At 49.0% G+C, this 71,124-nt stretch overlaps 3 protein-coding genes across 4 annotated transcripts in view; all 3 read right to left on the reverse strand.

Moving 5' to 3' along the window:
• Window positions 1-31,450: 31,450 nt before the first annotated feature.
• Window positions 31,451-35,668, reverse strand: LOC135884150 (cytoskeleton-associated protein 5-like). The gene has a single exon (XM_065411443.1). It carries the CDS (start codon window positions 35,666-35,668, stop codon window positions 31,451-31,453), a length of 4,218 nt encoding a protein of 1,405 aa, XP_065267515.1.
• Window positions 35,669-50,667: 14,999 nt separating this feature from the next.
• On the reverse strand, window positions 50,668-52,301 carry SST (somatostatin). The gene is made up of 2 exons (XM_065411358.1): window positions 52,164-52,301; window positions 50,668-50,880 (listed from the first exon to the last, which is right to left on the reverse strand). Exons 1-2 carry the CDS (start codon window positions 52,299-52,301, stop codon window positions 50,668-50,670), a joined length of 351 nt encoding a protein of 116 aa, XP_065267430.1.
• Window positions 52,302-67,633: 15,332 nt separating this feature from the next.
• Window positions 67,634-71,124, reverse strand: part of BCL6 (BCL6 transcription repressor) — a 20,223-nt gene continuing 16,732 nt past the window's right edge. For both annotated transcript variants that reach the window (XM_065410623.1, XM_065410624.1), the window contains exons 8-10: window positions 70,132-70,262; window positions 69,282-69,419; window positions 67,634-67,866 (exon numbers count right to left, since the gene is read on the reverse strand). In XM_065410623.1, the coding sequence (XP_065266695.1) occupies window positions 67,723-67,866; window positions 69,282-69,419; window positions 70,132-70,262 (413 nt within the window). In that variant the 3' untranslated portion in view covers window positions 67,634-67,722. The remainder of the gene's footprint in view (window positions 67,867-69,281; window positions 69,420-70,131; window positions 70,263-71,124) is intronic.

The raw sequence follows: 71,124 nt of genomic DNA on the forward strand, positions 1-71,124 counted from the left end.
CCCTTCCCCCTGCTCCTCCCACCCGCTGCCAAACAGCTGATCAGAGGGGCCGGCTGAACAGCTGCTCTGTGGGTGGCTGGTGGGTGCTGAGCACCCATGGAGACGGCACTATGATTGCATCAACGAAATACCTGACTTGTAATGTCAGTTTCTCCGCCTAGTGGAAACAACCCACAACACCCTCACTATTGGCTAACTACTTGAATCAGAAAGGGCAACAATATGAAGTGAACTAAGAATCAGAATACTTGGTCCATTGGCTTGGCCCATTATAACTCAGCACAAAGTTAGGATGTGAATCCAAGCCTTCCCCAAATCAGAAGAGTGTATGAAGCTGGGGATTTGGTCCAAGCCCACTTTTAGATATAAGGAAGGCTGGCTGATGATTATTAAGCTGCATGAGATAACATAACCGAAATCTGAACAACTAAATTTCCCGGAGGCTCAAAACATTCTGGTTAACTTGTTTATTATTTTAAATTCTGTTTCATTTTTCAAACTTTCTGCACTTCTTGTCTCTAGCAGAAACCACTGAAATATTGCAAGGAAAATCTGTTCTTGTGCAATTTTTATAATATTTTATTTCATGACCAAAGGCAGAAAATAATCAGACTGTGACAGGAAAAAGAACAGAGCCCATTGCTGTGAGGTTTCTGGCCTCGTTTGGCAGACCCACAATTAATTACTATGTATTTACTCACTGAGATCAAAATCTGACCCAAAGGCTCTTTCTAATTCTGCCACTGACTCCGTGTGTGACTTTGGGTGCGTCATGTCTCCTCTCGAGGCCCCGTAAAATGGAGATACTAATCCTGAGCCACCTCACAGAGGCCCAGGCTGTGAACTCTGCACGCATGGGTGAGCAGTTACTCACATGAGAAGCCCTGTTGATTCCAATGGGGGTGCTCATGCAGCTACCCACTCCCTGATGCACTTAATGGATTCTCAGTCTAGCCCAGCGGTCTGGAGGGAATGAATGGACCTGATTCTCATTCACACTAATGTACGCTGCACTCACTTTAGGGCCCCTTCGTAATGCCAGGGTGATTTAAAGGGAATTAAGCCCAGATGCTCAAACTATTTAGACTCCCCATTGAAATCAATGGAAGTTAGGTGCTTAAATACCTTTGAGCTCTGTTGCTAAAGCGCTTTGAGATTCTACAGGACTATTAACCAGATCTCCAAACCTCTTCAGATGCTGCCTTCACTAGATATATTGCAGCTGGGGCTTTACATTTTTTAGCTCACCAGCAGCAAACATCTTCCAAATTGATTTAGGAATGGCTGCACCAGCTCCTCATTTAAGGATGGGCGTGGGTGTCTTTCATTCTGCAATCTGCATATTAATTAAAAAAAAATCATTAGGATGTGAACTGCAAGTTGGCTGTGCCATTGTATTTCCTCTGTTCCCCAGAGACTAATTGTCAAATGCCAGCTCGGTGCTGGTCTTGTTCGGCTGCGTTCTGAGCAGCAGCTATTGCTCTGAAACGGATATTAGCCCTGGGCTGTGAAATACGGGAGGAAAAAGAGACCAGGAATCGGATTAGCTGCCATGAACACTGGTGGGAGAAACTCAGAAAGAGCTGTGATGAAAGGTTCAGCAAGCGGAGCTCCTATTGTCTGAGAACAGATTGGGTGTGTGCCGAAGCCGCTCAGGTAGAACCTGTGAGCTGTACCTCTCCGCTAGGCCATTTCACGCAGTTTCCTCATCTTGTACCTCTATATACACACACAGACATACAGGGACTGGTTCTTCTCTCACTGACACTAGTGCAACTCCATTGATTTCAATGGGGTTACTTCTGATTGACATTGTTGTCAGCAAGGGCGCGCTCACGTGCCTGCCGTCTTCCCTCATTTCTTTAAGGATCACGCAGAGTTTTTGTCAGAGGGATAAGTCCTTCTGCAGTTTAAGGCACCAAATCTGAAATGCCTCTGGCTGGGGTGGATATTAAGAGATGAACATGTTTGCTTGTTTTTTCCCCTGGCAGTCACAAGAAATCATTCCTGCCATTGGTCTGAGAAGCTGTCTTTCTCTCGTGCCCGTCCAAAGTCAGCACGTGGGCGCATCAGCCTGCAGGATGCAGCTGTCGATTCATCTAGGCTTTCCTTACCATTCAGTGTTTTCTGAGTTACCATTCATGAAGGGCAGCTATATGTTGGAGGGTAGAATACTTCCCAGGGGACACAAGCATATGCCTAGGATCAGAGCAGACAATGGCTGATGTGGCGAAAACAACCCCCATCAAAACTCATCATGTGCCATGTGTGTGTTTTAAAAGGAGAGGCAGGCGGAGAAATCAATAGCTGCATATTGTGGGAAAACTGGCCAAGAAATTACTGTCTCCCGACCCCATCACAATGACTTGGGCCTGAGTTGGACTGTAAGTTCTTTGGGGCAGGGTCTATCTTTGCATTCTGTGTTTGTTCAGAGCCTGGCATGCTGGGGTCCTGTCCCATGACTCGGGTGCGGAAATCTCCTGGACGAACCTCATGGAATTAAGGTAAAGTATTTGAGGAGCTCGCTGTATTCAAAATGCAAATGTTTGTGTGTTATTAGGAGGTGACTAATGTGAACCTTGGGAAGTACTGTGAGCTGCAGAGGACTCTTGGAAACAATGTGCTAGACAAAGTCAAGTAGGAGTCCCAGGAAATAATTTGGGGGCGGTTATGCAAAAACCCAGCCTTTTGGAGCTCCGCCCTGGGGAGGGGATCTCTTGCCTATGAAATACCTATTCCCAGCATCAAAAGACCCAAACTGCATGAAGGATTCATAGGGGTGCTTGTCCTGACCTAACAGATGTTATGAACTTGTGACTGCAGAAGAAAACCCTAGTGGGGTATGAAGGAGCGTTCACCAGCCAAATCCTTTGCTGGAGTTGGGGTGATCACTGGGAAGCTTAGTAGCACCTGGGTAGGTTCTTTTATTGTTTGAATAGGTTTTCTCTGTGGTGCTTTTACCTTAAGAACAAATGTACCTGCTTAGAAATGGCTGTGTGGTCACTTCTAGCTGCAGATTACATTGTTCAGAGTCTCTGAAGAGAAGGCAAAGCACAGACAGTGGCCTGCTTAGGCAGTCTGGCTTGCTGGGGATAACACAGTGTAGGCAGGGAACTGTGAAGCCAGGAAATTCATTTGACTGTTTCTCATCAGATCCTACCCGTATTTTATCATCTTCCGTCCTCTCCTCCTTACTAGGACATAGACAATCTCCATTAGTCGATCCTCCCCTAAGGGATGTCTCTGTCCGAACCATGTGCTCCTCCACACCCGTCGGCTTTCCCCTAGTCCTTAGTTTAAAAACTGCTCTATGACCTTTTGAATTTTAAGGGCCAGCAATCTGGTTCCATTTTGGTGTAGGTGGAGCCAATCCTTCCTGTATAGGCTTCCCCTTTCCCAAACGCTTCCCCAGTTCCTAATAAATCTAAACCCCTCCTCCCTACACCGTCGTCTCATCCATGCACTGAGACCCTGCAGTTCTCCCTGTCTAACTGGCCGTGCGCGTGGAACTGGAAGCATTTCAGAGAATGCCACCATGGAGGTTCTGGACTTCAATCTCTTACCTAGCAGCCTAAATTTGGTCTCCAGGACCTTTCTCCTATCCCTCCCTATGTCATTGGTACCTACATGTACCATGACCACCGGCTCCTCCCCAGCACTACACATACATCTATCTAGATGTCTTGAGAGATCCGCAACCTTCACACCAGGCAGGCAAGTCACCGTACAGTTCTCCTGGTCATCACAAACCCAGCTATCTATGTTTCTAATGATCAAATCGCCCATTACTAATACCTGTCTCTTCCTAATAACTGGAGTTCCCTCCCCCGGAGAAGTATCCTCAGTGCGAGAGGATACCACAACATCATCTGGAAGGAGGGTCCCAACAATGGGATCATTTCCCTCTGCTCCAGTTGGATGTTCTCCTTCCCTGAGGCTTTCATCCTCCTCAACATCACAGAGGCTGTCAGACCGGGAGTGGGACGTTCTACTGTGTCCTGGAAAGTCTCATCTCTGTACCTCTCTGTCTCCCTTAGCTCCTCCAGCTCAGCCACTCTGGTCTCCAAAGCCCGTACACGGTCTCTGAGGGCCAGGAGCTCCTTGCACCCAATGCACACGTACGCCTCCCACCCACAGGGCAGGTCATCATAGATGCTGCATTGGGTGCAATAAACTGGGTAGCCCCCGCTCTGTTGCTGGACTTCTGCCAGCATTCTCTTTTTACTCCTGCTGCTGGTTCCTTTGTTGTTATCGGGGGTGGGGGTAAGTTAAGTTTAAAGAATGCTAAGTGTATCTAGCCCCCCACTCTCCCACTCCCCTTGTGAGCTCCCTCGCAAAACTCCCCTGTTAGCCGCTCCTGTCCGCTAGCTCCTCTCAACTGCCTCCCCTTGGTGCGAAGTTATTTACAAATCTAAATGAACAAATACAATTCGTCCGAGCACTAGGTGCGTTCACTATGGCACCTTACAGCAGAAGACCATTTGAAGTCAGAGTGGCGTCATTGCTGCCTCTCATTCAGGGGGGGTGTTTGTATCTAAAGACACGATCTAAACGGGAATTCCCAGAAAAACCAACAAAAGATGTTCTCCAGGGTCTCAGTTGGCAGGTGGTGGAGTCCTGGGAGCGACTAATTTCATGCCCATTTGTTGAATGGCAGCTCTAAAATTGAATGTCTCTGGGTCTTGCTCCTGATCGCAGCAGACAGCGATGAAACTCCTACAGCAGTAGGTCGGTTTGGCTCATCTGCAGATTGCCTTCCGAGCAGAAAGATCTCCTTAAACAATGATGAGCCCCTACATCAGCCCAGGAGCTTTGCTGACAACCTCTAATGTTTTAAAATGGTGAGCTTTAAAAACGAGCCCATTTGGAATTCTTTTTATTTGCCATCTGTATTGTGCACCTTTGGGTTTCGTGTTCTCTGGTATTTTTCTGTAACCACAAGAGCTAGAATCTTGCTTTTCTTTCAAACGAAAGCTGTGATGCTGATGAAGTCCTGGTCCTGGAACCCACCAGAGGAGAGGCAATTCTTGATTTAGTCCTAAGTGGAGCACAGGATCTGGTCCAAGAGGTGATTATAGCTGGACCACATGGTAATAGTGACCATAACATAATTAAATTTAAGATCCCTGTGATGGGGAAAACACCACAGCAGCCCAACACTGTAGCATTTAATTTCAGAAAGGGGAACTACACAAAATGAGGAGGTTAATTAAACAGAAATTAAAAGGTATATCGCAAAAAGTAAAATCCCTGCAAGCTGCATGGAAAAAAGACACCACAATACAGGCTCAACTTAAATGTATCCCCCACATTAAAAAACATAGCAAGGGAACCAAAAAAAGCACCACCGTGGCTAAACAACAAAGTAAAAGAAGCAGTGAGAGGCAAAAAGGCATCCTTTAAAAAGTGGAAATTAGATCCTAGTGAGGAGAATAGAAAGGAGCATAAACTCTGGTAAATGAACTGTAAACATATACTTAGGAAGGTCAAAAAAGAATTTGAAGAACAGCTAGCCAAAGACTCAAAAAGTAATAGCAATTTTTTTTGAAGTACATCAGAAGCAGGAAGCTGCTAAACAACCAGTGGGGCCCCCGGATGATTGAGATGCTAAAGGAGCACTCAAGGATGGGTTCACGGCCAGCAGCCACCACTTTCCAGCTGGGAAGGCAGCGCTGCCACCAGCAGCACCACAGAAGTAAGGGTAGCAGTACCGCAACCCCCGTCCCCAATAATCTTGCGACCCCCTCCCCCTCCTCCCCAATTCCTTTTTGGGTCAGGACCCTTACTATCACTGACATTTCAGATTTAAATAGATGACATCATGAAATCTATGATTTTTAAAATCCTATGACCGTGAAATTGACCAAAAAGGACCGTGAATTTGGTAGGGCCCGAATGGTATTGCTTCTGTTCCCTGATTGGATGAGAATAAGCTAGTTTTCAGTCTGGATACTCGTGTTTCGAATTCAGAATTCACTTTACACCAATAGTCTCCAATATTCGCTTTAAATTTGCTGTTTCCATGAATTTTCAGGCCAAGAAACTCTTTTCTGCTAGAATACGGCTAGAAATCTAACACAAAAGGGTCCTGGACACAATCAAAGAGAATTCAGATGTGTATGCGAACTGGTCAATCTGATATTCCCTGATTTATTTATTTCTTACCTCCAGTAGTGACCATAAGTTGTTAGCATCTGCTGCAACGCAGCATTCTGCAATATAGGTCCAACATGGCAACCTCATTGGATCAGAACTATGGAATAACACAGTGGCCCAAGTTCAGGCAGGTCCTAAAGCATCTGTCTGAGTTTAAGCACCTGAGTACTAGTCCCACGGAAGTCAAGAAGTTTATTTATGTACTTAACATTAGGCATGTTCTTAACTGCCTTGCTGACCAGGGGCTCAAAGGGCCACATCACAGGAGATGCAATGCGTTTTTTCTGAGGTTGCTAATCATCATACTTCTGTGTTGCCATTTTACCAGTGTGACTAGCCGAGGTATGCTCGCTGTTTGGTTAGCTATTCCTAGCATCAAGGGGATTGAAAGTACTATTATTCTATTCTATAAGAACAGGCCCACACATGAACAGTTATAATTAAAACCCGAATAAATTCCCTTGCTCATTCTCAGAGAGGGAAACATCTGATTCTGTGAATTTCCGAGAATGTGAGGTCAAACAAGTGGGGCAAGGTTCAAGTGGGCAGGAGTCCTGGGGGGGCAGATAGGAGGTGGGGGCCGGGCCACGACCCCCTCCCCTAATTGGCCCTCCATACAATTTACGAAACTGGATGCGGCCCTCAGGCCAAAAGGTTTGCCCGCCCCGCCATAGAGCATGCCCTGTGTGAGGATACTAAATGTGCCCAGGTGGGAAGGCCAGAGAGAACCTGTCTGTCTGTGTCTGGCAGCCTCCCTAAAGAATCCTCTTTGTGTTCCTTACAACAGGCAACCGTCTCTCTTTGACTGAGAGGGATAGCAGGGACCCAAAGCAGCCTCATACAACTCAGCTAGAGAACACCAGAAACTGCAGCCCATACCCCCAACGGGCCAGGTCCCGAGCAAGGTAGAGGAAACAAGAAACAAGAGTAACAGATGCAAGTACGAGAGAAGGGAGCCGCTAACTCTTCTGATAATAGGCCAGCTGAAATAAATGGACCCTATGCGTTTATGGAGTGAGTCCCTGCACGGGGCACTGGCTGGGTTTGAACTTGGGAACCTTACGGACCAAAAACCAGGCCTGAACTATAGGCGTTGATAGAGCAGCTTTACTAGCTACTTGGAATAATAGGCTTAGCCAGCTGCATGGAGTGGGTCATCATTTGACACCCCACCCCACATGTGTGTTTGTATTGACACGTATGTACATACATGCATTCGGGGATATGTGGCTATGTGTTGACGCGCATTCCTGACTCGGGGCATGCATGTTCATATGTGCGAGCATGTGTCCATACATGGGTATGTTCATATAGAGGGGTCGGCTAAACCCTGACCCCTGGCCTAGGGAAGCAAGAACACAATGCTCCACTCCAAACCCCCACTTTCTTTGGCTCCTTCCAAGTAAATCTTCCACTGGCGAAACCTGCGTAAATGGTGTGTAACGCTTTTATGAATCAAGCCCTTAATCGGGAATTAGGATTTCTGTGCACATCCTTCAGACCTAACAGCCCTTTAATAAATTCATTACATTAAGAGTTAATATACAACACGCGGTTTAGGACGAGTTCTCGGCTCTTTGCCGGGCTCTTAGCCCAAAGCGAGAGAAGCGCATTAACAACTCAAATGTATTCTGCATTCGGGGGAGGAAAAAACCCACCCCCTGATACTTAGCCCTTCCAGGGAGACTCTGGGTAGCAGAACAACATCACAGTGGTGTGATGGGACCACCACCGACTTCATGAATTTTAGATGCCTGGAAGAAATTATCTATTTTGCTGGACCCTTGCTGGGCTCAATCAGTCTCTCCGTGGTTGGTGACAATTATCAGCCAGTGTGATGCAAGGGGGATATTTTAAACACTGTTTGACACCAAGCCTTTCCCCCCCACACACACCTGTTATGACCTCCCCCGCCCCCCATGCACTTCCACACTGCTTGGCATCGCTTGCTTTCCTTGAAGCAGAAAGCGATCAACAAATCTTTCCCATGCTCCTAGCACCAAGCAATGGATTTTTATATACCCAAGCTGGGTGATTCCACCCAAACCTCACCCCCTGGTAATGGGCTAGAAAAACAGCCTTGAGAAACAGTTGTACGATAGCAATGAGCAGCAGCAATCAGCTAATAGCAGCTGGCAGGGTTGACTCCCCTCTGCAGGTGAGGAGTCTCTGGGTCCGAGGGCGCTTTGCTCCAAGCAGTGCTGGTATTGGAAAGGCAGCTCTTTCTCCTCTCTGTTCTGCTCAGGGGTTAGCAATTTCAGACCATTACCCTGGAGAGATGCAGCACCATTCCGGAGCAGGGCAGGACGAAGTTCCTGCAGCTGCCGGTTCATGAGAACCAGGACAGCCAAACAATGCTTTGCTTTTACGAAGCGCCTTTCACCTGAGGATCCTGCAGCGCTTTGCAAATGTTAATGGCTTTGTGGTGAAGGGTGCTACAGAAAAACATAATTCTCACAACCTCCCTTCTTCTTATGGCTGGGAATTCTTACCCCATTATTAACAGATGGGGAAACCGAGGCAGGGAGGCCCAGATCCTCAAAGGCACTTAACACCCACCGAATTCTAGTTAGAAGCCTAAATGCCTTTAAGGGTCTGAGCCAGAAACGTTAAGTGACTTACTGAAGATCACAAAGCAGCAGAACCAGCAGAGCCTTGTCATCCTTTTCTATGCTCTAACCACGCTACAGACTCCCTCTGCTCTGCGTTCATGTCAGAGTTTGGCTGGCACAGTACCTTTCACACCCACCAAGGCGGCCTGGTCTCGGCCCGGATCACCGACGTTAGAAATGGAAAAGATCATTAGCTCAAGTCTCTCCGCCTACAGTTACAGAATCTGGCTTTCTGACAGCTGTGTGATTGGAGACTACCTTTGATACTGGCCAAAAGCCCCCCCCAGAGGTACTGTGGTCCAGGGACTAGAGCAACAGACTGAGACCTAGGCAATGGGGGGGTTTAATCCTGGATCTGTTGCTGGGTGAGTCGCTTCCCTGTGTACCTTGTCTATTTAGATTGTAAGCTCTTGGGGGCAGGACCCTCTCTCACTGCAGTACCTAGCACAATGCAGCTCGGAGCTTGGTGCAAGCCCTTCAGCTGAGCTTGCTCCTTCTGAGTTTCCTTAACGGTGATAACGTTGGCATCCCGCTCTTCTGCTTGCTGAGAGCTTGAGATGCTCTACCAAACCTAGGGCAGAGTTAGCTCCTTGGCGGGGGTGTCCCTTGCAGCCCGCCATCTCAGGATTGTTTTAACGAAGAGCAGATTCCTGGGCAACAAAGCCCAGCATGTGGGCTAACTCAAACCCATCGGGCCTGCGGACACGGGGCCACTCACACTGGCATAAAGAAAAGCAGCTCCATTGCATTCAGTAGTTACACCAGTGGAAAAGAGAAGAGACTCAGGCTAGGTCTACACTACCCGCCTGAATCGGCGGGTAGAAATCGATCTCTTGGGGATCGACTTATCGCGTCTCGTCAGGACGCGACAATCGATCCCCGAATCGACGCGCTTACTCCACCAGCAGAGGTGGGAGTAAGCGCCGTCGACTGGGAGCCGCGGCAGTCGATTTTGCCGCCGTCCTCACAACAGGGTAAGTCGGATCTGATACGTCGAATTCAGCTACGCTATTCGCGTATCTTAAATCGACCCCCCCCCGTAGTGAGGATGTAGCCTCAGTTGCACAGCCTGACGGCAGAGACCAGTCCAGTGTTTGATTGCTGGGCCCTGTATCCAGCTGGTGGGCGGAGGCGGACGTATGCCACATACGAATGGCTGTTCACTCCTTAGGGGGAACTCCTCATTGCAGATGGGCAGGGCTTGAGGCTCACTGGCCGGGAATGGGACACCGCAGTGCGCTGGAGAAGTTGCCGTCCTGTCCCAGGGAGAAAGAGAAGAATCTCTCCTCCAGGGACGGTAGCCTGGCACCTTCCGCAGATGTGACGTTCACTTTCGCTTTCGGTCAGCATCTCCAAATCTGAACCGTCGCTCGAGCCCCCTCTCAGCTGCAGGGTTGTGAGCTGGCTCACACTTCAAAACAAGCCCGGCTGCTGTCTGTGGCAGCGGACTTAGCTACAGATTGAAAAAACACAGTAATTGGGCTATAGGATTTAATAGAGATCTATTTGCCTGCTGTAGAATTTGCTGACCGATATACTCTGGCTACCATACATATATGTTATACTCATAATAGGTGTGATCCGCGCAATAGATATGAAGCGTTAAGTACAAATATTAAGCATAAATATGGCCGTTATATAGCCCAAATTGGCCTGTACGTTTATTATACTCCTGTTCACTTATGCTAAGTGTCCCATAGCTCCTTGCGTTAGCTGTAATAAGCTTTGGTTTAAGTAGATGAGAAAACTGTCGGGATCAGGACATACAATGATTGCCTCATAGCAACAGAGAGGGAGTTACCCACACGAGCCTATGTACCCTGGTACAGGCCTAGGAGGTGTCGTCACCCCCCTTGGTCCCTGGAATTCATGGGTTCAGCACAAAGAGAAGGGGTACACCCAGGGCCGGCTCTAACTTTTTTGCCGCCCCAGGCAAAAAAAAAGAGCGCCGCCCTGCCGTAACACCCCCCCCCAAGCGCCGCGCCACCGAAACCCCCGTCCCCCCAGCGCCGCGCCGCCAAAACCCCTCCCCCCCCAGCGCCGCACCGCGCCACCGAACTCCCCCGCCCCTCCGAGCGCCGCACCGGGCCGCCCAAACCCCCGCACCCCGCCGAGCTCCGTGCCGCCCAACCCCCCACCCCGATCGCCGTGCCGCGCCGCCCAAACCCCGAGCACCGTGCTGTGCCAACCCCCGCCCTCCCACAGCGCCACGCCGCCGAAGCCCTCACCCCCCCGAGCGCCGCACCAGCCCCGCCCCTCCCAGTGCCGCGCCGCTGAAACAAAAACAAACAAACAAAAAACCTCGAGCGCCGCCCCACCAAACCAAAAAAACAAAAAACCCCAAGCGCCCCCCGCCACCACAAGATTGGCCGCCCCTTCCGAGGTGCCGCCCCAAGCACATGCTTGGTCGGCTGGTGCCTGGAGCCGGCCTTGGGTACACCATGGGCCCAGAAAAACAAGGTAAAAAAGCTGATTGGTTGAAATCTAGTTTCAAATGACGCTTACGGCACCTTTTCCTTGCAAACACGAAGGGTATAAAATATGGCTTTCGGAGTGTGACTTTGGGGAGCACACTTTCTGTGTAAGGGGAACGTACCATGGCTGCATGGGGCGGCTCCTCGGAGACTGGTATTGTACAGAACCTTTTTCCTCTACCACATTAATAAACATGACTGAAGCTAGAGGGAGGGATAGCTCAGTGGTTTGAGCATTGGCTTGCTAAACCCAGGGGTTGTGAGTTCAGTCCTTGAAAGAACCACTTAGAGATCTGGGGCAAAATCAGTACTTAGACCTGCTAGTGAAAGCAGGGGGCTGGACTCAATGACCTTTCAGCTTCTCTTCCAGTTCTATGAGATGGGTATATCTCCATATATTATTACCTATTCTCTTAAGTAGATTTTATAAGGAACTGAAGGGTGGTGAAGCAACTAGTGGGCTGTAGCCCACGAAAGCTTATGCTCTAATAAATTTGTTAGTCTCTAAGGTGCCACAAGTACTCCTGTTCTTTTTGCGGATACAGACTAACACAGTTGTTACTCTGACAACTGACTAAACAATTTATTAACACGTTCTAGAGGACGGCTTTAAACAAAGTGCTGTAGAAGCACGTCATTCTCTCCTAAATCTATAGGGTTAAAGAGAAATTGCCATAGAATCCTGTTTGTTTCAGCCCTGTTCAGTCTACAGGAAATTTCCATCAAGGATGCCACGAGTTTGGTGTTATTTGCATTACCGTAGTGTCTCGTTCTTGAGGAGGGCCCGGGCCCTGTACAGACACAGAGACAACCCCTTCCCCAAAGAGCTGATCAGCTAAGCAGAATCACAGGAAGGGGCAGGTCACCCCCCAAGGGAGGGGCAGACCTGGGAATTGAACCAGGTCGCCTAAGCCCCGGTCCAGTGCTCTATCTACTAGACCCCACTGCCTCTGTGAAAAAAAGGGGTTTTCACTTTCTCTCGGAGCTCCCCATCCTCTCTCTAAAATATCAGGGGAGCTACGCTGTTACGGCCTGATCCTGCAGGTCAGTGGGAGCTTTCCCAGTGACTCCAGTACGCGTGGGATCAGCCAATATTCCCCAGTTCACATCCAGCCATCAGTAGAAACACTTGCCTCTGGCTTGACTGATATCTCAGCTGTCTCACCTGCCAAAACCACCCCCCGCCCCCCTCCACACACAAAGGGCCAGATTCCAAGCCCAGTTACATCAGCAGGAGTTTTTCCATTGACTGCCATGGGCTTTGGACCCTGCCCTGCTCGGTCTCCCTCAATTGAAGCCATAGCAGACCCTGTCCAATGAGACACTGAACCAGCCCGAGGTGGGGGGGACAAGCATGTACTCGTGTGCCCCGCTCCGTCTGATTTCCCACTGGGCTGTGTTCTGTGCCTGGTGGCCTATTTACCTTTGCTTTATGAATGATGCTGTGATAGCTAATTCATTCATTCCATGTCTAAATGCTGTTACGCTGGGGCACACCATGCCACTGAGTTCCTGTGGGAAATGGACCAGACTCCTCCGACTGTAGCGTATAAGCAGGGTGGTCTGAGGTAAGCTCCTTTCCGCTCTCTCTTTGGGCAGGAGGAGAAAACATCCCTGGCTTTAATTGCTCTGGCTGGCTGGTGATGAGAAACAGCCCCCGCTCGTTAGAGGGGGCATGAGCTCTGAACAAGAATGAGCCCTGAATGCAGGCACCTGGGAGAGGAGGAGGCAGAGTCTTATAAATATTGCTGGGGGTGCTGCCTTAGGGAGAAAGGAGGAGATGGGATGGGGGGGGGGGAGTGGTGAAGCTAGCAAGGGGCTTTCTTGGGATGGCAGGAGCTAGGAGATTTCTGTAGCATCATGGATGTGAGAAATAGACAAGAACTTCTAGGTCCCACCTAGTCCTAAGCCAGAGTTGTTCCCTATAGTATATTCTTCCCTGTCTACTTTCTTGTCACTTTCCTTGAGAGGCCCTTTTACAGGCAAATCTCTCTCCCTGAAGGAAACATTTCTTGATATTAAGTTTTCATTTTTCCTTTGCTCAATTTCATCCTATTTCACCTAGATAGACCCCCTCCCCCACAGCTCACTCTAAACAATTTCCCCCTCCATCCTGTTTACACCTTTCAAATTCTAGCAGGAAGGGCTCATGGGGTGAGGCATTCTGCCCTAGAATTCTCTGCCAAGTTTTGAGCTGCATGTTTAACTCTATGGCTGGCACTGTGGAGTCCTTGCATTCACTGGGCATGTTGCCTGTGACATATAACCAAGGAAACTCTTGCTTCCCTCCAACTGCAGATCAATTTGCCACCCCAAACAAATATCCATGTCTGGGGAGGCCTTTCTTGTGTTTTTCACTGCAGAACAAAATACTTTGTTCCATTGTGCAACCGGCCAAAAAATAATCCTGGTCTACTGTATTGCAAATCTCCTGTCAGTTCTTAAAACTTCAGAGGAAAGGGACAAGTCTTAAATCATGTAAATACATAATAAAGTTCATTAACTTATTTGATTCTCCTTCTACTACCACGGCTAAAGTTTAGCAGCTTTAAATGATAACGTTAAACTGCAGATAGGCCCAATTAATTTGAGGTCTTTGTCTGAAAAGCACTATATAAATGCTAAGCCAGATATAGGGGAGGGATTCAATCTGTTCATATAACATCCTTTGAGAGGACTATTTACTCCTTATTTGTATTGCCCTAGTGCCTAGCAGCCCTAGATCCTATTGTGCTAGGCGCTGTACAAACACAGAACCCAATGAAAATTCCATCCTGTTACATGAGTCGAACAAATATTTTCACCAATCTTAGCCCCAAAATCAAGTCTCATCCTCCAAAGAACACATCTGAAATCCTTGATGATTGCGTTCTAAAGTGTGGCAAACGGCCTGCACCAATGACATGGAAAGTCACAGCTGCTGCCTGAAAGAGCTTACAGAGGGAATGTAGGAAGCAACACTGGGAGGGGGGGGAACAAACAGAGTGGAGGGGAGGGTGCAAAGAAGAGTATCAGCAACACAACAATAGGGTGGCTATTATTGCGCTAGGTACTGTGCATACAGACAGTCCCGGACCCCCAAAACTTACAATCTAAATAGACGAGAGATGACAGGGTGGGGAAAAGACTGTCGGATTATCCCCGTTTTGCAAAGGTGGAACTAAAACACAGGTTTCACAGGCAATCAGTGGCGGAGGTATTCCTTTCCCTTCTCTGGAGATCCTCACGCTGCACGCACCAGCGTAGCATCTGAGCGCCATCCAGTAGCGTATTCAGCAACGTGACTCGCATCTGCCACCGTGTTTGTTCTCGCGTCCTCTCCCCAGGGGGAGGTGTGTGTGCAGTGGAGCGTTTTGTTTGGGATTTTTGAAGACTCTATACCTAGGCTATACGTTTGGTAGAGAAGGCAGATCAAAGAAATAAATCTTGCACCTAGAGTGAAAGGTGAGCAGATTTACAGGTACTTAGTTCCTGTGGGAGTTCGTTCCACTGTCTTGGGCTGGCCTCCGAGAACGCTGTCTCCTACACACATCTGGGAATTGAAGCCGGAGTTTCTGATCCCCCAATCCAGTGCCTTAACCACACAGGCTCACCCTTTTGTGCAGGCATCTGCACGTGGGGGTGCAGTGTAAGGTGTGTGAGATATAGCCACAAGATGGGATATTATAAATATGATTGACTCCCTAGAACTGCAGATGGAATCAGGCCTGAGGGAAGATATTCTGGATTGACATAATTATAAATGAAATCAGAACCTGGCCGATAGGGATCCAGGCTCATCTTTCTTTTCCTGCTCAGGCCACACCCTCAAATAATTATTAATTTTTAACCCCACCCAGAAAGTGGAAATACCAAAAAAGCAACAATAACAGCATGCACCTTTCAAACTCCTGCGGGGCAGGAAAATCATTATTCTTCCTTTGAAGCCTGTTGAATCTTTTCTAGGCTTAACGCCTTGGGTGGCTGGAGTTTTAGCTTCCTGTGGGTGTTTAAACACCCTCAGAAGCCACTTATTGTCTATCTATGTCTTCACCAGCAACAGCATCCCAGAATTACAGCGTTATTGAATGGTAGTCAGCAAATAAGATATAATCAGCAAAAACCCTCCGTTTTACCCTTTGATCCAACCAGTGGCGTAGCTCGGAGTGGAAATTTGGGTGGGCCGGGCAATGACAGACGGTCTAGCTCAGCTTCTCCCCCGCCACCATGCCTGCCTGCTAGCCCTGGTGCCGCCAGATACAGGGCTTCAGTGGCCGAGCTGGGCACACGCATGGCACAGCTCAGAACGTGGCAAGGCAGAGCTGCATTCCAGGTGCCTGAGTGAGGCTCCGGGCCGCTGTGGCAGCACTTCACCTCTGCTCCGATTTGGGTGGGCCTGAGTGCTAAGCGGGTGGGCCCTGGCCCACACGTCGCTATGTCCCTGGAGCCAACTAGATGCCCCAAGGTTCAGTGTAATTAAATTCACTGATCAGTTATAGAAACCCAGACAACAAAGGCGTTCCAGAGAGAACCAGTTAAGCCAGGTTTCAGTGGTAGCCGTGTTAGTCTGTATGAGCAAAAAGAACGAGGAGTCCTTGTGGCACCTTCGAGACTAACACATTGATTTGGGCATAAGCTTTCATGGGCGAGAACCCACTTCATCAGATGTATGAAGTAAAAGATACAGGAGCAGATCTAAATACATGAGAGGATGGGGGTTGCTTTACCAAGTGTTAAGTCAGTCTAACGAGATTAATCAATTAAGCTAATCACCTCACCAGAACCAATTATAGACATTGTTTTCTTCTTCTATCCAAAGTCAGATGTTTTATAGAGAGTGGCTGATCGTCAGCGAAAAGGGCAAGATTTAAAACCTAAGCTAGGCTATTATCTCCTTGTTTCCTTGCGTTCAGTCTCAGCTGCGTCTGTGGACCTACACATAGATGGCAAGCTCCTTGGGGCACGGACTAGCTCTTTGTTATATGCTTGTACAGCATCTAACACAATGGCCTCCACCTGCTACTGTAATACTGTAAAATAATAATAATAATAATAATAGGTATTATTACATATTACACAGGGTTGGTAAGAGAGCCATAGTCAGTTACAGAGCATTTAATCCTCTTGAAGAAGAATCCATCCCTATGCCTCTTTCTTAAAATCACCTAAAGATAGTTCATTTCTTTTCCTGCCAGGAAAGCCTCCCTTGACAGATGCTATAGTATTATTAAATGTTTTGTTTTCAAGAGCGGGACAAAGGGAGAGGTCAAAGGACTATACTTTGCTTGTGTGTTTGTTTGCATGCAGCCTAGATACAGGTCACATTCGCAAAGCTCAGATCCAAACGTATACTTCCTCACAACTGACGCGGTGCACAGACCTAGACCTCACTTGCAGAGGCCAAGCCTGGATCCAGATCCTAGACACGCAGATGCCTCTGTGATGAGTTCAGTATAAATATCTAAACAGGTCAATCTGGATGTGGATCCATGTTCCAGCTTCCCCAGCGTTTGGGTGGTGTTTGGATTCAGCGTTCTGGTTCTGGCTCCCCTCACAACACATGCATCGGAGCTACAGACTTAGACAACCACATTCTAAACGGTTGGAATAGAGGGTTCAGCTGGCATACTCAGTAACTCCATGGCAGCTTGAAGTCAATGGAGCTCTTCTGCCAATCTGGTTGAAAACTGGTTAAACATGCAACATGCTATCAGCAAATGTAAGTGTAATCCTGAAATGACAGTAAAGAACCCATATCGCTCCTACAAACAGACAATATCACCTGAAAACTATCACGCTTTCCTTCTATTTGAGTGGAGAGATCTATATTCTGGATATATGTTCTCATATGGCATCTGGGAGTGTTTGTTAAATGAGATGTTAACCAGGCATTTACAGTCCTGTGATAATTTTGGGGCATCGTAAAGGAACAAATTATTTATCCGTTGAATAGATGGAGGAGCGGGGAGGAGGAAGGAACAGGAAACACAGATATATTTTTGTTTTATCTTCTCCCATGTTGTTAATGGTTCTCCTAGCAGCTGTTACTTGGGAACGGTCCTTTACCTCGTCTGAAATGGTTTTCCAATTAGCCAAACTTTTAGGTTGGCTCCCTTGAGTTCTACACAGAGCTCTTTGCAGGAGATGTTAATTTGCCGAGCGCTTGTCATTTCCAGCCTTCTAACACATCGTGTTAACCAGCCGTCCCTGCTACAAGCACAAACACAACCCTCTGCAGCAGCCCGTGCACATCCAGCTAGATGCCAAAGGGCATATTTACCTTGTGCCCAGTGAAATGCCGGAGAGCTCATGACAACAATTACAGCAGCCATGAGCTGCTAAGGACAAGGGGTCTGATTCAGTATGTGTACCACTCTAAAGTGCTCCCAGATCAGAACCATGGCATTTCACCCCTGCCTGGCACTGGTGTGAATGAACGTGCACGGTTCATGCTCAGGGTGATTTGGGCCCAGGATCCTTTGCTGACTTAGGTCATGGTGCAGAATTGGGGTCTAACAGCCACGTGCGGCCTGTGGGAATTCCTGAGGGCTCAGTGGTCTGTGCAGATCTATTTGCAGGTTCAGGGCGCAAGGGCTTCAGCTTTAATGGAAGAAGCAAAATTTAACGATATGGGTCCCACTTCCCCCATTGGATCAGTGATTCATTTGTAAAGGGGTGGGGGTAGTCAGGGAGAACTAACACCCCTGGCTGTAAACATTCAGCATCTTCCCTTCCTGTGAGCATCGTTTGTCCCATTCTGTGATGACCTAGATCCATGTTATAACGTTCTGTTCTGCAGCCGAGAGGTCTTTGGGTGGCTTCTGTCGTGTACCCAGCTGTCCACCCTGTGACTGCTTTTTCCAGGCCAGAGCTAATGGAGACACTATCAGCCTCAGAAAGAACTACAGGGTCTGTCTGTGTCCTGCAGCCTCAAGAACGACGGGATGTCTTTCTACCAGATCTGCTCTAGCTCAGCCCGAAGTTACGAGCCGGAGGTGAGGATCACTGGGTGAACTTTTCTGGCCTGTCAGGTCAGGCTAAATTATCCTAACAGTCCCTTCTGGCCTGAACATGGACGGAAATCACTTGCTGTTCCACTGCTGGACTCCTGCTGAGCAGAGACTGACAATGCTGCCAAAGTCTCTGCTCTTTTTGGTTCACTAGGACTAATCTGAGCCCACTTGCCTTGCCTTCACGTTCCCTCCAGTCACGTTTCAACTCACATCTCCCACAGAGCCCACTGCGGACTTCTCTATCTCTAGTTGGTTTTACATGGGAGGCACTCTGATGCTATGGTGTTGGGTGGCAGTATAAAACCCGAAGGTAGGTAGTAGCTAGGTCTCCATAGCAAAAAGCAATGCTCTAACCCCCCTAGGCTTCCCTGTGCAAAAAAAATCTGGCAGCTGCAGCTGTCTACATGGGCAGTGGGTGAACCCCCGCTTTGGGAGGCTTGCTCCCTGGGACCACCCCTTCCACTTGAGGCCCCACCCCGACCCCCACTGTGGCCAGAGGAGCCCCAGCTGAACCACCCCAAGTCCCGGGCCGCCAGCTGACTTGAGCACCGGCCTGACCCCGGGGCCAGCGTGATTTTAGTCAATTAGGCATTAACGTGCCATCGCGAGTAAAATGAGGGTCCGGCTGTAGAATCTTGCCTGTATGCTCGGGGTTCTGCTGATCGCCATATTTGGGGTCGGGAAGGAATTTTCCTCCAGGGTAGATTGGCAGAGGCCCTGGAGGTTTTTCGCCTTCCTCCGCAGCATAGGGCAGGGGTCGCAGGCTGGAAGATTCTGTTGTGGGTGGGTCAGCTTTTGTGGCCTGCATCATGCGGGAGGTCAGACTAGATGACCATATTGGTCCCTTCTGACCTTAAAGTCTATGAGTCTATGAGTCTATGAGCTGCCCCTGGCTGCCGGCCAGCCAAGTCCTGAGCTCCAGGCTGCCATCCGGAGCTGAGCCCCCCGCCAGCTTCGGGGGAGTGAGGGCGGGGCCTAGGGGCAGAGCGTGGATGGGACTGTGCCCTGGGTTACCTTTTGCCCACGGCTGTCTAGCTGCACACTATCTAGCGGATGCATGTGCATTAGTTTCTCTACTTGAGATGCACTGAGGGAGTGTCCCTTAGAGACGGGCAGCTGGTACCAATATGTTGCAGCAATGGATGGTGGCAGTAGGCCACCTGCTTTGTGCTATGATTTGAACAAGGCTTAAATGAGTTCCTGATTGTCAGCAGCTTGATTCTACCGTAGGCGTCTGTTTGACGGGGGAATCTCCCCGTTTACAGCTGTCAAACATTAATATGGATAGGGGCAACCCACGAGAGAATCGCTAGATTTTAGCCCTTCGAAAGCCAGTGCTGGGACTCTGAATCTCGCCGAGCAGCCTCTCAGCACGAATGTGCATGCAGACAAGGCTCCTCGCTAAGCCATCTTGAAGCAATCTGCAGTTGTCATTATTTTCAGAGCCAGCTGAATCCCAGCTCCTCCTTTTGGGCTCTGCTGAACTACCCGAGTGAGAAACTTAGTCTGGCCTCCTCCCACGGTTCATATTTGTTTGGCAGTGAGTAGGTGGGAATCTCTTTGGCGCTATTCCACTCACATCACTTCAGCGAGGAAATCTGCAGCTGCTGCTGGGTGCCAGCTAGGCTTTCCCGGTTGAACGGGGCTGGATAGCACCCGGAACAGCCTGATGCGCAGGTGACATTCCTCTGTCCAAGTACATGACTCATGACATTAAGCTGAGCTGATTTAAGCACCGGCATGTCAAACCCCCGGCTCCCTGCGGGAAACTGCAGGTGGAATACATCTACATCTATGTTCAAGGGAGAAAGCTCCCTTATAAACTTCCATACAGCCAGGATAGTACAGGCTCACTCCTGGCCTGAGGAGTTTACAATCTAAGGGCTTAGTTGTGTCATTAAGAAACAATCCCAACAAGCAATGAGACAGTAATCCTCCCCTCCCGCCCCCCCGCCCCTCCACTGGGAGCTCTGTAGAGGCCCACACCTTATCAGATGTGTGTCTAGAACAACAGTAATTATCATCGTGTATCTGGATCAAACCACAGCCTAGCTTGCCTACCTGGTAATATCTGAAGCAATGTAGAAGGTGCAAGGAATGCCACAGGGGCAGGTCCAGGAGATGAAGGACACTAGTATGTTGCAGCTCTGACTGTAACAGTGTTATTGGTGTCTGATAAAGGCACCCGATTTAGGCTCAGGACAGGTTGCTCCAAAGCCCACTGAAGTCAATGGGCGTCTTTCCATATGCTTCAATGGGCTCAAGGAATCATTTGGAGCATTGGCTTTTGCTAACAGAAGCATATTCCACATTGTTGCAGGTGTGTTATTGCAGCTATGGGTGGATGCGGCCTCCATTTCTGAATAAAGACTTGCAAAGATTGTTTAACATTTGGTAGCAGGTAGCATCCAATGTGTCAGAGTCCCAATGTGCTGGGCACTGTCCAAGTATATAAATGACAGTGCCTGTTCAGTTAACCTGCATGGAACCTAGAGGGAGGGGAACAGGTTGCAGGAGGGAAGAGTTTGGAGACTGCACCAGGAAGTCAGTCTGTGTGCACATGGCTGGAATGCTAGCTGCATCTGCAGCATGTCTGTGAATAGGTATCAATAAAGAGCCAGTTTAGTTTTACAAGCATGGAGTCTTCTCAGGTTATTACCAGGCTTGTGGGTACATACAACACGTGTCCCTGCTGCATTCCAGCATTGAGCATGTGCTTCTTGGGCTTCGTGAGGTGTTTTCCAACCTCTGTTTGAATGCTTTTGCGGGAGCACTCCTGGCAATGTGCGTCCATGACATGTATCTCAAACCCACAGGAATCTATGGATTGAAATTTTCCCCTGGTCAGTTACCACGTGTAATTGACATGATGTATAGCTCAGTTTGGTATTGAACAGAACCCTGGAGCTGTCTGAGATCTACCTTTTTTAAAGCTTTGTTCAGATGGAAAATTAAATGGGTTTTGAAATAATAAATGTCCACCCTGGAGAGAAATACTTGACTTCTCCGTCGGGGTAGCGATGCTGAGCTCCTGTCAAGCAGGGAGTAATGAAAGGAATTGAAAAGTTTGTATTACTTTTCAGGCCAATTTCTCTTGCCTTATGTAGTGTCACAAATGCACTTGGTTCTGGCAAAGCCATCCTTGCTCTCAGCCAGGGTGACAAGCCTTGCTTTAGAAACACCACACAACTGAATCCAGCGGCCGGGTTCCCCACAGCTTTACACCTTGTGCAATCACTGCTGGGCTAGGTTCGTGCAAAGTGGGTGAGCCACTCAGTCTGCACAGATAGAAATGACCACACCAAGTGCAAGGCAGGAGAGAATTAGGCCCTAGGTCTTTGGTTAGCCTTGGCCAACCAGTTAAGGAACATCTGGGGTCAGACAAATGGCTCTTTGGAATATGGACCGTAGCACCTGCCCCAGCCATATCCTGCTCGACTTATTCATGTCAAACTCACTGAGTTTACCACTGACCTCACTGAATAAATGGAAGGAGAAGGGCAACCAGGATTTGGCTCTTTTTCTGTTCCATGCATATCTCCTTGCAGACAAACAGCAGTTTGACAGCTCTTAGGCCTGCAAAGGGAGAGCTGGAGTCTTTTCCCCCTTACGCTTCACCCCTCTTTCCTGCTAGGTTATGGGCGAAGAGTCTTTCACGCTGGTGATGATGTGAGATGCCGAAAGAGCCTAGTGGGGTTTTCAGAGTCAAGCTAGAACCAGGCAGTCAGGGTCAGACCTGAATGTGAAACTCCTTCTCACAGGGTGGCTGTGAAGTTGGTCCGGCTCCCCTGTGCCAGAGCAGGGGCTCCCAGCTGAGCCAATGAAGGTGATAGAGGACCGCATCTGGGCTATAAAGGGCCAGATGAAGTTCAGTGTTAGCAGAGCTAGGCGGGAGAACTGCACAGTGAAGCTGCAGGGCGTGAAGCTCTCCTGCTGTGGTCCCTGGAGAAGGGAGCTGAGGCTGGTAAGGAGACCTTGCATCTTCTTCCCCTGCTCAGACACCAGAAAGGGATGGTCCCTCAGGGACAGGGAGCTGTGCCTGGCTTACGGCCGGGGGGAAGATGTGTTTTTGTGCTTGTGTTTGGAACTCTGTGCTCCCAAAGAAACCAGCCCCTAGGAAGGGCTGTGAGTGGGTGAACAACGCTCTGTGGAGTTTTGTTAAAGGAGCCCTGAAGAAGGGGCAGGGCTCTGCAGAGGCCGCCCTGGCTACACGCGGCCGCTCGGGTGATGGCCACATTGCACTCACCAATAGAGACTGGTGGGGTACGCCGCCAGGAAATCCGTTTTATCCTGTAGGGTTTTTCTAACCATCCGCAAACTTCTAGCTCAGGGCCTGGACTTGGCCACGTTCAGCTCATGCTGGAACAAATGCCCCCTGAGCAAGCAGCCGGTGTGCAGGGGCTCTCCGGGGGGAGCAGGGCACTGGAATCCTATATCCCAAGCCACAGAATACCCGTGTGGCCATTACCACAGCCCCTGTGCTGCAGCTCTGTGCCCGGGATGGCCAGTGAATCACAGACCCCTGGCCACTCTTGTTCTTCTTCCATGAGTCCCTCCAGCCTGGCAGGGAAAGGGCTGCTACAGAACACTGAACCCGGGTGGTCGGGAAGCATGGGGCATCTCGGCCACCATTTCCCCTTGCACAAAGGAGCCAGGGTAAATCACCCACATTTAGAACCCTTCTCACCCATTTGACGGCATTTTTCCCAGCAAAAGAGGTTGTATCGGACAGGATTGTTTTGAAAAGCCTCGTTAACAGACAAAGGCATAACAAGGGCTGGAAGTTGAAGCCAGATACATTCAAACTGGAAATCAGATGCAAAATTTAACGGTGAGGGTAATTAACCATTGGAACAACTTACCCAGGGAGCCGGCGGGGAATTCTCCACCACTCGGAGCCTTTAAATCATAAATCGATTGAAGACTGAAAAGCTCTGCTCGAGCTCAATCAGAAGCTATTGGGCTGCATGCAGGAACCACTAGCTGAAATTCTCTGGTTTGTTCGAAGCCAGAGGTCAGACTAGAACAGGGGTTCTCAAACTGGGGGTCAGGGCCCCTCAGGGGGTTGCGAGGTTATTACATGGGGGGTCATGAGCTGTCAGCCTCCACCCCAAACCCCACTTTGCCTCCAGCATTTATAATGGTGTTAAATATATGTAAAAAGTGTTTTTAGGGGGGGTCGCACTCAGAGGCTTGCTATGTGAAGGGGGTCACCAGTACAGAAATTTGAGAACCACTGGACTAGAAGATCACAGGGGTCTCTTCTGGCCTTGGATTCTATGAAAACCACAAGACGATAAAAGGCAGGAGACAATCAAAAGGAAAAATCAGACATTTCAACATCTCCTTTGTACCTGGTCACCTTGTGGAAGTTCACAAGCAGCAGTCAGGGTTTGTTTGTTTTTTTTAATATAATAAATGCAAATAAAATGAAGGTTTGACATGTTTTTTTTTTTAAAAGCTCTCAAATAATTACAGCACTGAGAGTGAACAGGCTCTTCACACTTGATTAGCTAATATGTATTACGACTCCATTAACACACGATGGCACTTCTGCCATTTTCCATATTTCGAAACATTCGAAAGCAGGGTGGTCGAGTCGGCGGTGCTAATTGCCAGAAAAACAGAAATGAACCTCCTAAAAGGAAATCATTTTACAGCCGTAATTTGATTAATTAGGAAAGCTCATTGTTTCCATCTTAGGCAGGCAGTAAAACCCAAGAAAAGTTAATATTTATTAATCTTAATGCACAGGCCAGATAATTTCATCTCCTGGTGCAGTTGCAACGCTGCGTCCCTCTTGCTGGATGTTTGCGCACCCTTTGGGTAAACAGGAAAGAGGAGAGTTCACCGCTAATTAGAAAGACACCGGTCCCTTGCCAATGGGCTGCTGATTTCAATCTCATGCGCAGAACTATATGCAAATGAACTGGGGCCGGGGAGCAGGGGGTTCACAGCTAATTATCGTTTTACAATGAGCAGGAAATAGGAGTGGGTGAGCAGATAGGGAAGAAACGGTGACACACACATGTGTACGCTACTTTGCTCATTTTCCACGCTGACATCTTTTTAAGGCGATCCATTCTCTTTACTCTCCCCGTCATGTTCCAGCTTGGTGCATCTCTGTAAGTCCAGATGCTAGCTGGGAGCAGAAGTACTAAAATACCACGAGGAATGCCAACGACATGTAATGCAATTAGCCGGGTTGCACTGTGGGAGTTCTGCTAAGTTAGGACAAGTGTGTTGGCAAGTGCCCATTGGATGAAAACTGACCATTAATCTGTTCCATTAGAACCATTCCTATGTAGAATGGTCAGAGGAGGTTGCAGAAGAGAAGAGAGCATTGTGAGCCGATAGAGGGCAAAGTAACCTAAAGTTATGGCACGGCACTGGAGAGGACATCTTTTGCTTTTCAAGCCCTGGAGTGTGCAAGTCCTCCCCAATGTTCTGCATCTTCAGCTAATTTTAATCCAAGTCTTCAGGCTAGCAGGTTGGTTATGGGCTATGGAGTTTTTTCCTCTTGGCCGCCGGTTCAAATCTAGCTCTGAGGACGATGGTGTTTGAAAGCCAATCCATGTAATGGCTTATTTGAAGTGAGTCTGTAGTTTTCACCCCTTCGCCAGCTTCACCACAACTAGCCCTAGTGGGATTCCTTGTGATACAGGGGTCAGGGAAGAAACAGGCCCTGGAGATGGCGCTGTCCTCTCGCCTGGGCTTGATGCTCTTCCATGGGGATGACTGCATTGTCAGTGCCTGAGAGGCATGTGGCTGGACATGCGGACTTCAGGCTCCCAGATTAGCTAACCTTCACTCATGCCACATCTTTTTAATTTTTGGAGCTTAGTTTGGGGCTGGGTTGTGGCCCCCTTTTCCCCGCGCGGGTGAGCAGACAAGCAATGGGAATTGCTCCCCAACCTGAGTGTGAGTGAACCCCTGGCTGGGGCATCCGTAGGAAATGAACCCACAACCACCACATCTACACGCATGAGCCTCTGCTGCGTGAGCTAAAGAATCAGCTCAGAGGCAGCGGCAGACACAGAAACTTCTTCACCTGGTTGAGCCACGAGGGGGGACAAAGACCCAACTCTGGGTTAAAGTGGGTCCTGGATAAGAAATCACGCTTTGGTTTTGTTACAGGGCTTGATCTTGCAAGTGATGAGAAACTGCACCTCCTCTGACTTCACTGGGCATTGAGGGCACTCAGTACCTCGCAGGATGAGCCCTCCTCCGCCCTGCCTTTTCACTGCAGTCCTGTTGTAACACATGATTTGAGTTTTCCCTGTAATGATGCCAATGGCTCCCAGATATTTGCATGGAGAGCGCATTGCATCAGCATTGGGCCCCAAATGACTGATCCTGGCCATTTTTACAGCTTGCAAGAAGAGAAACGTTTGAGGGGGATTTAATTTAGCTTCAGCTTGGGGCTTTCCTCCTCAAGGCTCCAAAAGGAAATGATACCGACAAGTTGTTTTACAAGGAGAGGAGAAAATTAGCCGGAGTGAGAGCGTGTGGGGCTGCCTTTCTAACATCAGCTCATTATAAAGAACACGTTTGCATAGCCGCTTTGCGGCTGCCGTTAATTTGAACCAAGATATTAAAACCTGTAATTGCCCCCATTTTAAATACATCTCCACTATCTGGATTATTGTATTTTTAATTAGTGTGGCTCCGTCTACTGTTTTTATCACGCTGATGGATTTGTTTATGCTGTATTTATTTATAATTCATTGATTTCCCTGACCCTGCTTTCTCCTGATGTCTGTATTTGGGGCATACTCCAGCAAGCTAAACAGGAGCTTGGCCTGAGTAAACAGAGAGTGAAAGCTGTCAGGCCAGATTATTCCCTTGAGATCTGTGTGGAGGGGACCCTGGAATATGTATATCCGCATCCCCGTGCAGACAGCAGCTCTGTGGCTAGGCGGGAGAATCGTGCACCGCCGATTACACCCAGTGCAAACACAAGAAGAAAATTCATTTACTATAATTTTCCTGAGTAGCCCCTACCATGCTGGGGAAATCCCTTAAAGTGGACTCTCCTCAGTAGGCTGGTGGGAGGCATAGAGCCTTCATCCAGATCCCCCGAGGTCTGCTCTAATTCTAGGGATCTGTGCAATGCATAGGCAGGACTCTGAATCTCCTACAGGGTGGGGAGACTCACAGACTCATAGAGGGACCATTGTGATCATCTAGTCCGACCTCCTGCACATCCGCAGGCCACAGAACCTCACCCATCCACTGCTGTAACAGACCAGCACCCTCAGATCATGGTTTAAAGTCACGAGAATCCACCATTCCTGCTAGTGTAAACCTGCAAGTGACCTGTGCTGCAGAGGAAGGCGAAACCCCCCCAGAGCCTCTGCCAGTCTGACACTGGGGAAAATTCCTTCCCAACCCCTAACATGATGATCAGTTAGACCCTGAGCATGTGGGCAGGACCCACTAGCCAGACACCTGGAAAAGAATTCTCTGTAGTAAGAGCCTTCCCCATTTAATGTCCCATCTCCGGCCGTTGGAGATATTTGTTGTTAGCGGTCGCAGATCAGCTACATGCCATTGTAGGCAGTCCCATCTCAACACTGACCCTCTCCTCCAACAGAAGAATGCAGAGGAATCTCCTTCTTTTGGACTGAAAGAGATGAAGTTCTATTTGATTTGCTTGCTTTTACTCTGAGTTAGGAGCTGGACAGGTACAATCACAAGAACACTAACAGTGCAGGAGGCAGAATTCCCAAAATGTGGATTGGCATAAAGAATGACCACAACCAGCCCACAGTTTATTGATCATACAAGTGATGAGACTGAACCATTATCCCAGATCCAAAGATCCCCCAAACCTGTGGAAGTTCAGATCCACATTTGGATTCCTATCTCTCTAGTGGGCGAAACCAAAACCTTACTGCCTTAGGAAGCCTAGGTAGGGATCAGGATCGGATTTTGTGGCTTGGGACTAGTGTCTCGATTACTGCCATCGTCCGTCTGATCCTCTGCTAGTTTATAAGAAACAAGCAACATTTTTGATGAGACGCCAGTGTGAGAATCAAATCCAAACATGGAATATAACAACCACACAACACTGAGAAACAACAGAAAACATCTTTTCAAGAGATCTAAACAATGAAGATTTCTTTTTGTAACTTACATTTTAAATTGGCAAGCCAGATTAGATGCCCCGAGAAACAATTCAGTATCCTGGGACGCCAGAAAGCGAGCCGTAGCTTACTTAGATTGGAAACTCAGTCGGACGCCGATGGTCTTTCTCTGTTTGTACAGAGCCTCTCAGAATGAGGTCCTGATCCAAGAGTGTGACCGCTAGGCACTATGGGAATACGAATAATGAAGAAAAGCGATAATAGCCTAGCTAGTTGCCGACTACTACTAGGAAAAGGACGTGCTAAAAAAGCTAGACATTTCCCTGGTTTTACAGTTCAAGTGCTTGAGGAACGGATTAGAGGTTCTAGGAATTATTTTGGGAACATTCTCTGGCCTGTGTGATACTGAGCAGGTGATCGCAACGGTCCCGTGTAGCTTTGGAATCTATGAAATCTATGAAACCTTCACTGTTACAAGACAGCAGGGCCAGCTCTAGGCACCAGCAAACCAAGCATGTGGTTGGGGCAGCACAATTTCAGGGGCGGCAAAAAACCTAGCGCCGGCCCTGCGAGACAGCCCTCAGTTTGCCCTTGTTGGCCACAATATACACGTACGATCTGTGTCTATTAGCTAAGGGTTATTTTCTCCTGCAGTGTGAAACAGGCATTGCATTGCTGAGAGACTATGGCATGGGTTGAGTAACGTTATGATGGCAGAGCATTAGTAGGGTGGCCTTTATGACAGGAACATGTTCGTGGACAATTTCAGATGTACCACCTGGTGGAGGTATAACAGCAAGACAGGACTGGCTGATTATAGTGGTGCAATGAATTCAGTGGGTGGCAGGGCCATTATAACATGTTTCAGTTGTTCACGGGCGGTGGGGAGGTTATGAATACAGTGTATTAGTGGGTGATTATAGCAGTCATTGAGTGGGGTTATGCTAGCATCGTTGGGATGTTATTGTGTTGCTGGGTTATTATAGCGTGGTTCAGTGGTATTATACGGTGAAGTATGCGGTCAAAGACTAAGTAACATTAGCTGCCCAAGAGGTGTAATAACACCTGTGAAATTGTGGGGTATATTTTGTACGAAAATAGAAATTATACAACAAACAGGGCTAACACTCAGAGGGTGGGTTTCTATTTAACATGACATCTCTAACAGCCAGCTGAAATGCTCAGTTTGAGTTCAGAATTGTAAAGGCATTTCATAATTATGCTTAATTGTTTACAAACAATATTTATTTATTAAGCACCTCCCCTCCCCCGAAGTGCATCATGCTGCACAAGACATAAATATAATTCCTGTCCTGGGGTGCTTGGGAGAAAGTGGGCATTTTACAGACTAAGTACATGAGGTCTTATGTCAAACTAACATAGTGTTACAAGGTTTTCTCGAAACTCTTCTGTGATGGTAGAGGGATGTATCAGTGTTCTGTAGAACAAATTGGCATTCTATGGTTCTCCATAGCAACCCCACTGCATTAGACTCTTTTAGTTTGACACGTATTAAGTGGGTTTGAAATTCTGTGTCTTATTGATTCTCCCTAAGAGAAAACACATAGATTGGTACAAACCGCCTTCCCTAATGCATTCCCTGTTACGATCCTTGACTCAGGTATGTTCATTGTCAGTCAATTTCAAAAAAATGGAGAAATGTATAAAAGTCGTGGTCTGTCCGCAGATAATTTGCCAACAGAAAACAGAACTAAATGAGTCCCATAAATTGTTTGCAGTGTATGGCAGGATCAGCTCTGCTCACAAGGGGCTCAGTCAAGCCAGAACTGAGCACTCTGACCATGATCCAGCATACCACTTAAGCATTTGCTTAACTTTAAGCACACGCATAGTCTTATTCAAGCTAATGGGCATCAAGTTAAATGTGTATTTAAGTGCTTTGCTGGATTGGGGCCATAGTTCTCAGAATGTCACAAGGTCAATCCCTTTTGTAAGCAAAAAAATGGATATAAATAAATATCTATATTGTGTTACAAAAGTAAAGAGCAGAGGCTGGAATATATCAGCCCTCAGTTACTACAGTGATGGGTGCAGCAGGGAAAGAAAACAAGAAAATAGTATGTGTCAATGGTAAAGAATCACAGAAAGCAACTTTCTTCAGACACTGAACAAGGAACTTTCTCAGAATAAGGAAAGCAGCATTAAAGCCCCTCTCTCCTTCCCTGCAGAGCTTGTCTTGAGTCTTCTCCAGCTGTGTTGGTTCTCGCCTCACTCCTTGCTGCTGATTTAAATCAACAGTTCACCCCTTGGCATGGAAAGGGGGGGGATGGTCTTGTTCAGGCACTGGGCTGGAATTTGAGAGAGCTGGCTTCAGTTCCTGGCTCCGCCACAGACTATGTTAGGCGTTTACTCTCTGCGCTTCAGCGCCTCTCTGTGGAAATAGCAGTAACTGTCCCTCCTTTGTCTTCTCTATCTAGACTCTTTGGGACAGCACCAAACACAATGAGACCCTGATCTAGGCTGGGGCCTCTAGGCCCTATTGCAATATAAATAACAGCACTAGGCAGACAATAAAAAAGGCCCGGTGGCAAGTTTATGATGCTTCTTAGGATCTCTGGTGGCAACTTTGGTAAGGATGATTGAGTGGGCAATAGAGACTGAACATCCCCTGTTGTGGTCCCTCCAGGACAGGGTGGGGGAAATGTTTACTGGCTACTCTGTGGCCACAGAGACCAAGTCTACAAGTTCATCAGGCGGGCACCTCCCACCTGCATGAGATCTCCAGGATGATAGCCACACTGAACCAGAGCAGTGGCCCATCTCATCCTGTGTTGTAAGCAGGGTCGGCCCTAGACCAAATGGCGCCCCAGGCGAGGAGCGTCTTCGGAACACCCCCCCCCCATTTGTTAAACTTTTGAATACCTTATTTTTTATGCATTTGTAGCCCATTTCACAACTTTGACATACGATTTGCATGCGTGATTTATCCCTGTCATCTAAGGCGATAAATTTGCACGCTAGGATCTGTAAATCTGTATTTATATCTCACTGACTGACTGGTGACACCCTGACCCTTATAGACCCGCAAGGGGCTGGCTGACAACATCTAGGAGGTCCAAGGAAAATGTAGTTCCATGGAAGGTTCCATGAGATTCTATAAAGGTCCAGAACATTCTAGGAGGTTAGTGAAAATGAATCCATATATGGAATCTCTGAAACATGTTACTTTAAATGTTCTATTTTCCCGTTTGTTACTAACAAACACCCCACCCCACCAAGCCCGGCACCTCAGGTGGTCGCCTGGGTCACTTGCCCCTCAATCTGGCCGTGGTTGTAAGGACTGGAAGTAGGGGAAGGACTGTTGTTGGCTGGACCGCATCCATGGTCAAGGAGTAGATTGACACGGTGCCTCTGATAGGGCTGACTCACAAAGCCCAGTCCAGCCCTGACTCTCTGCCCGCACAACCCAATGGCAAATGAAATTCTGCAGGGCCATGTCAATCAGGGCAGCATTTTGCCTGGAACCTTCTTGAGAGCTTCTCAAGAGACTAGAAATCAGTAACCACTCCCAGCAGCTTCAGAGGTCCACCCGGAACCTCCCCCTAGAACGCAGTTATGGAGCAGCTGCGCCTATAGGGGAAGTTCCTTTCACGTTGCCCTGTCAATTACAGGTTGGTCTGTCTCTCTAGGGATGTACCCGATTGTAATGGCTATCCTCCGCTAATCTCCGTGCGGGTGCTATCTGCTCCTGCCATTTACAGTCATAAAAAACTAAGCAAGAAATCGGCAAGTCAGAGCAACTGTTAGAATCTGCTCATGTTGTGGGGGGGAAAAGCCCTGGTGTCCTGAGACCAGCATCCCCCCCTCGTTCCTTACTGCTGTGTGCCCCCAGCTCTCCTGCTTACTGTCTCCTTCCTACCTCCCCACCTAAATCCACGCTTAACTGAAGGCCTAAATGAGGCCACTCTAAACCAGGAAGACTTCTAGTTGAGTCAGTGAAAGCTGCCCCCAGCCCACGAGCCATTCACTGCCGACCGCTCTATATTTGTCTTTTTATTGTGTGTTCCCATCATGTGTGGTGGCTGATGGGGAAGAGGAAGAGGAAGAAAAGGGCTGGCTGGTGCCGATGCCAGCGGAGAAACACTCAGCAGGATGCCAGGTCCGGGTTAATAGTTCGGCTCCTGGATCTTCACATACCGGGGGAGTTTGCTGCTCTGCTTGTCCGGGGAGACATGGGCCAGGGGGTCTTCGGGCTTTGAAGGTCGCCGGGGGCGGGGGAGCTGGCTGCAGGATTTTGTGCCGCTACATTGACGCCTCAGCCTGTCTAGGCAGAGAGATGGCCCCACCTCGTCCCCATTTGTATGCTCTCCTGGGGAGGAGGCTGTCCTAGTGGGAGAGGGAGCCGGAGTCTGAAGGGGAATCCCTGTGCCAGGCAGAAGGTGTTGTTTGCCCTCTCGCTCCATGCCCATCACTGCCAGGCCGTGCTTTACATAGCTGCGGAAGAGGAGGGAGAAGTTTTCCAGGAAAGGCTCCAAGTCTGCATCGGGGCATTTCTTCTTGTATTCATACAGCTCCTCCAGACCCTCCCTAGCGTTCTCCTTGGAGCCAATCTTCTTAAAGATGTCTGCTAACATGTCATTGACTTTGCCCATTGCAGCCTTGTCGGCCGCATGAGAAACCCCCTGACTGGCATCTGTATCTGTCTCGTTGGCAGCCTGCATGGTGGAGAGCCTCGTCGCCCGGCGCAGGTGAGCCTCCAGCTCCGACTCCCCCTTGTTCTCTATCATGGTGAGGTGGTCCAGGATCTCAGGCCCTGTCAGCCTGCTCAGGGCGTGCAGTAGAGTTTTCAGAGCTATCTGGGGGGACTGGCTTGTGCACTGCTTCAGTTTCTCTTGGGGGAGCGCCTTCATGAAGAGGTGGATGTCCAGTAGAATCTGGTCCAGGTTGATGGTGCTGATTGTTCGAGGGAGAAGCTGCGTGATTCTCCACAGACACTTGGCCACCAGCTCGGGGAACTTGGGTGGGCCGGCTGTAGCCGTCAGGCTATCCTGGAGCAGGGCGAGCAAGGCACTAAAGATTCTGGTCTGGTCAGACTGCTCCAGCACCTTTTTCATTAGGAGATTGATGGACTGGATGACCTCTTGCCCTTCTTCCAGGTCCTCCACCAGAGAATCCAGCATCAAGGTGATGAGACTGTGGAGCAGGTCCTTCAACACCCCCGTGGAGGCCTCCCGGGCCAGGCTCTCAGTCTGGAACAACAGCATCATGTTGCGAATGATGCAGCCGTACAGCTGAATTACTTGGTCCTTCCCCAGTTTCTCCTCCCCCACCTGCAGCCTGTGGATGTACCGGAGCTGCCGCAAGGTGGCTATGAGGAACTGGTTGATGTGGCCAGACATGGCTTCCGCCTTGTCCTCCTGCTTCAGGATCTCATCGATCTGCGCCAGAGCCTGGATGATGGTGTCGACGTCGCCACTGGCCACGTGGTGGATAATGAAGTTGATGGTGGAGGCAACGTTGCTGTGCATGCCATTAGGGTGCAGGGAGACAGCATGGGGCTGGGGTTCAGGGATTGCACCTGGCTGAGTGGTGCCATCCAGTTTGGGACTCTTGCACTGGAGAGAGTCATGCACATTCTCGGGCTCCTCTACGTCCAGCTGGAATGACTGGGGAGCTGCCTGCTCCGTCTCCATGTCTGCTCCCGTGCTGTGGGCGTGACTGGGTTTGGAGGGTGTGCCCTCTGCTGATCCCATGCTGTCATTAGCACTTGCACTCAGCGCATGCGGCGGTCTCTCCGTGGCCTGTTTGGCCGGAGAAGCCGCTGGCCTGTTGGCTGCCTGTTCCATGCTCTCTTCTAGCATCCTCATGCGTTTCTCTGAAAGATTCCCAATCAGCTTGAGCACCCCTTCCCCATGCATGTGGTGAGCGGTCACAATGATGTTTAAGGCAGCACTGCAGATGGCGTTGTTTTGGTCTCCGATGAAGGCAGATATCACCTTGAAGGCTTTGCCAGGGCTCGGCTGGCACACTTCCATGCCGTAGGCTTTGACTAAATATCCCAGCTCAGCGAGGCATCCTGCCTGCTGCTTGGCGTTCTTGGACCTGGCTCCTTCCATGACGAAGCTGAACATCTTTCTGGCTGGATAGACCAAGCAGATGCTCTTCAAAACAGCATGCACCTCCCTGAGGAGAACCTCTTTTGTCTCCCCCATCTTCATGACCAGGTAAGGGAGGAAAGATGCTGCCTCGTGCTCAGTCAGCTGGTATCTCTCCCGGCTCAGCAAGGAGAACAGCAGCTTGAGATACTCCAGGCTCTTCGTCAGAACCCAGGTGTTGTTGTCGAAGAACCGCAGGGTAAGCCACTTCAGGATCAGGTCCAGGCAGCTGATGAGGCCATCCTTCTCCCTCTCCAAGTGCTTGACCAGGATGGCCAACGCTTTGATGTGGTGCTGGAAGTTGGAGTGAAACATCTCCTCCTGCAGCCAGTTGGACACACAGCTGCACATCTGAGCCTTCAGCTGCTCTGCATACTTGTTGCTGGGGGCAGTGAAGTTCCACCTCAGCACCTTCCGCCCTCTCTCGTCCTTTGCCCTCTGCTCTTTCCCTTTGGGGACGGTGATAAAAATAGGACCCAGCTTGTTGTCACCATCCTTCAGGCTGGCCTTTATTTGCACCTTCCCCCCCTCTGGTAAGCCTTTGACTTTCAGGGCAGCCGCTCCTAATGTGGCTTCTTTGGGTCCAGGCTTCCGCTCCAGGGCGCTGCTGGACACTGAGTCTCCAGCAGGGGCTGGGGAAGAAAAGGCTGATGCCAGGTGGGATGTGGCTGAGGCTGAGGTGAAGGCCGGGATGGCTGTGACCCTTGGCAGCCTGGAAGGCAACTTAGCAGGAACAGTGGGCTTGTCCGGAGGGTTGGCTTTGGCTGTCTCCAGCATGGCCACTACGTGGTCCTTGATAGTCGGCTTCAGTTGGCGAGCGGCTTCGGCCATCTCCTCAAATCCGAGGTGCATCAAGAAGAAGGGCAGGGCTTCCTGGGCCGCCTTCCGCACGTCGCCATTGCAATCTCCCAGGCAGGCGTAGAGGTGAGGTACACCCCGCAGCAGATCTGAGGGGGCAGAACGGAGAGCAGGCAGCTTCTCAGCCAGCCAGCCCAGCAGCTCTTGCCTTTGGAAAGGGTTTTCCTCTCTCGGCTCTTCGGAAGAGTCCTCCCCCTCCAGCCAGTCCTTCGTGCCGATCTGCTCGGCCCAGGCATTCACGGCCATGAGGGCCGAGGCTCGCACGTTGCTCTTGCTGTCCCTGAAGATGGCGACCAGGGGGACGCCCAGCTCCCTCACGTGCTGCTTGATGCTCGGGCCCACGGCGGTGGCCAGTCGCTGGAGGATTTTCAGGGTCTGCTGCACCAGGATTGTGTTGGGCTCCTGGAGACAAGCCCTCAGGGCAGCTGGGAGGCCTCCCACATTCGGCTGGATGAGGCTGGCGTCGCTGAGGATACCCGCCACCTCGTCCAGCCCCTCCTGCCGGATCCTCCAGCTCTTGTCCCGCAGCTTCGACACCAGCGCTGAGGTGATCCTGTCGCTGATATCCACAGCCTCAGTCCTGCCCTGGTCCTGGGGGTCCCCTCCCTTCCCCTCATCCCCGCTCCCCCTACAGTGCTTGGAGCTGCCCCGGGTGGGAGCAGGTGGGCTCTGCCCTTTCATCTTCTCCAGCTCAGCGTCAATCTGGGAGAGAAGGGGCAGCATCTCGCCCTCGAAGAACGCTCTCAGAGGGGCGCCCACGTACAGAGAAATGGTCCCCAGCAGGACGAAGGCAGAGGCCCGTACATCCGGGTGACCAGCAGCAAGGGCAGCCTTTATGGTACTGACCAAGGCCTTCACCTCCATCCCAGTGAAGCCGAACTCTGTAACGGCGTTCGCCAGCCAGTTCAGGGCTTCTGCCTGGGTCCTGGGCTGGGTCTGCGAGAAAGCCAATGTCGTGACTTTGCCGGCTGTCCACGGCAGCGTACAGGCCTCTGCGATCGCTGTCAGGGCTCCTTTGGCGTCGCTGCTGCAGATCACGTCACCCACCTTCCCCACCAGGCCGGCCAAGACGACCTGAGCTGACGTTCTGGAAAAGTTTCCCTTCTGGGCGATCAGGGTGATGATGTGAAGCTTTTTCTGCATCACCGGGAGTTTGGTTTCCTCCCAGCCACGATCCTTCTCCAGCAGCCTCACCAGGGCCTGGCAGGGCATGCTGTTCTTCTCTATTTCTTCCACAGCCTTCTGAAATGCCTCCATGCCGGAAAACCTCTCCTTCCAGTTGCTGCTGGCCAGCTGCTGGATGCAGGAGGCTGGAAGGACAGCTGCCGCCACTTCCTCACATGATTCTTCTGAGAGCTCAAGTTCAAACATGTTGCTTGGCGCCGACCTTTGTTTACTTTGGGTGCCAGAACCTCCTGCACCATCGGTTCCTAGGTGGGTGACCCGGCTGGGTGACAAGAGCTTCCAAATGCGCTGCAGAGGGTCTTTCTGATGTCCTTGCCCCCTGCAGCCGCTGGAGGAGGCTTTCCTGGTGATCATCTGCTGCTCCTGCTTGTGAGAGCTGATGAGCTCACTGCCTTGGGTCTGACGACTGCAGGTCATTGTGACGTCATCCACCCATGTTTAGTCCCGAGAAGAGAAGGCCAAGGGTGGGGGACATGGTAACAGTCTTCAAATATGTAAGAAGCTGTTCTAAAGAGGATGGTGATCAACCAGGCTCCATGTCCACTGAGGTAAGAGAAGGAAGAATCATCTTAGTTCGCAGCAAGGGAGATTTAGGTTAGAAGTTAGGACAAGCTTTCTAACTATAGGGTAATGAAGTACTGGAACCGGTGACCTAGGGAGGCTGTGGAATCCCCATAGAGAGGGCTGACCAGGAAGAAAAGCAGAGCTATGCTACTTCCTTGACAAGGGAAGCCTGGTTCTCCCTGAGAGCCTAGGAGAGCGCACTGTCGGAGCACACCATTTGGTGGTCTGGGTTGACAAGGCCCAGGGAAACTGACAGAAAGGGACTAACTAGCTGCCCAGAGACAAGCCCAGAGCAGATGAGCGTAGGTCCTGCAGATCAGTCTGGTTCTGAAGTTCACCGTTTCCGGGTTTGTTTGTTTTTTGACTCAGACCCCCCTAGAAGGGGTAGGATTTTAGGGTGCCCCGTAGCTTTCCAGCTATGGCACAACCCCAAATCTGTGAGGGATGATGCATTCGCAATGGGGTGAGTTGTGCCCAGAAAAACCACAAGGAGACACCACCTCGACAACCCAGCTACGCCATCATTGGAGGTTTTTATGAACAAGTTAGACAAACACCTGTAAGGGATGGTCGTGGGGGCTTAGTTGGTCCTGCCTCGGTGAAAAAGGGGATGGACTGGATGACTTCTTGAGGTCCCTTCCAGCCCGACATTTCTATGATTCTATAAGACATACACAGTTAAAGTCGGTCAGATCAGAGAGAGACCGATTAGCCCTTGAGAGACTCTCTCCGGCTAATTGAGGGCAGTTGCACACAACAATGGAGAGCTGCTAGGTGCCTGCCAAGATGAACAATCAGGAAAAGGCATTTCAAAAATTCATGGGGTTTTAAAGGTGTGTGTGTGTGTGGGGGGGGGGTTTCCAGTCTCCATGACCCCTAAGCAGTGGAGTTCACAATTATGACCAGAGCAGTCAGTGAGGGGCATTGTGGGTTAGCTGCTGGAGGACTGTTAGGTCGACATAGCTAACTCATTGTCTACATCCATGCTGTGTTGACCTCAGTACATGGACCACGGCTCAGTGCCGCTCGGGGAGGTGGCATTACTATGTCGGCATCATGGAGAGCTTACACTGGGGGGAGACAGATTTGAGTGTAGACACAGGCACAACTAGGTTGATGCAAGGCGGCTTACATCGACCTAACTTTGTAATGCCCATAGTGAACCAGGCGTAGAAGCAGGAGTAAAATGCGGGAATTCCTGGCTCTCTGTTCTGTGCTTAGTCTGCTAGACAATGCTGCCTCTTTGGGGTTGGGAAGGAATTTCTCTCCAAGGCATAGTCTTTTACAGGGACCTTGTGGGATTGTCACCTTCCCCTGTAGAAATAAGCTGGGATCATAGAATCATAGAATATCAGGGGTGGAAGGGACCTCAGGAGGTTATCTAGTCCCACCCCCTGCTCAAAGCAGGACCAATCCCCAACTAAATCATCCCAGCCAGGGCTTTGTCAGGGATCACCCATTAGGATCAGGTACAAACGGAGTGGGGGTGGGGAAGGCTAATGCCACCCTTCACTATGTTCCTAGGATGTTGCAATTGCAACGAAAGCAATCTTAGTGGTGCAGTGTCAAAGTGAGGTGCACACCCTCCTGGGCCTGAACAGGATTGTTTATGTATGTTGCCATGGAGGGAACGTGGCAGTGGGTAGAGAACACAGAACTGAAAGGAATCAGAAAGGGGAATCGAGCATGACTGCTTGTCCCGGGCCTAAAGAAAACAGATAGGCTTCAGGGAGGGAGACGGGGATGGTCAATTCAAAAGCAGCAGCAGATGGACAAAAACCATCTGTGTTTAAACTGGAGAAAGAAGGGAAAGCGATCATTACCAATTAACAATCATTACTGAGTAGTCCTCTATTGCTCTAGAGGAACAATACTTTGCACTTACCTCTATTCATCTGAAAATCCCATCTTCAAAAAGTTGCCTCCATAGGACCCCAGTCCTAGGAAGAATGTCTGTTCGCCTTGAGTCTGAGATGGACCAAGGAACAATCCTGGAAATCCGGTTCCAAGCCCTGTTTTATGACAGAGCAGCACCTTCATTTTTATCTTTTGTTCTGGAGGGGATTTAATTGTCTGCTCGTCACCCGGGGTGAGCTCGTAGACTCTCTGCGTTTAATTCTGGGTGGTTGGTGGGTCCTGACTTTCGTCTCCCTTGTGCCAAAGCTGATGTAACGGCGATGACTGCAGCAGAGCCGTGCCCGTGTTTGTTGTGAAGCTCCGAAGAGGCCCGTTGGCAGGCAGGTGCTGGAGATATGCAACCAGCCAGAATTTAAAACCCGTACTCAGCTTTTACTAAGCACTTACTCAGCTAGTCACCTTTGCCATTACCCGGGGTATTAACGAAGCAAACAAGACTTCAGGACCTGGCCCGAAGTACTCCTGCCGATAACCAAAAACGGCTGGATCGTAACCAGCATCTGTGCCCCGTATCTATCCCATTAGTGAATCTAGTCCACGTGAGCATCAGCACACTGCCCATCTGCCCTGGCCTCCTCTGTGCAACCACACAATAGATACAGCATGGGCATGAGCAGCACAAACTTCCCCCCTCTGTCCCCGTCCTGCCCCCGAGGAAGTCTCAGTGGCTCATTTAATCCTTGGCCTCTGTTCTTAGGATAGTGCCCTTTGCCATGTGAGCACTCAGCTTGAGGACCCGCCTTCCCTGAAGGGGCCACTGAACTATCACAGGTGAACTCCTGTTGGTCGCTCCCAATCTGAATTATTGCTTGAGGTCTGACATGGTCGGGAATAATAACTGTGTAGCAGCAGCGCTCAAAGGCTCAGGCCTTGGTCAGGGCCCACCGTGCTAAAACAGTCCCTGGCCCACGAAAGTTACAGTCTAAATGGTCTGTTCCCTTTCCCGGTGCCAGGAAAAACAAACAAACAAACAAACAAACACACACACACACACACACACACACACACACACACACACACACACACACACACACACAGTTTTAATTCAAATATCTTGTCCTCTTTCCATGTGTTTCTTCAGTTTTCCATCCCAAGACGTGACAAAGTCCCTTCAGAGCCTTTGTCTTACATCTACAGCTTGCCTTAGCAGAAACATCCGTCTCCATGGGGAGGAAAGGCCATGTTGTGCTCGCTCTGTGGCTAAAAAGATATCTTGGTTGGTTTAAACCATCTTCCGTTGGCATCTGAGTTGGGCTTTTTAACAGGTTGCAATGCATGCTCCTCACCCCTCTGCTGGCTTGGCTGCACTGGCTGGTACAGAAGGGGATGTGGGACAGACAGCAAACCCTTATCGCAACCGACCCCTCCTTACATAAGACACATTTTAGAAGCCCAGTGCAGCCAGTGGTTCCAAATGCCCCTGGTCCTTGCCTTCAGGGATCATAACAGCTGCAACAGGGCAGCACCTGGGCATAGAAAGGGGAAGATGCTTTCCACCCTCTCTCTCTTTGCGCTCCTCCCCAGGGGCAGCTGCAGTCAGGAGAGGAAGGATGGTCCCGTGCTTAAGTCCGTGATCTGGAAGTCAGGACACCCAGGCTGAGTTCCTAGCTCTGCGGCAGACTCTGTGCTGTTCTTCTCAATAAGGCATTTAGGTACCAATTACGTTGATTTTCATCAAACCTGACCCAGCTCTCTAGCAGTACCGCAGCTAAACCATGCCACTCACTGCGGCCTGGCTCCTGCAGTCCAGAGCCCTGCCTTCCAAACTGGAAAGTGACCTTTGGCCTCTGCAGCCACCTCCACATCCTCACCCCACCATGCCAGCTACCTCACACCAACCGACTGGGGGACCCATGGCGAGTTATCTGGGTCTCAGCTCCTTTCTGTGCAATGGGTGTGATCATCGTCCCCGTCTCCAACCCTTTGTCTTGGGGCGGGGACTGTCTCGCCGTCTGTGGCTCTGTGAAGTGCCAAGCACAACGGAGCCCTGAGCTGATTGGTTGCCTAAAGGTGCTATCACAGTCGGGGGTACATCTCCTAATGCTGTGCTTTTGAGCTTCCTCTGCTGGGGCTTCCACCTCATTCTCGGGCTGGTGCTCCACTCAGTGATGCTAATGCACAAAGGAGGAAGTAGACAAAGGAGGCCCAGGTCACAACAGTGCTGAAGTTGCAGTGGGGACCCAGCTGCCCTGGGGATCCAGTGGATGCAGTGGCCCCGAATCACAATCTAATCTACCCTTGTGTCGGTGCCTTTGTTCTCTTTGAGTCCCTCATTTCATAAGGGACCCTAGTCAAATGCGTTTCGTCATCTGAATCAGCTGCAGGACCAAGAAAAACAATACACAGGTGGATTCGTTCACCAACTGACCTATGGTGCAATGCACGGGCAGGTCTGAGTTCTGTGCACACAAGAAAGTGTCGGCTAGGTCTAAGCACAACCCTCCCGTTTGGAATCTGCATGTCAATATCCTGTTCCATGAATGGCTGACGCACAAAATGCCCCTTGATCTCGAGTCTAAAAATCGCTCCAAGGAAGCCACTATCTCTGTCCAAATAAATGATTCTAAATAACTTATTCTAGGAAATGGCATTTAGCATTTGTCATGGGGTAATAAGTGATTCATAGGTTTTTTTTCTCTCTACAGCGTTGGTTAAGGGCGTTGCATTATTCTGGCTGAGTGAAAAGCTCTCAGAGAATCTGAAGTGTGTTGGGATGGGAAAGTAAGTGCAAGTCCTTTTACTGCTTGTGCATAACCTTCCCATCCATCAATCACACGCCCTCCTGCTTTATTCTAGGAGAACTAGGGCTGAGTCCTGCTGTTAAATGCCTCTTGCAACATGCCTCTTTGGGGCTGGTTCTGATAGGCCCTCTGTGCCTCAGCTCCTGTGGATGGGCTGAGGGGGCACAACCCCTCCCAGGAGGCGCTCAGCACCTTGCAGACTCCAGCTCCATGAAGTGCTCCGCTCCTGGCAGGAGGCACCGAGAACCCTGCAGGATCAAACCCCCAAAGCTCCTTGGTGAAGGAAGAATACCACATAGGACTGGGCAGCAGGGATACAGCCGCACGTGCCTGTAGGTTAGAGCAGCCCTCAGGTTGCTGTAATTTACCTGGGGAGCCCCCAGGATCCAGGGAAGTGGAAAGGTGCCATAGAGTCACCTGCTACAAGCCTCGGCTGGCTGAACCTAAGAATCGGGGCCCTTGCTCTGTTCTGAATACTCTATTCCATGCATGAGAGTCTGATTCACCTCTGGGCCATGCTGACTGGCAGAAGTGGCCCTCTGCTCTATAACTTTTGGCCATCCATAATGCACAGCCATGTCCTGGCACAGAAATGATTTCCTTGGGTGTGGAAAAGACCAGGGTTTCTCCTGGGGCTTCTTGTCTTCTTATGACTATGGAAAAAGCCAAAGACAGTTCAAGGCAGGTTATGCTTTATTTGGAAGCGGATGTGGGGAGTGCGAGAAATGAAACTAAGAAAATTGGGAATGACCTTACAATCCAGGGCCCCAGGGGTTTATGGGTCTGGGGGCGCACGGTGCGACTGACCTGATACTTGGTAATGACTAAGCAGTTCTGTTTGGGACGTGCAGGATTGGATAGAATCCAGCTTCCACCCTCTTAGTTCGGCCGGGCTAACTGAGGTACAAAGCAGCAGAGACGTAATTTATTCAGTGAAGGCAGCTGAGCTGAGTCTGAATTCACAGCAGGCAGAAGGCGTGTGGAGTACGACGGTGGCAGTCACTTTTCCGAGTACAGCCACACTTTACATTTGACGCCAACATGCCTTTATTATAGCACAGAGCTGGGATATTTGCAAACTGTCTGTCGCAGTCTAGCATACAGCGCCTGGCAAAACTCCCCCTCGAACCAGTTTGCTCCTTGCATCCGAAAATCCGTGGCCTGGTTTTCAGTGCCACTGACGTTAATGGGAGTCATCAGTGCTCAGCACCTTTGAAAAAACCATCAGTAACTTTCTTTTTCCAGGCCCAATCCACCCACCTGTGGATTTTCTCTGTAGGTAATACTTCAGGCTACAGCTTCCAGACCTTTGGGTGGCTCTTCATAGACATTTCCCGCCAGTGTTTCAAATAAGTCACTGCTATGAATACACACCCAGGGACTCGTTCCAGCTACTGCCAGTAACACTAGCTGCAGCAGAGAGCAGGTTAAAGTGACAATCAATCGTTTGTAGATTGACGAACCAAACCATTATCCCTCACCCCGCCATCCTGCTGCATGCTCAGACTTGCCAGACAACATCTCAGACTTCTCCTGTGTGTACATAGATATTGGATTAGGGACCAGGATGGACAGGGATGGTGTCCTTAGCCTCTGTTTGCCAGAAGCTGGGAATGGACGACAGGGGATGGATCACTTGCTGATTACCTGTTCTGTTCATTCCCTCTGGGGCATCTGGCACTGGCCACTGTCAGTAGACAGGATACTGGGCTAAATGGACCATTGGTCTGACCCAGAATGGCCGTTCTTATGTTCTTATGACCTGATTCTGCAAATCTGACTCCCATTAAATAGGGCTTATTCGTGCAAGCCGGCCCCTTGCAGGAAATGTTCCTAAATTAGCTAGCTAGGTTGAAGAGGTGACCAGACTCAACCCAAAGCACTTTGCACAGCAGACAAAAGTATGCACAGTGTAAACAGCCGTAAAAACTATGACAGTAGCGTCACATAAAGATTTGTCTTCTAGTTAAGGCGGTGGACTGGAACTCGGGAGCTTTGGGTTCAATTCCTGGCTCTCTCACAAAGTCTCTGTGTAATGTTGGGCCAGTCTGTTAACCTCTTGGGGTCTCTGTTCCCCATCTGTGAAATGGGATGATAAACCTTCCTAGTTCTGCATTTAGCATGAAAGCTGTTGAGGGCAGAGGCTCTCTCTTACTTTGTGTTTGTACTGTGCCTAGCACAATGGGGATTGTCATACGAATAAACAATCCACATATAATAATAAATAGGCCGAGGAATCTTACTGCAAAATCGTCAGCAGTCCTGTGCACCGTGAGCTGAGTGAAGTGATCTGGTGGCCGTGATTTCCTGGCAATTTCCTGCAGGATCCTTGGGAGACCACATTGAATTTGGTTTAAGTATGTTCCGGGTCCACTGTAGTAAATGACCGGTTTATGTATTGTCATGGGCCGGGATTGTATGCCACCTCTCGCTAGTGACGGGGCGGCTGGGATGTGAACCCTGGGCAGTGTTATGAACTTGGAAGGACTGTACTGAACAGTGGGCCGGACAAGAATGGACTTTTAGGACAGTGTCAAGTGTTTTGCCTGGGAAATCTCTGGGGGAGGTGAATGCGAATCCCCCACTTCTGATTATGCAAAAATTCAGCCTTTGGAAGCTACGCCCTGAGAAGGGAACCATTGTCTGCCGATTGCCCGTCCCAGGAGGCCAAGATCAAAGACCCAAGCGGTATAGAGGAAAGACTGAACTATTCATGCAGGTGCTAGGTCTGAGCTGAGGCTGTATATGAACTTGTAAACACAGAAAGCCCCTGGCTGGGGTTTGGAGGACTGACTCCTGCCAGAGCCCTTGGAGTTTGGGGGGTGATCTCTGGTAAGCTTATTAGCATGCGTGTCGGTTTTTTATTGTTGTAATAGGTTTTCTCTGTAATGCTTTCACTTTAAAAAGAAATGTGCTTGCTTAGACATATAACTGCTGACAATCACGCAGCTCACAGCCTTCGAAGAGAAAGCAAAGCGCAGACACTGGCCTGTTTAGGCAGTATGGCTTGTTGGGGATATCACAGGGTAGGCAGGGAACTGTGCAGCCTGGAAGACCCCCAGTCAGGAAGGCAAGAGATGGGAGTCTCCACGCAATAGAGGTGATGGCTGAGGAGCCAAAAGCCTAGCCCTTGGTGTCCCACAGATGGGGAATACAGGTACAGTTGCCCTGAACTGTTGCATCTGTCTCTCTGAGACAAGGAAACCTAAACATGCCTCCTCTAGAATGTATTTCTGAGGCTATGCAGACTCCACTACGCTATGAAGCCAGCAGCATCCATGAAGCTTGGGTTGCTGCAGCTGAATCGTACAGTGTGGCTCTGCTTGGGGATCTGCCATAGCATTATTTGCAACGGCTTCACTCCAGTGATCAGCAATGTGACCCTGCCTCGAAAAGCACTGGCCCCGCATGGTGACCAAAACAGAAAATACAGGCGAGTAGCCATCCATTTATATACCTTGAAATATAGGCACCGAGAATGAGACTACCTGAGCCTGATGCGTCTCCGTCTCCTTTAAATTCCTGTAGCTCCGGCTGTCTCATCGCTGAATAATTAGCTTGTTTCCAGAAGCTGTTTAGAGTTTCTATTGAGATACCGGTGACAAGCCAGAAGGTGGAGATTCTGCTGCTGAAGACGACCCCCTTCCGTTGGGGAATACAATGGCGTCCACTTGGGCAGCCCGTTCCTGCAGCCACTGAACCCTTTCTCTCCCCATCTATTTTAGGTAATTAATTGGTCCTCATCACCATATTATCTGAGCACCCTCACAGACTTTAATGCATTCATCCTCATACCAGCCCAGGGAGGTAGGAAAATATCGATTATTCCCATTTTATGGATGGGGAAACTGAGGCAGGGAGACTCAGAGAATCACCCAAGGTCCTGTAGGGATTCTGGGGCAAAGCAGGGAATTGAACTGGGACCTTCTACATCTGCTCCATGTTTCTTGTAAGAAAGCGGGAGAGAAAACCCAATTGTGTCCTAGGAATTCTCACCTTGGGGGCTGGGGTTTGCCTCCCCTGAACCTCCAGGATCCCTGCTGAGCTCAGGGGATTCATTACAGGCCACAGCATCATCTGTACAGTGGCTTACACCTTCACAATAGCGCTTGAGCTCCCTGACAGTGTGGCTCTATTGGAAAGACAAACCCTTTTGCCCCTGGAACCATTCATCCCCTGCCACGCTGCGTCAGGCAATGTTAACTTCTTCTTTCCCCCCTGATTTTGTGGTGGAGGTGGAGGGGGGACCTTAGCCAGCTTCCCAACCCCAGTGCCTAACAGCCCCTCTCTTCCCCAGCAAAGGCACGGGACTGGAACCCCAAACTTCAGGACTTCTGTGGAGTTGGGAGGCGTGAGTTGTAGGCGATCATACCAAAGCAATGAATTCTCCCATTTGGAGGGTGCAGGCTGCCATCCCTGCAACCCAGAGGGTGAGTACGGGGCTCTCAATCGCCGCTGCAGCCCAGCTCTCACTAAAGTCAATCTGAGTTCTGCTTGAGCAAGAATGAATGGAAGCCGGGTGTGGGAGTCATGCGGCCTGTGTTCTAATCCTGATTCAGCGTCTTGCCTGCCTAGGCAAGCCACATCACTCCTCCGTGCCTGCTTCGCTTCCCAGACTTGGTCTGTTTAGGTTGTACGTTTTTACTGAGTTGGGACTGTCTGTGACTGTGTCTGTGCACAATGCCGAGCGCAGCTGGGACCCTGGTCTCAGGTGAGTGCTCCTGTAACACCAACTAGTAAGCAAGGGCTGCAGGATTTCACACCTGATGAACTGGGATGCAATAAAATGCCACTAAGTGAAATGAAAGCCCCAGTTTTGTTGCCAATGCATCACGATCTGCCAAATGGCAATTCCAGCGGTGGAGACGCTGCTCTTGGGTACATCCGTGCCAATTGAAAATCACTCCCTTCAAGCCAAAAATTTGCCACAATCACTTCGTATTGGCCCCGAGTCAGCAAAGCACTTGGGCATGTACTTAAAGTTGAGCATGTGCTGAAGTGCTTGGCTGAATCAGGATCTATAAGTGGGGTCTCCCTGCATTCCAAGGCTCAGGTTATCCTTCAGAAATGCACTCTGACTGGTTCAAAGGCCCAATACATAGCAAGTAACACTTCTACCAAATGGCAAATATCATAGAGCTGTCAAAGTCCATTTCAAGGGAGATCTGCTCTAGGATTTGGAACATCCATGCTTAAAACTCAGATGTTTAAATGATCGCTTTCCTACACAAGTCATATGCGAGGACAAATTTCACAACGTAATTGTGTTATCAAAAATCAAACACGGATTCTTGAGTCAGGGCTGGTGAAAAAGAACAGAATTATGCCCTGATTCTTTGGAAGCCATACATTTATTCAAAAGATCTGGTGTACGTCCTGAAACTCAAATGGCCTGTCTTTAGGTGGCTGTTAGCAACACGAGGGATTAAACTGAAAGGCTGGAAGTTTACTTTGACCATCAAGTCAAGCTTTGTTTCCCAGGCTTCCAAATGATCTAAAATCTTTATCACATGCTATTTCACTTCACGGACCTGAAGATAGAAAGGATCACATTTTGACATGCAACCCCCATGACCACTCAGTTGTGACAGGGCAGAATTTGGCTATCAAGGTTGCTGTAGTACATATGCACACACACAGGATGAGCTAGATAGATACCACCTATGTGGTGTGTGCATGTGTAAACTGGAAAAAAAGGTGAAAACTTACACGTTAGACCAGCTCACTGCACCCCACCCATGAATCCATCTCCACTGGGTCTTCCATTCCAAATTCCATTCTGCCCATAAGAATGGCCATACTGGGTTAGACCAAAGGTCCATCTAGCCCAGTATCCTGTCTTCCAACAGTGGCCAGTGCCAGGTGCCCCAGAGGGAATGAACAGAACAGGTAATCATCAAGTGATCCGTCCCCTGTCGCCCATTCCCAGCTTCTGGCAAACAGAGGCTAGGGACATCATCCCTAATCATTCCATTAATTCCATTTGGTGACCCCTAGTTCCTGTGTTATGAGAAGGAGTAAATAACTTCCTTATTTACTTTCTCCGCACCAGTCATGATTTTATAGACCTCTATCATATCCATCCTTAGTCGTCTCTTTTCCAAGCTGAAAAGTCCCAGTCTTATTAATCTCTCCTCATACAGAAACCGTTCCATACCCCTAATCATTTTTGTTGCCCTTTTCCAATTCCAATATGCTGGGAATATGCGGGCTGGAGGGGATTGGGAAACAGCACATAAAATACTTGGGATGCAGGTTTGTCTGCTTGCCACTCCAGCAATTTCCTTCCAGCATTATGGCCAAAAGCATTTCCAAATACGGCATCATAAGAACCAAAGAATGGCCATACTGGGTCAGACCAAAGGTCCATTTAGCCCAGTATCCTGTCTGCCGACAGTGGCCAATGGCAGGTGCCCCAGAGGGAATGAACAGAACAGGTAATCATCAAGTGATCCGTCCCCTGTCACCCATTCCCAGCTTCTGGCAAACAGAGGCTAGGGACACCATCCCTGCCCATCCTGGCTAATAGCCATTGATGGACCTATCCTCCATGAATTTATCTAGTTCTTTATTTAACCCTGTTGTAGTCTTGGCCTTCACAACATCCTCTGGCAAGGAGTTCCACAGGTTCACTGTGCGTTGTGTGAAGAAATACTTCCTTTGGGTTGTTTTGAGCCTGCTGCCCATTAATTTCATTTGGTGACCCCTAGTTCTTGTGTTATGAGGAGTAAATAACACTTCCTTATGTACTTTCTCCACACCAGTCATGATTTTATAGATCTCTATCATATCCATCCTTAGTCGTCTCTTTTCCAAGCTGAAAAGTCCCAATCTTATTAATCTCTTCTCATGTGGAAGCCGTTCCATACCCCTAATCATTTTTGTCGCCCTTTTCTGAACCTTTTGCAATTCAATTATATCTTTTTTTGAGATGGGGCGACCACATCTGTATGCAGTATTCAAGATGTGGGCATACCCTGGATTTATATAGAGGCAATATGATTCCCCTTCTTAATGATTCCCAACATTCTGTTTGCTTTTTTGACTGCCGCTGCACATTGAGTGGATGTTTTCAGAGAACTATCCACAATGACTCCAAAATCTCTTTCTTGAGTGGTAACAGCTAATTTAGACCCCCATCATTTTGGATGTATAGTTGGGACTATGTTTTGCACTGTGCATTACTTTGCATTTATCAACACTGAATTTCATCTGCCATTTTGTTGTCCAGTCACCCAGTTTTGTGAGATCCCTTTATAACTCTTTAAAGTCTGCCAGGGACTTAACTATCTTGAGTAATTTTGCATCATCTGCAAATGTTGCCACCTCACTTTTTTACCCCTTTTTCCAGATCATTTGTGAATATATAGAATAAGACGGGGCCCAGTACAGACCCGGGGGAGGGGCACCACTATTTACCTCTTTCCATTGTGAAACCTGACCATTTATTCCTACCCTTCATTTCCTGTCTTTTAACCAATTACTGATCCATGAGAAGATCTTCCCTCTTGTCCCATGACTGCTTACTGTGCTTAAGAGCCTTTAGTGAGGGACCTGGTAAAAGGCTTTCTGAAAGTCCAAATGCACTATATCCACGGGACCCCCCTCATCCACATGCTTGTTGACCCCCTCAAAGAATTCTAGTAGATTGGTGAGGCATGATTTCCCTTTACAAAAGCCACGTTGACATTTCCCCAACAAATTTATGTTCATCTATGTGTCTGACAATTCTGTTCTTTACTATAGTTTCAACCAGTTTGCCAGGTACTGAAGTCAGGCTTACCTGCCTGTAATTGCTGGGATCACCTCTGGAGCCCTTTTTCAAAATTGGCATCACATTAGCTATCCACCAGTCATTTGGTACTGAAGAAGATTTAAATGATAGGTTACAGAGTACAGTTAGTAGTCCTGCAATTTCACATTTGAGTTCCTTCAGAACTCTTGGGTGAATACCATCTGGTCCTGGTGACTTATTACTGTTTAGTTTATCAATTTGTTCCAAAACCTCCTCTAATGACACCTCAATCTGAGACAGTCCCTCACATTTGTCACCTAAGTAGAATGGCTCAGGTTTGGGAATCTCCCTCACATCCTCAGCCATGAAAACTGATGCAAAGAATTCATTTAGTTTCTCCGCAATGGCCTTATCGTCCTTGAGTGTTCCTTTAGCAACTCGATCATCCAGTGCCCCAGTGGTTGTTTAGCAGGCTTCCTGTTTTTGAGGTACTTAAATAAAAATTTGCTATTACTTTTTGAGTCTTTGGCTAGCTGTTCTTCAAATTCTTTTTTGGCTGTCCTACTTATATTTTTATACTTCACATGCCAGCGTTTATGCTCCTTTCTATTTTCCTCACTAGGATTTAACTTCCATTTTTTAAAGGAGGCCTTTTTGCCTCTCACTGCTTCTTCTACTTAGTTGTTTTGCCACGGTGGCACTTTTTTTGGTTCTCGTACTATGTTGTTTAATTTGGGGGATACATTTAAGTTGAGCTTCTATTCTGGGTGTCTTTAAAATGTTTTCATGCAGCTTGCAAGGATTTCACTTGTTGCGCTGTACCTTTTAATTTCTGTTTCCACTAACTTCTGCATTTTTGTGTAGTCCTCCTTTCTGAAATTAAATGCTACAGTGTTGGGCTGCTGTGGTGTTTTCCCTACCCACCGGAGGGATGTTAAATGTAGTTATATTATGGTCACTATTACCAAGCGGTCCAGTTATATTCACCTCTTGGACCAGATCCTGTGCTCCACTTAGGACTAAATCAAGAATTCCTTCTGTCCTTGTGGGTTCCAGGACTGGCTGCTCCAAGAAGCAGTCATTTAAGGTGTCAAGAAAGCAGCTTTCAATCAGCCAGCAATTTTTAAAGAATCAGCTGCTATGCTATAGGAATGTGTTTTGTCCTTCCCCCAAGGGTGCAATTTGTCCTCAAAGGTACACTGCTCTCAAATGCAGGACTAATATTCAGTCCTGAATCAGGAACTGGCTTGTGCCTCAAGATCTCACAAACCATCAAGACTAGAGGGAGGGAAAGACTTTATCTCACTGGAGATGCACCCCAATCTCCTTTCCATTTAAAGAGGTGACTTCTTCCTACTCCTGGCATAACATGAAATAGTGACCCGTACCACCATCCAGACATGCCATATACAGAAAAGCAACTGTAACACATGTTAAAGGGGCCTGCTATTTACTAAGACATTTTCTCTTCTTTTGAGGCTGATGCAGTTAGGTTCAACAGTTTGGCTTTATAGAGCTGCAAAAACTAACACCAATTAACCCCTCCCCCCCCCCAACTCTCCGAAAATATTGCAAAAGTGTTTAGTTAACAATGTTGCATAACTGAATTGCATCCTAGTGTGGTAGAAAGGGTTTAAACACACATTCCCGGACAGGTGTCTAAATCCCCTAGACTGCTTTGAAAGGTCAGCCTATATGTTTTGCCGTGCGAAATTCAACTCACCCTCCGTTCTGGAAGATAGCTACCTGTCTCTGTACGCCATGTAGAGAGTAAAGCAAAAGACCCACAGTTTGAAGGGCTGTGTTATAGCGTGGTTTTTTCTGTACTGTGCTTGTCTGTGGCTGCCCTCCAAGGGAGGGGCTGTTAAAGGGAAAGCCGATCTCAAAGAGGCGACTTTGTGGGGGGTGTTTTTTCCCCCCCCAGTAAACCAACAACTCTAAGCGGCACCGTTTGAAACTTAAACTTTATTGCGACAAAGAACTAAAAGTCGTACATGGGGGAGGACTGCAGAGCGCCTGTCAGAAAGAACTAGTCAGAAATCACCACTCAGGTACAATCGAACGGAAAGTTTTATTAAAACAAGTGGAAATCAACGCAATTATTTCGGTGGTTGTTTAAATTTCACCATAACCGTGGATTGTATATTTACAGTCTTCGGCTCCTGTCGTGAAGGTCTTGCTCGGGATGGGGGGACCAGGGTTGGCGGGGCGGCGGCTGGCTCCGAAAGCTAACAGGAGGTGAATGTTTTCCAGAAGAAATTCTTGCAGCCGGCTTTGCGTTCTCGGGGCGCCAAGGCGGGGTTGGGGTTAGCCGATCGCTCCAACTCCAGCCTCACTTCATCCTGCTCTGCACCTCGGGACAGGTCCTCGGGCTCCAGGGCTTCATTGTCCGGCTGGTTGGGTTCTGAGAGCAATTCTGCCAAAAAGTACTTCGCCAGTTCCTTTTGGGGGGGGGAGACAGAGAGACCGTGAAAAGCTGGGCGCAGCTCGGGTATCTGCCTGACAGCATTTCTCCCATCCCCAGAGCATCACAGAGTGCAAGGTCCATCTCTCCAAAGCCAGCTCCAACCCACCTGGGCAGCTGCAGAGGTTTGCATATCAACCCAGCCCGAGCCAGGAGAGCGTCAACCCAGCGCCCCCCAGCAGAGACACCCAGTGTGGAGCGGGGGCGTGTTACACGGGTACAGAAGGTTGAGAAGAACCCGCACCCCCATCCCCCTCAACTTTTCTTATTCTCCCTGAATTCTCCTCTAATCTACCAAAGCCCCGAGACGGGCTGGGCTTCCTCCGGTTTGTAACCCCGCAACTTGGGGCGCGGGGGGGGGGGTGCCTAGAACATCGCTGATCAAAGGTCTCTGTCAGGTCTCTCTCCAGACACGCATAGAAAGCGGTGGATCGAGGCAGATGCACCCGGAGACGCCTGGTCCCCGTGGGGTGGATGGGACCTATCCGCTATCTCGTTGTTCCCCGGGAGCTAATACACACATCCAGCCTCTACAGCCACCCCCGGGCGCCTTGGCTAGCTCCAGCCCGCCTGGAACCCGCGCCCGGAGCTGGAGGCTTGGGCAGGGGGGCTGGTTTCAGCACCCTGGAGAAATCCCACCACCACCACCACCTGGGAGCGACCCCTTCCCCCGGGTTTCTCCCTAGCACCCTGGAGAGTTCTCCCCTAGTCCGGCTGGAGGCGTTACCGCTTTCTTGACAGGGCCACATTAACCCTGCGTTCCTTTGAAACGCCTAATGGGAACGCTAGCCCCGGGCTGCCCCATGCACCTGTCCCTAAACAGCTCAGGACTGTTCCCGCGGAACGACCCTGGCCCATCCGCTCCTGGGGCTGCGACCCAGCCGGAGGGAGCTCTGGGCACAGCTGGATTGCCCCCTGCCCCCCGCTAGATTCCGTTTGAAAAGTGCAGGCGGACGCATGTTAACCCCCTGCGCTCCTGCTGCCTGCTTTCGTGTCAAAGCAGCCCTGGAAAAACCCTCCCCTGCGGGGCCCGCGAAGCTCGGTTCCGTGCAGGTGAAACGCACCTGTGCATGGACCTGCTGCCCCTGAGAAACTCACCCCGCCCCGGCATCAGCCCAAGCCAACGCGCTGCAGAGCCATGCCCGACACAGCCGGGAGAGAACCTGGTACGAACCCGCAAACGGCCCCGGGCTGCCCGCAGCTCGCTCGGATCCCTGCGGCACACTCCGGGAGAAGGTGCGGGGGGAGAGGGGGGCTTACCTGTTTGCCCGCTGCCGCAGCCAGTGACTTCTGCAGGAACTGCCGGAGTCTCGGGTCCGAGGGCGCCGCGGAGACGCTACTCACCGCCAAGGCGACGGAGAGCAGGGCTAGGGCGCAATGGAGACGGCAGGACAGCATCTTTCCGACCTGCGCCAGCAAGTCAGACAACGAACGGGAGAGGCCGGGGTGCCGCTCAGTGTCTCCACTTCTCAGGCGGTGGCTGCTTCTGGGATCTCCTCCGCGCCCGACCCCCTTTTTAAACCCATCTCCTGACGTCAAGGCGGAGGCGCCCCCCTCGCCAAATGTAACCACCACTTTTACGCACCATTAGGCGCGCAGATCAATCACCCCAGGTGCTGGCGCTGACACGAGGCGATGGGTTTTTTACTAATCCCAGGAGGCGGACGCGCTTCCTTCCCTCTGCCAAACTGGTTCGGAGCGGCCCTCGTTGTACCGGGGGCCGGGGGGAGAAAGGGGGGCTTTCCCAAGGAACAGCTGCGTCTCCAAAGTAACTCTGGGGGAAGATCCATGGGGGAGGGGGGCTCTCTTGATTCCTTCTCGGGGGCTCGCTAATGCTCCTTGAGACGTTTCATTAACCCATTGGGGAGACTCAGGGAGGGAGAACTAGGAAATTGACTGGGACTCTCAATGCGCCCGTTACATTTTAGTGGCAAAGTTGTCTTTGGAGTCAGGCCCCCTCGCCGCTGTGGCTTTGGAACATCCGGCCGATGGCTTGTTTTCACAGTCACTTGGCCGATGAATCAATCCAGCGCATCACTTCTCATTGAACTTGTCAAACGTTTTTCTCTCCGCTCCATATTGGACCGTTTGTTTCGCCTCTTGCCAGGGGTCCTGGAACAATTTCTATATACTGTGTGTGGGGGGGGAGGGGTGCTGAGAGCCATTGAACCAAACTGTAACCCCTGTGTATAGTGGAAACCACTTCCAGCCAGGGGCTGCGGCAGCCCCCCTACTTCCAGCACCGGTGCATCTGGCTACTTCCATCAAAGAAACTCAAATGAGCTCCATGGGGCGCGAAAGCCCTGTTGCAAAAGAAGGCTGTTTTGAGCAGAACGGTGTTCGTGTGAAAGGGAGATGAATTTAAAAGTAAACTATCGCGCATATACCGTGTAACTATCATGCATTTCCAAGCACCATGAACACCGACTCTCTGTCTGTCAGTCCGTCCGGCTATTTTTACCTGTGCCAAATTTCAGATGCCTCTTTTTTTTTTTTTTTTTCAAAAGGCGCTAAGCTTATTTCCACCTTTTAAAACCTACCTTCAATTAATCTGTTTAGCCCCGAAGGTGCTATGAAATATTAGACACAATTGCAACTATCTGAGAGATACAACTTGATGAAACCAACAGCACCAGTTAGTTTTCAAAGGCTTATCGTTCCCAGGGAGATAGTTTTGCCCCTGAGCTTAATGGCTGTATGATATGAAGAGTCTTCATAATGCCTTGTGTTGGCCATGGGCAGATTTCACCTCTGGGAGATGCATCTTTTCTCATCAATGACCTTAGCACGCTTAGAGGAAATGTTCAGATTTCCGTTTAACGGGCTGAACCGAAACAAAATCACGCGTTTGTTGTTACAATTGTGCCCACCCGTAGAGCCCACAGAGGTGTGAAATATTCCCCCAGACTCGCATAGGTTTGTCTGTGTAAAGAACAGGCACCGGCTGGAATGATTCGGGTTATTTGTTAGAAGAAAACTGCCCCAAATCGGACACTTCCCAGGAGCCAAGGCGCGGCTTGCTCCGCGTTGTCGGAAGAACTAGGCAAATAAGGAATTGGGTTTTTAATTCCTTTGATTAGCATCAGCTTCCCTATAGTGACTGTTCGTTCCCCATCTTTCAAGCCGCTCGGTTTCTTCGGTGTAATGACAGCTCCCCTTTCCCCATTATCCCTTCCCCGCTCGATGGTTCATTAATGAGTTTCACAAGCCCGGTTCCGCTCATTTCAAGATCGTTCTGTCTCGCTGTACTATCGATTGGGCCGTGCATTTCCCTTCCTGGACTTTCCATACCGCGCAGACTTGGCTCTGTGTATTTATTTCTGCTTCGGGACTGGGCTCGGATTTGCACCTTTAATTAAACACGTTGAAACCAGCCCGTCGGACGGCACTTCTTTCCTAAGCGCTACACGAATCGGGGCCGGGAATACCCAGTGGATGTTTGCTAACCAGGAGACTTCTCTTTCCTGAGAGAAGAGCGTCAGCTTCCAGCTCAAACCCACCCAGCCCCACACAACTATAGTCTGGGGCGATTATGAGACAACCCAGGGGATGAAATGCACACATTGAGCTTCCAAAGACACTCTGCTTATCATTGCATGGGCCCCCATCTCTCCCGATGGAGTTCACATCCCTCCTGGAAGCGTCTCTCTTTGGCAGGGATACAGGAGGGTTAGCGGTGCTGCATTTTAATTCCCCTCCTGGCAACGGTAAACTCAGGGTCAAGGGAACGCGGTGGTGGCTCGTGATGGGTAGTACGTGCAGGGGAAACTTTGGAGTTTAAGTGCCACGGAGCCAGAGGCGGTCCTCTTTACCGAGCAGCAAAGGGGCTGTTCCCGTCCCAGCCGGGAGCAACTGCTCTGGGTGGGGCCCAGGTCGCCACTGCTCAGACTGTGCGTCAGAGGGACTAGCGCGAACACCACCGGAGTCCTGCCTTCTCCAGCCTTGATCGTGGGCCAAATCCACCCCTGAGTCACAGCAGGGAGGAACCTGACCCGATGTGGGGCCACCTTGGCTCAGACCAGGCACTCTGCCCTGGGCACCAGGCAGGTCCCACAAGCGATCCAGTTGGTATACACCCAGGGTTGCCAGTTTTGGTTGGGCACATTCCTGGAGGTTTCATCCCACGGCATAATCGTTCATGAAAGATCGATCTTTGATTCCTGGAGACTCCAGGAACACTCCTGGCGGGTTGGCAACCCGACGTAGGTAGCTTCCCTGTTGGTAATTAGCTTCAGTGCCAGCCAGCTGGTCCTGATGCAAGTGGCAGAGTTCTGCCCTGTTCCTTCAACAGCTGGCATGTGCAAGAGCGTCTGTTCTCCGGGGGGGGGGGGGGGGCTAGTTAGTAGCAGTGAAAACGAGCATTGGTGATTAATTCGTGTTTTGTTTCACTGTTATTCATGTTTGTCATAAATCACCTCCGCACTGTAGAAATTATCCTAGAATCAATAATTAATAATCCTGGGTTAAGGACAACCTCTCACTGAAGTCAACGGTGGATTTCACCTAAGCAAAGGGTGTCTAGATTTGACCCAATTATAACATCAGAAGATAAATCTGTCTATCCATCCATCCCTGCATCCTGGTCTGTCTGTCTATCTCCCATCCTATCTTATCCTGATTATCAGGCACCTCGATAGAATCATAGAATATCAGGGTTGGAAGGGACCTCAGGAGGTCATCTAGTCCCACCCCCTGCTCAAAGCAACTAAATCATCCCAGCCAGGGCTTTGTCAAGCCTGACCTTAAAAACCTCTAAGGAAGGAGATTCCACCACTTCCCTAGGTAACCCATTCCAGTGCTTCACCACCCTCCTAGTGAAAAAGTTTTTCCTAATGTCCAACCTAAACCTCCCCCACTGCAATTTGAGACCATTACTCCTTGTTCTGTCATCTGCCAACACTGAGAACAGTCTAGATTCATCCTCTTTGGAACCCTCTTTCAGGTAGTTGAAAGCAGCTATCAAATGCCCCCTCACTCTTCTCTTCTGCAGACTAAACAATCCCAGTTCCCTCAGCCTCTCCTCGATGTAATAGCAAACAGTGTCTCTGATAGCAGGATCACCTGATTTTCACAAGAACAGACTAGTCCCTTTGGCTCAGTTCATTTGGTAAACTGGCACCTGTTTTGCCCTCATTAAATATTCCCTCTGTCACTTTCAGCATCCCCGATACAATATTCCTGCTACGTTTGTCTGATGATCTGATGAGTTTCTGTGGGGCACTAGCAGCTGGAGGGCTCTTGGGAAGTTGCCACAGGAGTGATCTGGAATGCTGGAGAAAGTGCCACAAAATGTTTCTAGTCTGTGATTTGTCTGTGATTTGTCTGGCATCACCTCCGACGTGGTGTCCTGACACAGGACCAGATCTTAGCTGGTCTAAAGCAGCAGCATCACTTCATTAGCATCCAAGAAAACCTGGTCCATAGGACTGTACAAAGGCTCTTTGATCGGGCCCTGCCTTCCAGCTGGTGAGTTTCATCTGCTTGATGGGGGTGCAGTTACCAGACAGGAAATGAACCTCTGTTCCGTGCCTGAATGGGTGAGCATTGCAGAACGAGGTCTTCGAGATAAAGGCAGTTGTTTAGATAATGATGAAGCCACTTGCATGAATCATTTGTGCTTGGAAAATATGAGGTAATTGCAGATTTCTCAGCTTGCCTCTTCAAAAAGAGCAAAATCTCCATGCATTGGGTTCCCCCCCCCCTCCTTCTACAGATATGGAATCCACAACTCGGCATAATCCTTCTCACGAAGGGCCTGAGCGAGCAAAGCAAAGTGTGTGGGAAGTTAAACACGCGCCTCATCCCTGGAAGTCAATGGGACTTCTCACGTGCTTAAAGTTAAGCATGTGCTTAAGTGCTTTGTGGGATCAGGGCCCATCTGCAGTGTCCCAGGGGATGCCCTCCTTCCGTGCAAGTCTGGCCAAAGGAAGGACCGCAGGGTCTAGCCCTACTATCACTACTGGCACAGAACTAAGATCTACTCAGCCAGTGGGGAGGGACAGTTCCAAGCAATCTAGTGCCTTGTCTTCCTGGGAGCATGCATCGGGATCAATGATTTGCTTTTAGCTGAAGATCATAACTGATTTTGACAACACGCATGAATAGCGCCCCCGTGAGATAAGGCTCATTCGCCTCATTTTGCAGATGGGGAAACTGAGGCCCGGGGTGGTGACGTGACTTGCCCAGGGTTACACCGCAGGCCACCCCCATTTTTCAACTTAAGCTTTCTTACACCCTCTTGTCAGTTGCTTTTCTTTCTACATCCGGCTCTATCAGCCACGGTTCTAATCTCTTTGGCTCCCTGGACCATATCCACGGTGGTGTTTATGGGAATGTAAGCAATAGGTTCATGAATGGATGCAAGTCTCAGAGTGCCTAACTGAGTCTAACACCTGGTATAATTTACACACTCAGGTAGCCAGGAGATGTCTGAACTCCCTTGTAGTATCCTCTGAATTGTTCTTCCTCTGCAGCAGAATCCAATTCCCACTGAAGCCAGTGGGGATCCCTTGTCCCTATAGGAGGGGGAAATTGGCCCCCGTCCTTTGATTTATCCTCTAGAACACATTGCCCCCCTGAATCAGGAATAGGATGCAGAAGTCCTGCCTGGCAGCCTTCTGCTCTAATCACTAGGCAATACTTCTTTCTACAGCAAACAATGTAGCCCAGGAGTTTGGGCCCCCCGTTTTCCGGCCAGCAGGTGAGGTTTCCAAGTCCGGACTAGCTGAGCAGCAAAGCAGATGATGTAGCAGGAAGGGGTGGGGGAAGTGTTGTTATTTCATTGGCCTGACTGATGGGAAGCTTTGCAGAGGCCTCCGTAAACTCACTGGAGTCCCTTCCCTCCCACACCCTCCACCTCTTCCTCACTGATGTTTGTTCAGGAATCAAAGGGCTGATTACGTTGACTTTGCATTCGAAATGCAAGGGAACTTGCCAGCACTGTACAAATGAGTCTTCCAGCCGGAAAACATGGGGGGGAGATGGAAACAAATGGGTACGTCCTGGGTCCCTCGTGTGTCCTTTGTACAAAGGGAACTAAAACGGCCTTAAAACATCCGTTGAGGGTTCCCCCAGCACAGGAAGCTTTCCAGGGTGGGCTGAGGGCAGGGAGTGGGCATGTCAGGGGCACGCTACTAATTCCGGCTGGTGGCGGTTGCAGCACAACTTAGAGCTACGCTGAGGCTGCTCTAACTTGCAGTTCAACACCCAGCATGACCCAGCATTGGGGAAGGAAGGAAAAGAAGCATAAAGTGCTTCTGGTGCACCTGGGGCTCTAGCCTTAAATTCATTCATGGAAGGAAACCATGGCTGCTAGCAGCGCTGCATTTATATGCCCTTTAGCCCAGAGGTGGGAGAATCGGTTAGGTCTTGCTCTCGTTCTCTGGAAATCAGTGCTCAAATGCCTGGTGTGTATGCACATCATCTGGTTAGACTGGGGAGGGGGCACAGTTCAATATGGAGCTGTTCAACCGATTCCCCCGATCTTCCATGTCTTCTGCCTGCTTAGCACAGGCCCTGATTCTGCCCTCACTTGCACTGGTGGAAATTAGGAGTGGCTCCATTGACGTCAGTGGAGTTAAACTGGTGTCAAACTGGTGCGAGGTCAAAATCAGGCCCCTAAAAGGTCCATTCCGCATCTTCCTCTGTGTTCTGTCCAAATGCTGAACACACCCTAATGACAACACCGCATCATTCAGTGGCAATGGTTACAAATTCATCCTAGTGCAGGGGGCTGGTGCCTCCCTTAAGTCCCACCTAGGCCCGATGTTGAGGGGTTCACCATTGCCTGGGCCTTGTCCTGGTGTTTGACCAGAGGTGAATTCCACCCCCAGTATGTTGTTGCATTCAGCAGCTTAACAGGTGTGTTCCACCTGAACATGGCCTGGAAGTGATTCCCTGCAATCTAGCAGTTAAAAGCCTCCTTCCTAGAAAACAATAGTTGGAGGCGATTCTTTGTCTTTGTCGTGGTTCCGTTCCCAGCCCACGTTAGAGCATTACGATGAATGTTCGTGTCATTCAGGTCTTCCCGGGTTCCCATCCCTCTGCAATCACAGTTCAGAAGGGGCTTTGATTCTCCTGCCGTTGGTCAGAGAGGGAGTTGATCTATTGCTCCCTTGTTCTCATAATGACATGCTTGTCCCTCTGCTTCCCGAGTCGTGCATCAGGCCTTAGTCACACAACTCCCATTAAAGTCGGTGCCTTGAGAATGGGCTCGTTAGTGTCTGTTTAAAGGCACATGCTGAATCTCCGTCCCGTTCCACATGATCCCTGTGCTCCCAGTGACCTGACTGACAGCATGACTCCTTATCTTGCCTGTGCAGGGGGCTTGTAGTGTCCAAGCTGGGTATGTCTTCACCACTCAACTAACTCCCAGCACTCTCTGCTACTCCCCATCATTCCTAAATTCCCAGGGGGTAGTTCCTGCCGATAATCAGTTGGGGTGTAAAGATAAGTAACACAGAGACAGGAGTTGACAACTGAATGCAAAACAAACCAGTCCAGATTCTGCCCTTAGCCCCTCCCCGCCCCATGCCCAGCTCTGCTGCAGTCAATGGGCTCCGTGTGCATGAGTGTGAAGGCACCATTTAACCATAAAGGTCTGATTCCCACACCCAGCAGAGCTGTGCTTGGCATAGGACCCAAGTGAGTGGGTGGAGGGGGAACGACAGAGGTGGCTTTATGTCCCACGCTCAGATTCTATGTTCTGGGGCAGCCAGGAGCTGGAGTAAGTTAGAGCAGCCTCCGGGAGGGTGTAACTTACACCTGGCTTCTCATGCCTTGAATCAACCATTCTCGCAGCTGGGAGTAGCTGGAGGGGAGAGGTGCTAGCCATCTCTCTTTTCCCCGGATATGCCTGCTAGGCCTCGGCTTGCAGGGGTGGAGTGTAGGGAGATGAACGGGAGGATATCCAGCTGGCAAAAGCCACCGGCTTTAGGGACATAGCCTTACATAGTCTGCAAGGTTTGCCCAAGCAAAGCTTTAAAGATAGCTCTTTAAAGGAGTGAAATTGAGTTAACTGAAGGGCCATTTCTCTTTGGGTTGCTGTTGTTTTATTCCGTTATTTCTGCAGCCCTGTTGGGCATGTGGGTTTGGAGACAATCTAGGTGACAGCCTCTTGCCCCTGTTCCCATGATCACCCCTAGGTTTACAGGTTATTCCGCTGATCCTTAGAGCAATTAATCATTGAAACCAGTCAGTCGTGGCCGCAAGTGTAGATCTCAGGCTGGGGAAGTTTGCCCTCTGCTGTCACAGCAGGGACATGAACAGCGTTTTCCAGCTGCATGACCCAGGCTCAATGCCTTGCTTAAACCTAAATTTGCATAGAGTCAATCTGGATCCTGCCTTAATTCAGTTGGGCAGTTTTTCACAGAATAATAGAATATTAGGGTTGAAAGAGACCTCGGGAGGTCATTGTAGGTTATGTTATCAGGTGTTATCGAGCTGTGTTGAACTGCTGCCATGTTCCACCCCAGAGATGGCTGCATTTCAGTGCTGTGTGAAGGGACAGATGCCCTGATTGTGCCCTCGCCTTGTAAGCAAGCCCCACGATGGCCAAATTAAGTGGTTAACTCTGAGGCTGCTGCATCTTCCCCTCTGGTGCATGGAGTTTGCCAACTTAGGGCCTGGATCTCTACCCAGGAAGTTCCATAGATCTCAGGACATCCGTGAAGTGCTGGGGTGCTCCCACAGCGAGCCAGGCCCTCTCCCCAGTGCCTGAAATGGTGCTGACTTCAAAATTGTGACCAAGTTTTGAAGTTTGAAATTTCAAAAATAAACAAATGAAATAAAGAACAGGAACATTTTCAATTACTTTTTTTTTTTTTTTTTTTTGGCAAAAATCCCCCCTTGACACACACTTTTCCCACACACCACAGAACTGATTGTAACTTTTAAAATGTCAACATTAAAGAAACCCCAAAACATCAGGGGAAAAAAATCTGAAAACGTTTTTTTTACTGGCTCTAGTTGTGACCTTCAATGGAGCAGGGCTATTAGCCAGGCCACCCAACGTGTGCAAAGTTCACTGCCCTCCCCTGTTGTGTCGGTGCAAGTGTGCATTTGTTGGGGTGATGTGACAATGATCAGATCTTGAATGTGTTTGTTGCCTTTCATCTCAAGTTTCACAGACTATCTACAGTAATGAACTCCCTAGGTTGTATCTGCACTGCTGCCCACTAATCAGAATTGTTCAATTGTTTCTCATAGACCCTATACTGCTAGCAGTGAATGGAGATTCTCCTTCAGCTCAACTGTCAGCAGCTGGTGCTTTTGAAGGAGTAAAATATGAGTGCTGTCGCCATGAAATTCCAATTAGCCCCAGTGTGCAGCAAGATGATAACGATGAATTCCTAAGTGGCCACAGATTTGTTACAAAAGCTTACAACCCCCTTGAAATGCAGCCAGCTCTGGGGAGGAGAGAGGCAGCCAGCTGGAGCACCACAAATTGCAGCTTACCTTTAAAACACAACAAGCCTCCTGTTTGTGCAGCCGTGTGACTGTGCCTCGGGGGAGACACGCATGCTGGCATTAGAGGAGCGCTTGGTTATGCCTGAAAGATAATGAGCAGGCCAAGCTCAAAAAAGAGCTAGAAACCCCCTTCTGGTTGGTATTTGGCGTATCCCTGGGAGAGGGCTGTTCACAGAATGGGCTCTGCGTGAACCCAAGCTGTGAGCCAATGTGTATAATTACTACAAGAATGGAAGGGGTTCCCTTTGGGGAGTCTCTGGTTACAGAACCAGCCTGCTCTCAAATGCATGGTTTAGATCACACGGCCACTCCTAGCCATTTATTTTTGGTTACCAGAGTGTCATTTGAAATATTCCGGACAATAAATTCTTATTAATGGGAAATTAGCATGTGCCTCCCCTAGGAAAACGTGAGTCTTAAAGGGATACTGTCAAGATAAAATTCCTCTGCACTCTGGCTTCACACTTAGATTGTACACTCCCTGGGGCAGGGCCGTTTCTTCACCGATTGTGTGTGCAGGGTGCTTAGCACACTAGAGCCCTGATCCTTGACTGGGGCTACTAGTTACAACCACAGTACAAATACTAAACAAAAGTTTTACTACTCAGAACACAGCACTTTTCCATAGTAGATCTCAAAGCACTTTCTTTATCCCCATTTGTAAAAAACTGGAAACTCAGAGAGGTTAAGTGACCTGTCCAGGGTCACCAAGCAGAAGAGCCTGGACTAGACCCCAAAGCTCCTGAGTCTCAGGCCTATGTGCTGTCCACTAGACAACACTGCCTCCATTTGAAAAAGTCTTTAGTTAGCAATCCCAATGTAATTAAGAAATTAGGAGATAATAAAAATGCAAGTGACTCTCAGCTTTTCGAGAAAGGAAACATAAGAACGGACATACTGGGTCAGACCAAAGGTCCATCTAGCCCAGAATCCTGTCTTCTGACAATGGCCAATGCCAGGTGCCCCAGAGGGAATGAACAGAACAGGAAATCATCAAGTGATCCATCCCCTGTTGCTCATTCCCAGCTTCTGGCAAACAGAGGCAAGGGACACCATCCCTGCCCATCCTGGCTAATAGCCATTGATGGACCTATGAGTTCAGAGTCTCACAAAATCAATATTCTATAGTACGCTATTGACGTGTTATTTCTCCAATGCATCTTGGCAGGAACAATTCATCTGAGATCCCAAATCCTCTCTAATTAAAACTCTTTCTTGTCTAAAATGTATAATTCAGAGACCAAAGGGGTGGAAAAAACCAAAATATATTACTTGAGTGGAAAGACGGTTCCAAGTGAAGATGGTAACAAGGTTTGGAAATATAGGTTTCCTTGTTCTCGTCACAAAAAATGGAATGGAAGACTTTTTTCAGCTCATACACTACACCCAGTATGTTAAATCATATTAATCAGGCAATCCCAGCAAACTGTGGAAACATCTGGTGAGATGGGCCCTTTAACATCTGGGGTGGTCTTACTTATCCTGCTAGGGGAATGTTTAAATCTCTCCACTGTAAATAATAACGTAAACTCCCCTATTTTCAGTGTTACCAACTTTCATGATTTATATCACAAGTCATGTGATATTTGGTGTTTTTCTTAAAGGCCTCTTCTAATCACTTAAAGGTGAGAAGTTCAGCTTTCATTATTTAAAACAAGTCAGTTGCCAGCCCACATGGTTGCAGAACAAAGTTTGAAACCATGACCCCTAAAGACTCCGTTGTCAGAAGGTGAAGAAACAGAACCCCTAATTTATTGGCTTAACTTCTAATGATTTTTAAACCAACCTCATTATCTGGGGGGAAGATGGGGCAAGCTCATGATTTGTGAATGCCTGAACGTGGTAATACCAGGTCCCTCACTCAAGGCTCGTAAGCAAAGTAGCAGTCTTGGGATAAGAGGGAAGGTCCTCTCATGGACCAGTAGCTGATTAAAAGACAGGAAACAAAGGATAGGAATAAATTGTCAGTTTTCACAATGGAGAGGGGTGACTACTGGGGTCCCCCAAGGATCTGTACTGGGATTAATGCTGTTCAAAAATGATCTGGAAAAAAGGGTAAACAGTGAGGTTGACCATGAATTTTGCCTTCCTGCCAGATAAAAGGATCTGGGAGGCCAGAGGTGAATGAAAATAAATAACTGGCTTTTATTAAGAGTGAGAGGTCAACGAATCCTACTGAGTGCACTGTTTTGCTTATTTTTTAAAACTTAAACACTATTTTAACTAGAAAATACACTGAAAGGTACAGGCCTCTTACAGTCTGGACCTAATCACTCTCTGTGTATATATAGATATATAATATACACACACATACACACACCACATTCAAGCTCTCAGTCTACAGCTGTTGTACAGTACACTCAAACTTTGTCCTACACTGTCACCTTGTGGCAATTTGACAGATTACAACAGCATTCCCAAAAATCACACTTCACACTGTCTACATAATAATAAAGTTCCTCCATCACTGAAGGCATGTTACACTAAATTCTGTACATGCAATTGTCAGCAGCTGATGTATGTGTTTAAGACTTCCAATTAATTCATGGGAAAATTATTAAAATAAAAATTGGATTAGCCCATATGCATCATCATTATTATTCTATGTAATCTATCTATATAAGGTCTGATATGGTATCCAGAATTACGATATATATTTCTCTCTCGCTAACCTCCAGGCAACATCATTATCAAACAACTTCTGTATATTAAGGCAGTGTTGCCTAGTGGATGGAAACATGGGACTAGAATATAGGTGACCTGGATACAATTTGTGATAGTCTGGCCAGCTGGATGACCTTGAGCAAGTTACTTCCCTGTTGTGTGCATCAATTTACCCATCTGTAAAATGGGGAGAATGAGATTGACCTCCTCTGTAAAGTGCTTTGAGATCTACTGGTGAAAAGAGCTATGTAAAAGCTAGGTATTATTAATCATAATAGTGATAAATCATAGATGATATTATCAGAGGTCTCAAAGACTCAGAGACAAACTCTGCACCTTAAAGCCTGAAGAAGCTATTTTTTATTTGACTATATCAGGAATTAACTTCTGAAAACGCCTGCTTTGTCAGAAAGGTATTTTTCGTAAAAAAAAAAAAAAAAAAAAAAAACAACGAAACTGTTGCTGTGTGGAATTGACGCCTGTGGAATTTATGGGTGCTGCATAGTTTTTATTTATGCACCCAGGTTTGGAAACCCTGGCTTTAAATTAACAAACAGGAGCCTTGCCCAGTGTTTTATCAACAGAGGACGCGAGTTTCTTTCAACATGTTGCACTAGGGTCCAGACCGGTTGGACTGTCCCACCTTTGGCCAGCAGCCCAGACAGTGCAATCACGTAACCCATCGCCATGCTAGGGATTGTTCATTTCCTGGAGAGGCTACAGACCCAGCTCAGTTTCACTGTTGCACAATGCAGCAGACGCTAGCAGGGCGGCGGGTAGCAAAAGCCCAGTGGCCTTTGAGCCGCACTTACAATGCTTGAGCGGCAGCAGGGCTGCTCTCCTTAGTTCAAAATACGCTCCAGGCTTCATCAGCCTGAGTGGAGAGTCGAGAGGCAGGGCAAGCAGAGTGGAGTGTAGCTGATAAGAGTGGAGCTCGTAGCAAAACAGTGCTCTTGGACAGTGCAGTATTTTGGTCTATTACTTAGGCCGCTTGGCATTATTTATAAATGGATGCAGTTAGTTTTCCCCCTACACAAATATTGTCCTTTTCCAGATAGACACTGGACTTTTACTCCCCCGAGGACAGTGCTTCCAGCGGAACTGAAATTGAACCTGGCTTTTATTAGCTAGTGCTGCTTGCGCACCAAAGCAAAAAATAGCAACCAACAAGTCACATGGGGCCAGTAGTTATTCTGTTAAATTTCTCAGCCCATAGATTCCAAGGCCAGAAGGGACCATTGTGCTCATCTCATCTGATCTCCTGCCTAGAGCAGGCCAGAGAACGTCCCCAACCTAATTCCTAGGGCAGATCTTTTAGAAAAAGATCCCTCCTTGATTTAAAAATGGACAGCGACGGAGAATCCGCCACAACCCTTGACAGATTGTTCCAAGGGTTGGTTACTCTCACCGTTAAGAACGTGCACCTTATTTCCAGTCTGAATTTGTCTCACTTCGACATCCAGCCGTTGGACTGTTACACTTTTCTCTGCTAGATTGAAGAGCCCATGATTAAATATTTGTTCCCCCTGTAGGAACTCACAGACTGTAAACAAATTACCTCTTACCTTCTCTTTGTTAAGCCAAATAGCCTGCTTGGACAACAAAGCGGAGCAGAGGTTCTGGAACTGTGGTCCAGGAACAATTTTTGGGCAGTCACAGGATTACTGGTGTCTCCTTCTTTGCAGCTCCTAAAATACATCCCCCGTCAAACTTCACCAGCCAAATGATGACTGGTGTTGCCACTGGGGTGTTATGTAGTCATGAATGGAAGAAGGTGGGTTCCTCTGGTTGCAGGCGGAAAGGGTGGAGAGTCACAAGAGAAGCTATATGGCCTAGACCACATCTTCAGCTGAGCGCCTGAGCTAGAGATTACGGACTCTAACTCATCAGCGATCTAGCCCTTCAGTGCTGAGCATCAGGCCCCCAAATTTGGAAAAAATGTTGACTTCATGGCTAGGCATGTTAGTAACAGTGGTCTGATTTTCAAGGGTGTTGAGCTTTCACAAAAGACCCACTGGAGTCAATGGGAACTGCAGGCTACTCCTTGGTCGTGATCTAGCAAATACTTGAGATCATGCTTAATTGTACGCAAGTAGCATAGGCCCTTGAAGTCAACGGAACTACTTGGGTGCACACTTTGCTGGGTTGGGGCCACATGTCTCAGCCGGGATTAGGGCGTCTTTCCTATTGACTTCAGGGCATTTTGGATCAGACCCTTAGTGACTAAGCCCTGGTCTACACTGAAGTCGACGTACTTAGATCGACTTACTGTGGTGTTTTCACCGCAGCGAGTTGACTGCTGCCACTCCCCCGTCGACTCTGCCTGCGCCTCTCACTGAGCTGGAGTACAGGAGTCGACGAGAGAGCGCTCGGGGGTTGATTTATTGCGTCTAGACTAGACACGATAAATCGATCCCCACTGGATCGATTGCTGCCCGCTGATCCAGCAGGTACTGAATACATACCCTAAGTCTGGGCCCTTCCAAGTGAGAGAGTTTCAGATCAAGATATTTTAAGACAAACAGACAGAAGAAAATACCCCTCACTCCACTGTACTTTACTTTTCATCGTTTTATTCTTGTATTTGTACAGCTATATTTTACAGAACGCATTAATGCAGTTTAGACACAGCCCAAACCCTGTCTCCCGAGATTGTTCATAACACAAGCATGTAAAATAAGACCAAAAAAAAAAAAAAAAAAACCCAAAAAACAAAACATTCTCCGATAAACAGTTCTGCCAGAGGACTCCTTTTGCAACATCAGGCTGTACCTTAAAGGAAATTGGGCTCATACAGTTCATACATTGAAAACGTCCATTGAAAAGAAAGGCACCGTGCGAACCACATTTTACATATATACAGACTGAAAACAAAAACAAAAAAATTACACTATTATTATTTTAAAATTCCTTCTGCAGCTTTGTTGGTTTAATACACTTTTTTTTGTAAATTGTAAACCTTCACTTGCAAAAAAATACAAATACACTGATGCATTTAGACAAAATATTTTCTTACTTATACAGATGCAATACTTTAAAATCTCTTGTTAAGTGCTCTATCACACTAAAGAGTCTCAAATCAGCGTCTGCCAGCAGATGCTAAATCAAGCCTTTAATGCATTTTATATATTTTTAATATATCTTTAAGGTCTATATATATTTATTTTATATATATATATATTTATATTTATATATATATTTACAACTCTGCCATAGATTCCTTCACCTTTGGTTAAAAAAGTTAAAGCCCTCTCTTCAATAGTACACAATTCTTTTTTTCTCTCTTTAAAAGAACACACATTTTGCATACAAAGAGAAAAGCAAAAAAACCCAACACCACAAAAAAATAAACAAAAAGCCAACTGTTCCCGTAAATCAACATTACATTCCTCATCTTCCGACTGTGAAGGTTAAACACTCCACTGCACAGACATTTTTTATACACATTTAAATCTGAATACGTTTTTTTTTTTTAATATAGTTTCACATAACTGGGAAAAATAAAAATAAAACCCGTGTAATTTTAAATATTTTTTCCCACCTATCTGCACTATGGGCTTAGAGGCACTCCATCGTGTGATGAAAGTTTTAAAGTGTTACAAGTGTTACAAGTATCCTTTGGATATCTTTCCCCCTCTCCCTCAAACACCTCTTCCTCTCTCTCCCTGCAGAGAAATCCACCTGGCTTTCAGCACGCCTTGGGCAGTTCTGGTGGCAGCTCTGTTGTCGAGACGCGGTATTGCACCTTGGTGTTGGTGATGGCGCCGTGTTTCTGCCGGAGGTGGAGCCGCAGCTGGCTTTTGTGGCGGAAATGCAGGTTACACTTCTCACACTAAAACCGAAAGGATGGGGGAGGCGCTGTTAGCTCGAATGTAATCTAGCCACATACATGCCCCCCCAACCCCCGCCCGAGTCGCCTCCCAATCATTCATTAATGTGGCCTCACAACATGGCATGGGAGCGTATTTTACAGATGAGCAACTGAGGCGCAGAGAGGCTAAGTGACTTGCCCAAAGCCACGCAAGGCATCTGTGGCAGAGCCAGGATCTGAACCCAGGGCCAGCGCCTGAACCGCCAGCCCACTTCCTCCTCAATTTTAAAATATCATCGTTGCCAAGATGCTAACGAAAAGACTGACACCATCTCCCAGCTGGTCACTTCAAACACAGGGAGTACGATTAATATGAAGCACTTGGCAGGTCTGTAGTGCCTCTGTCTGGGGACTCTAAATCTTGTCCTAATTAAGGATTGCGCCGGACTCACAGCACCCTGGACACCCCCTTTCTTCAGAGTGGGAAAACAGCATCAGAGAGGTTAAGTGACCTGCCTGAGGCCACACAGCAAGTCAGTGCCAAAGCTAGAAGTAGTGCTCAGGGGTCCTGGCTTGATAGCTTTAGCGTCTAAACCACAGTTCTGCCTCGTGTAAAAGTCGAAGTGGCTTTTTTCTGTCCCCTTCCATCCTAACTATTCCCACCTGCTGATATTGTGCAGGAGATCTTATATAGCAATCTCCCTATGGGTCAGATGGGGGCTCCCGAGACGATGCATGGGAAGGGGGTGCTACATGGTATGGGGCCACTCCAAGCCCCAGTCCCTCTGACTACTAGCATCTACTCATGGTTAGCTCCAGCTATTTGGATTTGAGGTTAAACCCCCATGTTATGGGCCTCGGGGTTAAAAAAAGCATTCTGGGCCAAGCTCACCGCTGGGGTAATGCTGTGCAGTTGGTGGCAGCTTACCCTAACCAGTGAATAGCCCTCACTCAATAGAATTATGCCAGGGATGAGTTGAGCCTGGAGGGGACGTCTTGACAAACCTCTCATCTCTAGCGTCTATGATCCTCCGTACAGTAGAGGAGCAATGTCCTTTGTCCTCTACTGTAACATGAGCCGTGGCCCTTCGAAGGAACGTGACCTTCTTCGGTTGGGGAAGGGGAGGAAGAGAAAAGGGGTCAGGGCTGTTCCAAATACAGCTCAACCCGTCAAAATGCTGTCTCAGCAGCAGGCCTCTAATTTACTGTGTGCTGGAGGGTAGACGGGGAGGGGAAATGGAGGTGTCCTTGGGGACAGTCCTGCTAAGGATGCACCAGAGCGAAGACTGAACTGGTGGTCAGGACTGAGCCATGCCAGGGCGATGCCAGCGGTCAGTGCCAGACAACTTCTCCCCACTATGGTACGTGGCCCTTATGGCTGCTAGGGAGTTCTGGCTCTTGGTCACTAGCACTGATAACACGGGGAGGTCACTTACATGGTACGGTTTCTCTCCGGTGTGGATTCGAAGGTGACTTTTGAGCGTCTGCAGGTGCCGGAAGCGCGTGCCACAGATTTCACAGGGGTAGGGTTTTTCACCAGTGTGGATTAGCACATGAGCTCGGAGATGGGCAACCTGTCGCAGAGGAGACAGTGTCAGAAAACGGGTCCCATAGGCATGCTTGTCACACACACTTCCCATTCAGACCAAGCTTCCCAAGCCAGTCCTATCAATCCTCATGCTTCAGGGCATTAGCTAGACAACAGCTGGGGTCAGGAAGAAATCCTTCTCCCATCCACTGGCCACGAGAGGAGACACTGGATTGGACTGACCATTCGGTACGGCAGCTCTGATATTAAAGGCAGACTCTAAACCTAATGGAGTCTTCTAATAAATCAGCTTCACCAAAAGGAGTTTGAAAAGCTGCCATCTCTATGGACAGAGACTGTAACCACGAGCCCAGTACTTATGACTCAAGTGACCATCCGAAGGGCCATCTTCCTAGAGTATGGAATCCTAGATCAGACTCCATGGGCATAAGCTAATGAATGTTTGCAGCAAAACCCTTTGAGATCCCAAACGGCTGACAGCACACGGAGAAATGTAAGAGGCACAGATCTGTTTAACTGAAAAACAATGGACTAGCTTCATTGACCTGCCAAGGGTAAAGTTCAAGAGGCCTGTATTTGCTCCTCAACAGGCCCTAAGCAAGGAACAGTGCCCCCTTCAGGGCATTTCCCATGTCACAGACACGCAGCAGAACCCCAGGCCCCAGAGCCCATGCTCTGGGCAGGAAGACGCCTCCCACTCTCCAGGGGAATTGTAGCGTATGAAGCGGGATCCCCACCTGGACAAATCTGGCCCCGCAGGTCTCACACTTGTAGGGCTTCTCTCCAGAGTGGATGCGCGTGTGGGTCTTCAGGTTGGCCGGCCGGTTGAACTGCGCTCCGCAGATAGTGCAACGATATGGCTTCTCGCCTGTCACCCCGCCAGAAACAGAGACGCCAGGTTAGCGCACAGTGTCCCGAGCTCCCCAAAGCTTCCACTACAGTCACTAAATCGCTATATAGTTCACAAGAGAATGGAAAAGCCACGGGCCTCCTAGAAACACCCTGTAAGTGCTGTCCCTGCAAAGCCCAGGGCAGACTCCCTGCTGTGTTCCAATCCCTTTGCTCGGCTTCGCTCCCCCTAGCTGGGAATCGCCCAGTGTGTATGTGATGGGAGTCCCCAGTGGGGGTACAGCCATCATAGTCCGGTCCTATGCCAACCTCCCCACAGTATGGCATGCTCCAGCTATCCTCAGCTGGCAGGCAGTCCCTTGGGGGACCAGTGCATGTTAGAGCAGCCCTCAGGCTGCTCCAACCTGCATGCAGAGCCGGGTTAAGAGTCAGGGAACCTACTGCCTACAACATTTGGGTGCAGCAGAGAATCTGCTCACTGGCTGTGTGGCACACCCACTGCGCACTGGTATTTTTGGCAGGCAACCCTAGCCAGATGTGACCCTCTCCTCCTCCTCCCAGAAAGTTATTCGAAGAACTACTGTCTGGCTCAGATTGTGAAGCACAGCCCTAGAAATCAGGGCTACCAGGCAAGTCTGTCTGCTTTGCCAGACGGGGATTAACAATTCAGCCCCTCCTAGTCCAGCGACAAGCAATATCATCCAACTTTATACTGTAGCTGGGTGAGCAAAGCAGAGATACAGCAAGCAGATGAGATCTGCCTGGCTCCGTTGGTCTCTGAATGGTTTAAAATACATTTGATCCAATTGTTGGTCGTTCCTTTGGCAAAGTGAGCAAGGCTGAGAGAGAGCGAGGATGGTTCACGGCGATGGAGCCAGTAG

This window comes from Emys orbicularis, chromosome 9 (assembly GCF_028017835.1).
Source record: "Emys orbicularis isolate rEmyOrb1 chromosome 9, rEmyOrb1.hap1, whole genome shotgun sequence".
NCBI lineage: Eukaryota > Metazoa > Chordata > Testudines > Emydidae > Emys > Emys orbicularis.

Excerpts from the sequence above, each read along its gene's own strand:
- LOC135884150 (XM_065411443.1), bottom strand. The coding sequence starts at position 35,668 with ATGTTTGAACTTGAGCTCTCAGAAGAATCATGTGAGGAAGTGGCGGCA.
- SST (XM_065411358.1), bottom strand. The coding sequence starts at position 52,301 with ATGCTGTCCTGCCGTCTCCATTGCGCCCTAGCCCTGCTCTCCGTCGCC. Across the intron at positions 50,881-52,163 it reads CTGCGGCAGCGGGCAAACAG|GAACTGGCGAAGTACTTTTT; the intron begins GTAAGCCCCCCT and ends CCCCCCCAAAAG.